Below are 72089 nucleotides of genomic sequence, written 5' to 3'. Positions count from 1 at the left end.
GAATCAATACATAGACTAAATCAGACAGTATATACAATATTTCACATCTATACTCCCCCAAATCTTCATAAAGAGGCAAATAGATTTTCTCAACTCTTCTCTGGACCCAAGCTTAATCATTAAAATTATCCAGTATTTGATTTCATTATATTGTTCTTTCCATTTAAATTATGGTGGTCTAAGTTTTGTTTTCTTGGTTCTACTTACTTTACTATATAATACAATAAGGAGCAACTAAATGGTGCAGTGGGTAGAGCACTGGTCTTGGAACCAGGCAGATTCATCTTCATGAGCTCAAATCTGGTCTCAAATACTTACTTGCTGTATGACCCTAGTCAAGTCATAGAACCCTGTTTGCCTTAATTCCCTCATCTGTAAAACGAGTTGGAGAAGGAAATAACAAGGCACTCCACTATCTTTGCCAAGAAAACCCCAAATGGGGTCACAAAGAGTTGGGCATTACTGAAACAACACAACAACGACAACAAAAATAACACAATAAATGTTTATTAAGTACCTATTATGTAACAGGCATAATGCTAAGTAAGCACTGAGGATATGAATAAGAAAAAGAAAACCTGTCTCTGCCCTCAGCAAGTGTACCATGTAATGGAGGAAGACAACACATGAAAAGAAGTTGAAAGAGGTGAGGCAGAGAGGGACAAGATATGGTAGAATTTAGTCTAAGCAGTCCTGCTGATGAGAAGTGACTCTACATTGGCTCATATAAGTCATATAGGAAGTGTGTGAAATTTAGTGATCTAGGCTGAGCAATCTTCCACGTGGCTGTTAATAGTTTGCAACTCTTCCTTTGTGAATTCTTTGCTCATATCCTCTGACCATTTCATTCATATACAGGAAAGCTTCTGAATTCTGTATAAGTGTCACTTCTCATATTACAGTTACATTTTCTTATGTCTCTGTAGCAGCCATTCTTGAATCGAAGGACATCTATTTGCTTCCAATTCTTTGCTACCATAAAAAGTACTGTTATAAATAATTTGGAATATATTTCAGCTTTGTTGTTCTTTGCATACATATATGTATATATGTATGTGCATATACACATATATATACACACATACATGTATACATATATGTATGTGTATATGCATATATGTTTATGTATTCTATAGTGTTAATTTCTTAAAAGAAAACTACTGATTCAATTCAACAAGTGTTTATAAAGTGCCTACTATATACAGGGCGTCTCAAAAATCTTACTGCATATTTAAGCTTTCATGGTTTAATAAACATTTAGCATTGATGGCTTAAAACTGCACTAAGAGTTTTGGGACATCCTATATAAAACAATATGCTAGGTGCTGCAGCTACAAGGCCAAAAATTTTAAATGGGCCCAGCCTTCTGGGTGCTTACATTTAATGGGAGATGGGGGTAGATACAAAATGTGTATATGAGTGAAGTACAAGGCAATTTGAGGAGGTAGAGTTAGAAAGTGGCAAGCTAAGGGAAACTTCATGGAGAAATTAGCATCTGACTTGAGCCTTGAGGAAAGGGAAGGATTCTGTTTTCATGTTTCCCTCTTACTATCTCTTAATTCAATGTTGAAAAGTTCCTTTTCATTTTTAATTGAATTTCATGTTTTGTATTTGGTATTATTTCTGATTTTTTTTCCCACTTGCCTTCTCCATGAATCTGGTTCCCCTTGTCCTATGAACTCATTTGGGTCCTTAACTTGGGTGGGTCAAAGATCAGCTCTTCCTTAGAAGTCATAACTTCTAATTATTTTAATTATTACATCTACTTCTTTTGTTATTTTTAATTATTTCCCTCAGGATTGAGGAGGCAGCAGAATAGATGAGAAACCATCTCTGCAAATGAGCTGTGCTTTAGGGAATAGCAAGACTTATGATTTATTGAGAACCAGTAAAACTCAAAAGTACTCTTGAATTGAGCAAGCACAGACTTCAGAGCTCAAGGGGAAAAGACTCAAACTTCTAATAACTATGAAGTGAGGAAATAAACACACATCCATGCCTGCCTCTGAAGTTTCACTGATGATGTGTGAATATGATGTCTAAATCTGAAAAGAGAAATCCTTTGAGACTCACTATTTACAATTCCTAATGGGTTATAAATTAAGCTGTTACATTTATTTTATGCTAGTTGCCCCTTGGAGTGATGTTTTCATCATTTGTGAGGTTTACTATTACTGCCTACATTTGAATCACAAAATTGGCACAAAGAAACTATTCAAGGAAAAATCATTTCCCATATTAATGCCCATTTTAAAAGCTACTTTTTCCCCTCTCTCTCACAGAAAAGCAAAAAAAGGCAAAGAGAGAAAGAGAGAGAAAGAGAGAGGGAGGGAGGGAGAGAGAGAGAGAGAGAGAGAGAGAGAGAGAGAGAGAGAGAGAGAGAGAGAGAAAGAGAGAGAGAGGAAAGAGGAGAGAGAGAAAGAGAGAGAAAGAGAGAGAGAGAGAGAAGAGAGAGAGAGAGAGAAAGAGGAGAGAGAGAAGAGAGAGAGAGAGAGAGAGAAAGAGAGAGAAAGAGAGAGAGAGAGAGAGAGAAAGAGAGAGAGAGAGAGAGAGAGAGAGAAAGAGAGAGAGAGAGAAAGAGAGAGAGAGAGAAAGAGAGAGAGAGAGAGAGAAAGAGAGAGAGAGAGAAAGAGAGAGAGAGAGAGAGAGAGAGAGAGAGAGAGAGAGAGAGAGAGAGAAATAAGGTTCTACTTTGCTATAGGCATGTTCTAGGACAGACTCCCCAAGATTTTCCTCCTTTCTTGTTTCTTCACAGCCATCTTCTCAGAAAAGAGCCATCACAGAACTGAAGAAGCCCATGCCACATGTTGATAACTATAGCATCTTGTGAAGTAGAAAGAGTCTTGACCTTGGGGTTAGAAGATTTTGGCTCAAATCCTAGCTCTAACATTTACCAGCAGTGTGACCCTGGGCCTTGACTTCTTGACCTTTTTGAAACTCATTTTTTCCTCTCATTCTTGCACTATCCTGCTCACAGGGTAGATTGTTATGGGGAACACATTTCCAAACTCTAAAGCACTAAGTAAGTGTGAGTCATTATTATGAGTTTTCTATCACTCCCTAAGGAGAGTACAAGGAACAAAACACACACCTAAAGACAACTTCCTCTATACACCCTCAATTTGAAGTAGGAGACGCCTATTATGTGCAGCAACAACATTAGGTCATCTTCATTATTTGTAGCAATGCAGTCTGGGCTTAGTTTGCAAAAGCCAGGGGACATGATCCCTGTCTCTCCAGGGAAAGAAGATGACATAGAAGCATAAGCAGGAAGAAATTAGAATGAAAGAGTGAATGGAAAAGCATTTATTAAAAGTGCTTATTTATTATGTTCTAGAGACTGAGCAAAGTGCTGGAGAAGTGAGACATTCCCTCCCCTTAAGGTGCTCACATTCTAATAAAGACAACATAAACCTGAGAGTAGTAGCCAGGGAATGGCATGTCTGAGGAATTAAAAGAATGGTGAGTTGATCTTACAGAAGTCCACTGACACACCCTTTCCAGGAACAATAGCAGTATGGTAATATTTATTCCATTACTGAGACCAGAGGAAGAGTTGTAAATGGGTGAGGGGTATGAGAGACAGTCACAGAGAGACAGAGACAGAGAGAGACAGAGACAGAGAGAGCAGAGAATAACCTTGATGCAACAGGACAGATAGCAAGATGCCATGGAGTGAATGTCTCTACAGGAAGTGAAGCACGGTCTATTGCTGGCTACCTAGATACAGCAAACTAGTTAACAAAGAGCAAAGGCAAAAGGAAAAATGGAACAAAGACATATTGTGTTGCTGTGACATAGCCTGTAACCTGAAAGACTAGGCACCAGTCAGTCCAAATTCTAGTTCACGATGTCACAGGCAAAGACCATCCTTGACAAGGAGTCTCTGCCTCCCCACTTTCCACTTCACTAAGAAACTGCAACTAAGAATACAGTCCCCAGCTGATTGTCTCAATAGATTATTCCTGTGTTCTCATATTTTATAGAAGAGGAAACTGAGACCAAGAGAAGTTAAGTGCCCAAGGTCATATAGGTAAGCAATCAGCAAAGCAATCATTTGAAACAAAGTACTCTGACCCCAAAATCAGTACACTTTTTGGCTATAAATTTTTCCCAGCTGACTCTGACTCCTTTATGCTTTCATTACCATAGATGCCTCTACTCTTTTTCCCATGATTTATGGAGTCCAAAAACAATGAATTCCCTTGAACAGCATTTCTCAGCCAAACCACTTATAGGCTCATTAAAGCATCGTCAGCATCCCAATCAATATCACGAGGATAGATCTTGAATAGATTGTGGAATCACTGAATTTATGAGTTGAAAGGGATTTTGGAGGCAGTCTTATCTAACCCATAATGAAAGGAGTCCCCATTATAATGTAGTTTATAAGTAGTCATCCAGCCCTGCTTGAAGATTCTAACACCTCTCCATTAGGTGAGTCATCCCTGAGGCATGACTCTGAAGAGCACCAGAAATTACCTCTCTTTCACCCTTCTAAATTTTCTCCCCAGTAATCCTAGAAATTCCGCCATTAAACATATCCCTTTGAGTTCTGTCTTACCCATCCCAGGCACCATCTTTTAAGCTATAAAAATCCTTTGGAGAGATTATATTTTTATCACTGAGTAAAAATACAGGATGAATGGGTTAGAGAAAGAAAATAAAGTGTTTAAAGAAAGAAAATGTAGAAAAGAAGATAGAAATATCCAGAAAAATGCTTACTTTATCATTATTGTCAATTTTCAACAAATACCCAAACTGACCAAATCTTTCAGTCTTGTCTAGTTGTTCCACAGTGATGCAGACCTTGCTGTTGTTTCTTTGAGATAAAAAGTCCATCTAGAATATCTCACTCATATGTCCAAAAGAGATCAGGTGGCTTTTTCTTCAAGGGTTTATTATAAACATTCAGCAAAATAATTTTTATCTGCCAATCTGTAGGAATCTTCCACATACTTCTAATCTTTATTTAACATTTTTGTTAGAGAGATTCAGCTTTGTTTCTGCATCAGACATATCTAAGACATAGTCTTGTGAGGAAAGATAAACCTGTCCCCTAAAACACCACTTTCTGTTACCAAAAAAAATGGTATTTTCAAGTTTTTTTTTCATTGTAATGTTGGATAATCAAATGGGTAAGAAAAGTCAGGAAGAATATGTGTTAGCTAGTAAATCTTTCATGTCATTACTGAGACCCAAACTCAGCTTCAGTATCTATATGGGTAGTATTTCTTTTATCGTTAACATTATTATTAATTGAGGTGTAGCATAATATAGTAAATAGCTACCTGCAGAGCAGGCACATCTCTAGCACTTGCTGATTATGTGATCCTGGGTGAATCACCTAACCTGTGTGTTTCCCAGTCTTTAAAAGCTATACAGAGGAGGTCAAAAGGAATGCAAAATGATCTTCCTAAAGCACAGGTGAAACCATGTCAGCCCTCTACTAAATAAATTCCATTAACTCATCATTACTTTCAGGGTCAAATAGAAAACGCTCTACATCTTACATGCCTCTCCATGTACTCTATAAACCAATTTCATTTGCTCCCTTGCTGGTTTTTGTACAAGACACTCCCTCTCCTGAATCTATGCATTTTGATTCGTTGTCCCCAGGACTTGTAATGTTCTCCCTGGTATCTGCCCCCTAGCATTCCTGGCTTCCTTCAGGGTTCAACTTAAATCTCACCTCTGAGAAACTTTCCCTCAATGCTAGTGCCTTCTTCTTTGTTTATTTCCAATTTATCTTGTATATAGTTTGTTTGCACATAGTCGCTTGTATGATGAATCTACCATTGAACTGTGAGCCCTTTGAAAGCATTGACCCTTTTGGCCTTTCTCCAGCCCTTAGCATAGTGCCTGGCACATAGCAACGCTTGTTGATGACTTGATGAAGATTGAAAAAAAATCACACATAAGAAGTGTTTTTTCATGCCTTTCTCAGCTTTGTGTCTAACATCATGATGAAATTTCACCAACCTGAAGATTTCATGGCATAGAATTTTAATATCACACTAATACCCTTCTCTTTATTTTTTCAAAAGAATATTTTTGTTACAGAATTAGACATCTGACAGATTTATTTATTACTAAATTTCCTTCTGTATATATATGTTAAGCCATGCTTGTATAGAATAGAACAGTTTTTAAAGAAGTATATAATGACTTCCTCCATGTCTTATCCCCCTGGAAGCATGTTTTGTCCATTTGGTTAGCTGAGACTTTCTCTAGACCAGAGGTTCTTAAGATGAGGTTTATGGACCCTCCTTAAGGGATTTATGGACAAATTTCAGGAAGTCTCTGAACTTTAATGGGGAAAAAGTGACAACTTCATTAACCTCCAACTTATATTTAGCATTTCCTTCTATTATGATTGCTTAAAAAGCATTATTCTGAGAAGGGGTCCATAGGATTCACCATGTAAGCAAAGGGATCCATGACAAAGAAAAGTTAAGAACCCAGCTTTAGATAATCAATTCCCTGAACTTAAGATGAATAGTATGTCTCTTGCGGATTGGCCAGTAGCAAAAATTAAAAACTATGAATAAATGAATGAGTGAAAAATGTTTATGAAGCACTTACTAAGTTCCAGCCACTATGCTAAGCAATAGGGATATAAATACAAGCAAGCAAGATAAAGAGAGAAGCAATGACCAGAGGGAAGCTTTTTGGGCAAGGAAGTCACAAAGATGGTGATAAGAGTTATACTGACTGGAAAAATTGACACAAAATTTCAGAAATGGTAGTGTTAATTCAATTACTTTTTTCAGAGCTAGAGTAAAAATTAGGAGGAAGGAGAGTTAGGAAGAGAAGGGTACAAGCATTGTGGCATGGTATAAAGCAGTTATCCATTCAAATCACCATTTTTATATTGTAAAATTGGGGCAACCTTGAATTTATGGTTAGCAAGAAGATCAGAAACTCTGAATTCAAGATAACCATCACCATAACCACATTGCATATTACAAAACGGTGAAAATGCTTTCAGGATTTGAGATCATTATAACTTTTTAAGACAGTGGGCTGCACCATGTGGAAATCATGTCTTTATTTGAAGAGATAAAGCTTGTCTGTCAGAAGACCATGGCATACAGAGGCTGGTGATTAGTGTGGTCATAAATAAAATGTAAGCTCCTCCATGGCAGGGACTATTTACTTTATTTGTTTGTTTGTTTGTTTGTTTGTTTGTTTGTTACTTCTGTATGCCCAGAATTTATCATAGGGCCATGCCTTTAGTAAGTGCTTATTAAATAGTTATAGAATGAAATAAACAGCATAATTCAAGGTGAGATAAGAAAGAGAACTTTTGTGTTTCATCATCTTATATTGGAGACACTTGATAAATTTTACTGAAAGAATAAGTAAACGATTGCCATAAAAAAAAAAAGCAAATTCCCCTCAGGTACTGTATGATACACAAGGATTTTCCCCGTTGCTTCAGAAGGAAAGCCTCTGGAAACAGTGAACTATGACTGGAAATTGGGTAAATAATAGAGGATATATATCATTAACCAGATAGATACTTTTCTTCTTCTTCTTGAATAAAACGACCAAACTATCTTTTGTATTAAGGATCAAAAATTAGCATTTTACAAACGAGCAAGGCAGTACGTTCTGTTTCAAGGAATGTAAGTATGTATGTGTGGACAAATCCTTCTTCTACTGTTATCTCAATATTTATTTTGTTGTGATGAGCTACCCCAAGTTTCCCTGGTTATTTCCAGATTACATCAATATTTCAGATTACCTATATTCTTATAGCCATTGTTAGTGAGATAACTAAAAAATGAGTTTACCATTTTCTCTAAACCATTCTTCCCTGTAGGGTATCGTTGAGAGAACTGCATTCTTGAAGACATAAAACTTGGGCAAAATTATCTGAGGACATATTTCTTTGCTTTTGTTTGCTTGTTTTGTTATCTTCTAGAGAGACGATGAGATGTTGGTCACCCATGAGCTCTGTGTGACAGTCAAGTACAAAGAGAGATTAATGTTTTGTAAATTTGTAGTTAATTGACCTCATTCCATGTGATTCAAACTAAATTATTCTGAAAAGAATCAGAAATATGGCAATGAAACAATGATGAAAAATAGAGGGGGAAATGAGCTAATAAAATCTAGAATACTCAGGGGAATGTCAAGAAGGGGCTTCCTCAGGGTACTGATAAGAGGATAAATGGGAGATAAAAAGGGAACATGGTAAAGCTAAGATATTGGGGGAGTCAACTCCAATAGTATTTTTCTGTGAATGCTGTGACTGATTCTTCATCATCCTGAAGTAACACAGTCCAGGCTTGAAAGCTGTCAGAGGAACCATGATCAAGAAATTGAGAGGCTCCCTTTCTTCTGGCTTTTTTTTTCTCTCTGAATCTTTATCTTCCTGTATCTCTTTCTATATTTTTTTCATTTGTTCCTTGGGTAACATTGACTCTCATTTAGTGATTTTACATAAATCACAGGCAGGATGGCATAATGAATAGAGTGTTGGGGTTATGAGACTCAGAAAATCATTTTACCTCTCTGAGCCTTGGTTTTCTTTATCAATGAAGAGAGAGTGATAGTAACTCCTACTTTTCAGGGTTATTATGAGGATCAAATGAGATAATGAATGTAATTTTGCATGTTTTTTTGTTTTAATTTTCTTATTCATTTTGAACTTAAATACATAAAGACAAAAAATTCCACTTGCACAGCACAGCACAAAAGGAAGATTCACCATAAAACCATGAATTTATATTTCATACTGTTTATTTTTTCTGGAAAAAAAGCCCTATACAATAAGTACTATACATCATTTTCTTTTTTGGTGGGGAGAGTACAAGGCAATTGGGGTTAAGTGACTTACCCAGGGTCACAGAGCTAGCACATATCTGAGTCTGGATTTGAACTCAGGTCCTCCTGACTCCAGGCCCAGCACTCTACCCACTGTGCCACCTAGCTGCCCCAATACATAATTTTCAAAGGTACTCTTCTTTCTATGCTTCCTTCTAAATTTTCTTTTATTCTCCATTGTGAACATTTTATATTTTCCCTCTTTCTGCCCCCACCTTAAAGATGGTTACCATTAGACACAAATATGTGTGCATGTGTGTATATACATATAGTTAATTTGTGTATTTATAATATTGAAAACAATTTGGTCACTCAAAGTTGTTCTTAAAACAATATGGCTATTGCTGTATACAGTGTTCTCTGGTTTCTCCTTATTTGACTCTTCATTATTTTATGCACGTCTATCCATGTTTTTCTAAAATCATCAAACTCATCATTTATTCTAACACAGTAGTATTCCATCACACTCATATACCATAGCTTGTTTGGCCATTCCACAATTGATAGGCATGCCCACAATTTCCAGTTCTTTGCCACCTCAAAGAGAGCTGCTGTAAATATTTTAAAACATATAGGTTCTTCTCCTTTTTCCCTAACTATCTTGGGAAACAGACCTAATACAGGCATTTCTGGGCCAAAGGATATAGGCAGTTTAATAACTCTTTGAGCATAATTCAGGTTAGTCTTCAAAATGGATGGATTAATTCACAGTTCCATCCACAGTGAATTACTGTCATAATTTTTCCACTCCCCTCCAACATTTATATCTTTCCTTTCTATCATTTTAGCCAATCTAATAAGCATAAAATGGTATCTCAAGTTTCATTTATTTTGCAATTCTCTAATCTGTAATGATTTAGAACATATTTTCACATGACTATAAATTGTTTTGATTTCTTCATCAGAAAACTGCCTGTCATATCCTTTGACCATTTATCAACTGCGAAATGACTTGCATTCTTATAGATTTGACAAAGTTTTTAAGTATTTGAGATATGAGACTTTTATCTGAGAAAATGTCTATAAAATTTCTCCCCAATTTTCTGCTTTCCTTCTAATCTTGGATACTTTGGTTTTATTTGTATAAACCTTTTAAATTTAATTTAATTTAAATTATTCATTTTATACCTCACACTGCTCTCTGTGCTTGTTTATTCATAAATTGTTTGGCTATCCATAACTCTGATAAGTAATATGTTCCATGCTCTTCTATTTTTCTTTTGATATATCCTTTTATAGCCAGGTGATATGTACATTTTGACCTTATATTGGTAAATGGTATAAGATATTGGCCTATGCCCAATTTCTGCCAGACTTTCTGGCTTTCCCAACAATTTTTACAAAATAATGAATTCTTATCCCCTAAACTTAAGTCTTTACACTTGTCAAACATAAAGTTACTACAGTGTTGCTGTATATTGTATGTCTTCTCTGCTTCACTTATCTACCTTTCTATTTCTTAGCCAGAACCAGAGTTTTGATAATTACTGCCTTATAACATAATTTAAGATTTGGTACTTCTAAACTGCCTTTCTTTACATTTTTTTCATTCCTGATATTCTTGACCTTTTGTTCTTCCAAATGAATGTTATTATTTTTTTCTAGCTCAATAAAATATTTTTGGTAATTTAATTGGGATGGCATTAAGTAAATAGCTTAATTTAGGTAAAACTATCATTTTTATTACATTGGCCCTGCCGACCCATGAACTATTAATGTTTCTCCCATTACTTAAATCTTATTTTATTTGTATAAAAATGTCTTTTTACAATTTTGTTCATATAGTTCCTGGGTTTGTTTTGGCAAGTTACTTCCAGTTATTTTATACTGTCTATGGTTATTTTAAATGGGGTATCTCTTCCTATCTCTTCTTGCAAGGTTTTGTTAGTGATATTTAGGAATGGTGATGATTTGTGTTGCTTGTTAATATTTTCTCCTTTAACTGGGAGATTTGCAACTTGGCTATGATATTTCTCTAAGTTTTCCTCCTGAGATCTCTTTCAGGTGGTGATCAGTGGGTCTTTTCTATTTCTACTTTGCCCTCTAGTTCTAGAACTTCAGGGCAATTTTCCTTCATAATTTCTTGTAATATTTTATCAACTCTCTTTTTAAACAATATTTTCAGGCACTCCAACAATTCTTATACTATCTGTCCTCAATCTGTGCTCCACATCAGTTGTTTTTCTAATGAACTGTTTAACATTCTCTATTTTTTTCATTCTTTTTATTTTGTTTTGTTAATCTTGGTGTCTAATTATGTCGCTAGTTTCTCCTTGCTTAATTCTAATTTTCAAGGTAGTATTTTCTTAAGTTTTGGGATCTCTTTTTTTTAATTGATTGACTTTTTTTCATAATTTTCTTGGATTGTTCTCATTTTTTACTAATTTTTTTCATGATCTCTCATATTTGGTTTTTGAAGTCATTTTTCAGTTCTTCCAAGAACTCTTTTTGGGCTTTTGTTCATTTGACATTTCTCTTAGAAGTAGGAGTGGCTTTCTTAACTTCACTATCTTCCTCTGAATATGCACCCACATCTTCTCTATACCCATAGTAGCTGTCTATGGTTGGGTTCTCTTACTCATTTTTATTTTATTTTATTTTTTTCAGCACATTATTATTGTAAGGTTCTAGTCCCAAGATATGGGAAATGGTGCCCCAGGCCTCATGTCCTACTTACTGTTATTTTCTGAGCTCTGTCCAGGGACCAAGTTCAGTACTCCTCTCCATCACTAATGCACAGGTAGGGCCTCCAGCTATGCAATCCTGCAGACACTCTTGCTTCCTGTGGTCTCTCCCATGGCTGCAAAATTCAGCTCTCCCCTCTGCTCTGTAATGGAAACCAGGGACTTCAATCTTTCGCAAGTTCCCACAGCCAACAGGGTGCCTTCCCCTCTGCTACTTCACCCGTAGTACATGTGCTTACTCCTCCTCCCCTGCAGCTGTAGCCCAGGACCACATCTGGTCAACACTGCTGGGCCTGGCTTCACAAAAAGTGTAAGGTCCTTTAATGTTCCCTTGCTCAGCAAACCAACCCCATCACTGTCCGTGAAGTGAAAGCTCCTGAGGCTGAGGCTGCTTCCTGACCCAGATATCCCCAGCATTTGTTGTTTGTTGCTTCAATGGAGTCTGTCTGGAGCTATTTGTACCACAATACCACCAAACCTCTGTCCCTGGAAGTCTAGTCTTTCCAGAGGTTCTCTCAAGTTTTCTAAGAAGGACAATTGTTTTACATTGACTTTTATTTATTTCTGTTGCTCTCTGTTCACTTTGAGGTGATGTTCTGTCCTTTTTGGTGGGGAAAATATGAAGAGCCTAGATGTTTCTGACCTACTCCACCATCACCTCAGAATCTTCTCCTGCAGTGTTTCAAAAAACTTAAAATGCTACATAAATGTGAGCTAGCTACTAAGAAGACATTGGGAGATTATGACTTCACTTCAGAGAGCCAAAAACATAAAGACTATATATGATGGGTACTTGAAGTACCTTCTCAAAACCACCTAAATGGGAAATACTTCAATTACCTTTAAACATCAGAGTTTTGATAATGGCAGAGCTAGTATTAGGGATTTCAGGACACTGCCAAAAACAGATAGGAAATATCTGGTTTTCCTCTCTTGGAACATGGTGTTGTCTTTTTATATAAGAAAAAATGCTGTTGAGGCACCTGCCATCAGAAGGACAGCAGCTCTGAATTCTGTTTCTAGCCCTCCATCTGCACTCTTTCACCTGGTCTCCATTATAAAAAAAAGGGTGGAGTTGGGAGATAGTTGATAAGAGAGGTACAATTTGGGTTCCCAGAGCCCTTGTTTTTCTCTTTCCACGACGCTATGTTTTTGAAAAGTAGAATTTCAGTCCTTGACATTACCCCAATAGGCTTTAGTCAGAAGATCTAAATAGCACCAGTGGTTTAATGCAACAATTTAGACGTGGCAGTGTCATGATACTAGTCTACTTCAGTATTCATTTGGAATCTCAGATTTCATGGTCCTGGTGGAAATGGGACACTGAATTAGGAAACAAATGGAACCCTCTGGATTGGTTTATGTCTCCCCCTATGTATATCTCTGTATGGAATGAAATGGTACCCTGAGAAGAACCAAGTACAGATGGAGAATGGTTTTGACCTGTATTTCAGAAGACAGTTACACATCTATTGTGGTGATAGTTTTGCTATAAATAATAAGCATATGCAACAGTATACTATGGGATTACTACTATGTAAAAGGTCAAGCTAGTTTTTCTCAAGTCCCAAGCTGCTCCCTAGAGTAGGTCAGAAAACTCCGGAAGCTACAATAAAGCATCCAGTTCCTTCTGGTTGTTTTTGTCAAACAGCAGTGTCATAAATAATGATAGAGACAGAGAAAGAAGGGTGAAATCAGATTCTTGGGCAGAGGCAGGAGAAAGGTGGAAAAAGGAAAGAGGGTGAAAGGCCAAACCAGTCTACAGATATTCACTGTTTCCTTTACTTTCACAGATGAGAGAAAAATGAGAATCTCAAAGGTCACTAATATCTCTGGGACTGTAAGTGAATTTATCCTCTTGGGTTTCACTTGTCAAAAAGAGACTCAAACCATCCTCCTTATGTTGTTCTCTATCATTTACATCCTTACCATCATGGGGAATACATTCATCATCTGTGCTGTGTGGTCAAGCCAACAGCTCTGTACTCCCATGTACACTCTCTTGGCCAATTTCTCCTTCTTAGAAATCTGCTATGTTAACTCTGATGTGCCCAAAATGTTGGCCAACATGCTTTCTGAAACCAAAACCATCTCTTTTACTGGATGCTTGCTTCAGTTCTATTTCTTTTTCTCAACATGTGCCTCTGAATCCTTGTTTCTTTCTGTTATGGCATTTGATCGGTACCTTGCCATCTGCCAGCCTCTACACTACTCCACCATCATGACCCACAGCCTCTGTATTAACTTGTCATTTTTCTGCTGGGTAGGTGGCTTTCTCTGGTTACTGACCCCTGTGATCCTAATCTCACAGGTACCCTTCTGTGGCCCAAACATCATCGACCACTTTTTGTGTGACCTGGGGCCACTGTTGGCTCTGTCCTGTGCCCCAGTCCCAAGGACTACTTTAGCCTGTGGTACTATCAGCTCTCTCATCATCTTCATCACCTTCCTCTACATACTAGGTTCCTATTCCCATGTCCTCAGAGCTGTACTGCATGTGCCATCAGGCTCTGGAAGAAATAAGGCTTTCTCTACATGTGCTTCCCATTTCACTGTGGTGTCTCTATTCTATGGCTCAGTCATGGTGATGTATGTGAGTCCAGGATCTGGGATCCAGTCTAGAATGCAGAAGTTTGTAACCTTGTTCTATTCCATGGCAACTCCATTCTTCAACCCCCTAATCTACAGCCTCCGGAACAAAGATATGAAGGAAGCTCTAAAGAAACTCTTGGGTGGGTTGTCCCAGATATTCCTTAAAGGACCTAGAAATGAAAATAATTTATTCCACAAGTTTTTTGCAAAACAGAGAATTATGTGACTACTACTAAGAAAATAGAAGATTAACCAGTCCCTGTGAAATAGTAATGGGACTCTACTTAAAAATGAAGTTAAAATCTGAGATGAAAAGTCCTTTTACACAAATATCTATCTATCTATCTATCTATCTATCTATCTATCTATCTATCTATCTATCTATCTATATATGTATGTATGTATGATGTGTCCCCTTTTGCATGGAGATAGAAGTCATCTTTAATGTCAAATGAAAACATATTAGTAAAGCTGCAATGGTTGGCCCATTTGCCAGGCAATTAAGGTTCAGGAAATGGATAAAAAGACCAGGTACAATTCATGATTAGGGCATGGGTTTAAAAAGAAAAATTGTGAGAAGGTAAAGAAAAGAACCAGGGACCACAAAAACCTGACTGTAACTACAAAGGATCTTCCCAACCACTTTTAATAGTGCACCCCCACATATTTTTTTGAAGTTTATGTCATTACTCATTTTATACTATATTCATTTCCAAATATTTTCCTCCTGTTTCCTCTTCCCAGATAGCCTTCAATTGTAACAAATACTTCAAAGTGAAGAAAGAAACTCTTCAGTAAAAGGAATCAACACATAGACCAAATCAGACACTATATATAATATTTCACACCTATCCTATTTCCCCAAATCTTCATAAAGCGAGGAAGGTGGGGGGGGTTTTTTGTGATTTTTAAAAGTTATTTTAAACTTGAATATAAAACAAGGAAAGAAAAAAATGTCATGTATACAACAGAACATAAGAGAAAATTCAGTATAAAACAATAAATTTTCATGTCAAGAAAATCTACATAATAAATACTATACATTATTTTCCAAGCTATCCAGCTTTTCTTTGCTTCCTTGTAGGTTTTCTTTTACTCTCTGCTGTATGCTTTTTACTTCATTTTCCCCCCTCCCAACCCCTACCCTGAAGAAGGCTACAGGGGCAGCTAGGTGGCACAGTGGATACAGCATGGACCCAGAGTCAGGAGGACATGAGTTCAAATCTGGCTTCAGACACTTGACACTTACTAGCTGTGTGACCCTAGGCAAGTCACTCAACACCAGCTCCCTCACAAAAAAATTGAAATGAAGAAGGCTACAATTAAATGCAGATATATATGATATATATATATATATATGCACACACATAGATATCTATAAATACACATATAGACAGATAGATATCTATAAACACATACATATCTATCTATATCTATATATCTATATCTATGCACACATACATATACATACACACACATAAATATATATTAATATAATCACTAATACACATATACATATGACCATGCTGTGCTTATTTCCACTTATCATCTCTTTCTCTAAAGGTGGATAGCATCTTCTTTCATTCCCTCCTTTCCAAGTCTTTCATTGTTTTTCTAAATGAACCAGTTCATCGTTTCCTATACCACCGCAATATTCCAACTCAATCATATCCTATGTGAGATGTTGCCTATGAAAGTTTTTCCCCAAATTTTCTGCATTCCTCCTATTCTTGGCTACATTGATTTTATTTATACAAGAATAGTTTAATTTAAGATAATTAAAATTATCCATTTTACACTTCAATAATTTTTGCTCTCTTACCTTATAATATGATTCAAAGTCTGGTACTGTTGAGTCTGCTTCTTTTACATCTTTTTTTCCTGGTTTGGTTGAAATTCCTGACCTTTTGTTCTTCCAAATGAACTTTGTTATCATTTTTCTAACTCAGTAAGTTAGTATTTTAGTAATTTAATTGGGATGGCATTGAATAAATAGATTGGTTAGGTAAAATTGTCATTTTTTATTATATTGGGTTTACCTACTCATGAACAATAAATATTACTTCAATTATTTAGATTCACTTTTATTTCTTTAAAAAGCATTTTATATGTATGTTCATGTAGTTCTTGTGTCTATTTTGGCAAGTATACTTTTATACTGTCTATTTTAAATGGTCTAAAACAATGTTGAATAATATTACTGACACATACTGACATTTTCCTCTTTTGATTAAATCTATTTTAGCTTTAACTTCATCAGAGATCATGATTACTACTCCAGCTTTTTTTACATGATAAATTGTACTCCTGTGCTTTATTTAATCTTTGTGTGTACCTCTCATTTTTATAGTGCTTCCTGAAAGCTATCTATGTTTTTTTTAATCTGCTATCCATTTCCATTGCGAAATCATATAAGATAAATAGAAGAAAAATTAGGAAAAGAAATGAGAGTAATGCAAGAGAATTACAAAAAAAAAAGACTCAACAATTTGGGAAACTGCTTAAAAAGTAGAATTGGCCAAATGGGAAAGGAGATACAAAAATCCCCTGAGGAAAACAGCTTTTTGAAGAATATAATTGACCAAATGAAAAAGAAAGTACAAAAGCTAGTTGAGAAAAACACCTTCAAAGTTAGAACTGGGCAGGTGGAAGCTAATGACTCTATGAGACATCATGAATCAATCAAGTTCAAAAGATTTTAAAAATGCAAGAAAATGTAAAATACCTCATGGGGAAAACAACTGACCTGGAAAATAGATCCAGGACAGACAATATAAGAATCATTGGACTACCAGAAAGCCATAATCAAAAGGAGTACCTGGACAGCATCTTTCAAGAAATTATCAAGGAAAACTGCCCAGATGTTCTGGAACCAGAGGGCAAAATGGACATTGAAAGAATCCACTGGGCTCAGATTCTTAAAATCTAGCCACTGCTCAGATTCCTTAACGGTCTGGTCAATATGGAGGATATTCTAATAAACCTTGTCTTTGGTTGAAAGAAGGCTTGGGTTGAATTCTTACAAGCAGGACCTGCATCTCTTGCTCTTGATATTTTGGGGTCCCAGCACCTTTAAGCCCCTGAACCTTGAAACTGCCTAATTCCTAGTTCTTCTCCAGCCAAGACTGGAAGGTATGTAAGCCTCCCCCCACTTCTTTCTTGCCCTTCAGTTGGGGTCACTCTCCAAGCACCTAGGAAGGCTTGAAGGTGCTTTTCAGGCAGACAGTTATGAGGCTGTCTTTCACTCAGCCTGATGCTCTCAGGCTCTCAGTCCACTGGTTCAGTTTGAGGCCATGGACCTGGGTACACCTTCCACAGCATAAAGGATAAGGATGGATGCCCTATCTGGATGTGTATGCCCAATTCTGTCCATTCTCTCGGCACTACGGAATTGGAAAAACTATAGGTGCTTTCTGGTTCCCTGAAGCTTACTTACTCCCTTCCCTCTACACCCATGAATCCTCCTTCATGGAGGTTACAGAGAAAAGTTAGGACAGCTAAAAACATCTTAGCATATTCTGGAAGTTTTGTGATCAATCATTAAGGAGTTTTGAAGTACCTCCTTACAACCCTGGTCATTTCCTTCTCCCACTCCCTTCCCTTGAGTCAAGAGGGTATCTGTTAATCCTTCTCATAGAAGAGAATTTCACCCTCCCCCCACCTCTGAATTTGCCTTGTACAGCATGGGCCCTACTGGCAATGGCCTTGGACCCTGGGGCAACCTTTGCCTGGAAGCATCACCCAAGTTCAGCACATCTTGCTCAAGGTGAAGAAGCTAGTTTCCAAACCTTGGTAAGCATGCTCTTTTAAAGTTGTAGTCTTAATTGTTAATGAGAATTTGATTTTCTTGAAGTCACCTGATTGGTAATTGGTTTGTTTCAAATTTCAACTTAGCAAACTTTTTGTATCAGTTATGTCAAGCAACTTTTCATAATTTGGTTAGCGCTAAAATAATTTGGCTATCATTGGTTATTGTTTTAATGTGTAAACTTGCCAAAAAGCTTTTTTGTGTTTTGTCTTGCTAAGAATTTGCAAGTATATAGAAATAATCTCTAATGATTGGCTTTTTATATCAGGACAAATTTAAATTTCCTATGTAAATCCTGGAAAAGTTTTTCCTAAACTGTGATTAGTGAAACTTGCTGTTTGAGGTAAAAGCTTATAGGATTTTATTTTGAGTTGTCTGATGGATCATAATCCATCAATAATCAATAACCTACCATCTGAGAAAAAATGCCACAAACTGCACAGAGAGAATGTGATACTGGTGGAAAGTCAGAATCAGGAAAAGCTGAGAGGACAATTTTAGCCTTAATCTAAGATGGGATCCTCCTAGCTCAGTTTCCCCATTACATTCCTTTGAAAAGGAACTTGGTTATCCCTCAGTCTGGTTATGAGGTGAATTTGATACTGCATGGTTGGAAAACTGAATTATCTGAATCCAAACAGAGCTAAGGATGTTTTATCCTCTCATATCTGGGTCCTGCAGTCTTTTCCATCAGATTTGTGTCTTCCAGACTACAGACCATTCACCTACAGTTGGTCACAAACAGCGGGTACCAGTTAATGTCCCCCCTCATTGTTCCCTGGATGCAGCCTGTGCTCAGTTCCAGTCAACCTCCTCTTTGGGACTCCCTCAAAGCAGGTGCAGCTCTATGACCTTTGCCAGCAGGGAGCAGTTTCAGAAGCCAAGACCTTTACTCCTTACCCCAAAAGAATTTGGGTCCCATTTGTTTGAGGGGAGAATGATAAGGATGAGATCTGGACCCCTAAAAAGGAAAAACCCTGGACTTTCCCACTTGGCCAAATCTCTGATCTCCCCTGAGGCTATAATCTCATCAACTGGCCTTTCATTGTGGTTACACTCCAATTCTGTTACCCTTAACCTAGCCTAACCCTCCATTGTCTTACCTCCCTATGGCCCCAGGCCATTTCCCACCCTTAATCCTAGCTAAACTCCATTCTCCCTTGGCCACATGGTCCAGGTCCCTGGAATTCTATTGCCTCATTGTCCCCACAGACTACTTGGCCACTCCTAGATCTCTCCCACAATCTTTCTGTGTATAAGGTCCATCTTGTCTCCATTAAGGTGCTCAGATTCCTAAAATCTAGACATTGCTCAAATTCCTTAAGAGTCTGGCCAATATAGAGGATGTTCTAATAAACCTTGTCTTTGGTTGAAAGAAAAAAAAATCCACTGATCACCTCAGGAAAGAGATTCCAAGGAACTTTATAACCAAATTTCAAAACTATTAGTTTAAGGCAAAAATACTACAAGTGACCAGAAAGAAACAATTCGAATACTGGGGAGTCACAATCAGGATTACACAGAACTTGGTAACTGCAACATTAAAGGATTGATCAGAGGTCATGGAATATTCTGGAAGGTAAAGGATGTAGGACTACAATCAAGAATGACATAACTGGCAAAATTAAGCATAATACATCAAGGTGGGGGTGGGGGGTAATGATCATTCAACAAAATAGATTGGTTTCAAGCCTTCATAAGGAGAAGACCAGAACTAAACCAAAAATTTGACTTTCAATATCAAGACCGAAGAGAAGCATAAACAGGTTAAAAGAGGGAAAGAACACATAAGAGATTCAATAGAATTAAATTGTTTACATCCCTACACTAGAAGATGATACTTGTAACTCTTAAAAAAATTTATCAGCAACAGTATAGATAGAAGGAATATACAAAGACAGAGGGTATGGGTATAAGGCCAATTTGAGGGAATGACCTAAAAAATTAATTGATGAGAAAAAAGGTCCAATAGGAAGGGAAAGGTAGGATGGGGTAAATTATCTCACATGAAGATGAAGAGGTCTAGAGGTTTTGGCATGCTGGGAACCCCAAGATCGCAACACCAGGCCCATCCTGAAAGAATTCAACTCAAATCTTCTTCCAGCTAAAGGATAGGTTTATTAGTGATAAATCACATGGACCAGGTAATGCCCGTGAGGACAAGCGGGCATGAGAAAGTCTCAGCCTTTTGGGCTTGAGATTCTCCAGCCCCAAATGAGGTCCAGGGTAGATCTTATATACTAAAGTGACTTTGGATGACCAGGGGAGGGTCTGGGGAAAAGGTGTGGGTGAGAATTCTGATTGGAAGGTCTGAGAAATTGAATAGACAATGGGAATAGATAATGAAATCAAAAAGATGGGGCTAGGGCTTTCAGAGGGAGATAAGGGCTGGGGCCTGTAGACAAATGGGAATCAGATTCCCTTTGGTGCAAGGGGCAAAGACCTCTGCTTAAGCCACACCCATCATTCCCCCCTCAAACAAATTGGACCCAAATTCTTTTGGTGAAAGGGGCGAAGGTCTCGGCTTCTCAAACTGCTTCCTGCTGGCAAGGGGCATAGAGCTGTCCCTGCCTCTCTGGGTCCTGTTTGAGGGGTCAAACTTCAAAACCCGGCTGATGCCAAGTTCAGCAGGCTAGAGTCCTCAGGTTAGTATACAGCATGAGCAGTCATCTGGAAGTTGATGGCTCCAACCCTAGAAGAAAGGAATCTGGCAAGAATATTTAGTAAACATGGTCCAAACAAATGCAAGAGAAATATGATCAGTAGTGGAATGAGAATAGGGGCCAGTATAGAAAGAAGCCAGGACTCCCATGAAAAAGATTTTGGAGCACTAAAGTTATTGTGAATTTCTCGCATCCAACTAGCCTTTTCCAAAATATGTTCAGTGCAGAGTTCTATCTGTCCAGAGGTGTTGATGTACATGCAAAAGATATGTTTGCTAAAGCACATAAACCCCCACTGGAGGCCAGCAAGTAGTCTAGGGCTATTCTGTTATCTAAAACTACTTTTGCTAAGGAATCCAGAGATTGCTGGATTTCCAGAAAACCATAAGCTGTCTCATTTGCCAACTGGTGAATAGTCTCTGTAAGGTTAGAGAGAATATGTTCATGTTGTAAGTTATACCAGGACATAAGATAGTCTACTACCTTTTTAAGAGACCAGAGGACATTTCCCCAAAATCCATGTTTTGTCCTTAAGTTAGAGACTGTGGGCTGTTTGGCATTGAAAATGGAGAAGGGGAGTGTTAAAAATCTGAGGGTGCACACCCCAAAGTCTTTGTAGGGTGTCAACCATTGAGTGACCAAGACAGTACTTCTGGGGTCTTGCCATGTGTTGGCATTTAGTTTCACCTTTTCCCCAAAATTCTTGTCACTAGTGGTATCTGCACAGACTTGTAGTGAAGGTCAAAATATTAGCAGAAACTCTAACAAGTCCTCCCTCCACAAGGCTGTTAACTTGTCTAGTGGCCTTGAAGCTTGTCTCCCAAGTATGAGAATATTCCTCTTCAGAGAAGCAAGTTGTTGATACAGAGAGAGTGGCCCATAGAGAAGTATCAAGCATAAATGGAGTGACATAAACTTCTGAGAAAGTCATATTGGGGAGGGGGGCTTTGTGGAAATGAGAGTTGTCGGGTGGGTGTAAGCAGTCTAACTGGTTTCCCAGTTTAACTAGGGAGTTATTTCCCCACTTTTGGAGGCCAAATGTAAATTTAGAGGCTTCCTCAATTGGAATGACTGTAGCCGTCACTGCCAAGAAGCTTGCAGGCCTTCCAATGGCTCCTAAGGACTGAGTTAGGGGTGTGGAGGTCAATTTAGATTTTGAAATCACAAAAGCTTTAGCCTGGTCTGGGCCCCACTCTTGAGGGAGTGAGTCAGGGCCCAGAGGAGCATCATCAGAGGACAAAGAAGCCTACTGGGTGGGGCTAGAAATACAGCAAAGGGAAAATACTTTAGGGTCTCAAAGGTGAACAACACCTGGGGTGGCAAAAGTATCCCAAATTGTCTTCCACACTTCCAGGGGAACATGGGGAGGTCTGGCACAGAGGGAAAAGGGAGAGGGGAAGTTTAACTAAAGAAAATTGGCTCCCCAACTGCGCCATCATGTCCTTTCCCAACAAGGGGGCAAGGCAAGAGGAGAACATAAGAGAGGAGTGTTTAAACAGCAGATTCTCAAATAGGCAGGGGGAGGGGTATGTCTGGAGACATCCCTCAGTTACCCCTTGAATGCCCATGACCGGATGGGTCAAGGACTGAATAGGGCCAGAGTAATTGGTTAAAGCAAAGAACATAGCCATGATAAAGTGGGTAACCTTTACCTTCAGCCTCGATTTCTGCCCAGGGCTTGGCAAGAGAGATGGAGAAAGTGGGAGTGTTGCCCAGACCCAGGCTCCCTTGTCCTCCCCAGTCTTGAGAAGACTGGAGGACAGGGTACTGAGGGGCTGCTCTGCCACTTCTACCTCAGGGACAATCCTTCTTCCAATGTCCTTCCTGGTCACATCTTGGGCAAGGTCTTGGAGGTGTCTATCTTGGGGGTGCCTTGCAGGGACACTCCTTGGACCAGCGACTCTCATGGTGGCATCGAAAGCAGGTTTTCCCACTGCCCAAGTTGCCAGGAAGACCCTTGGGTCTTTTCCTGACCATGGCAGTACCAAGAGTTGAGCATGTTCTTTGTCTCTAGCCCTCTGCCTGCATTCTTTCTCCTCTGCTGAAACTAGGTCTCTGTTGTTAAAGACTCCAAAGGCAATCTCCAATAACTGGCCTGAGGTGTTTGGGGTCCATTGCCAATTTCTGTAATTTTCTCCTAATATCTGGCAGATTGGTTAATAAATACATGCTAAGGATTGCTGCCCTTCTGTAGAGTCAGGATCTAAATTTGTATACTTTTTAATGCTTCTACTAGCCTATCTTGGAAAAGGGCAGGGTTTTCCTTTTCTCCCTGAGTAATTCCTTTAATCTTTTGAAAGTTTATTTGGCTTCAAAAGGCTGTTTTCAGGCCTTCTAACAGGCAAATTATCATATGGTCTCTCTTTCCCCTATCCTCACTCTTCTGATAATCCCATCCTGGATCACTAGCAGTAACAGCAGCTATTCCTGGGGGGTATTTTGTGGGGTCATTGCTAGCAAAATGATCCCCAAAGTTTAGGGCTTGTTCCCAGATTCTCTTTCTCTCCTCAGGGGCACAACAGGTGGAGAAGAGGACATGCAAATCACCCCAAGAAACATCTAATTGTAGGGACACATCTCTGAAGCCCTCAGTAAATTTAGTTGGATCTCCAGAGTATCAACCCAGCCTTTCCTCAATCTGGGTGAAGTCTAAGGTAGAGAATGGAACATGCACCCTAAGTGTCCTGCCAGGTAAATCAGGTGCGTCCCTTAAAGGAAAAAGCCCTAAAGTCCCTGCAGGATCAGGGGCTTCTGGGGGAGGAAGGTAGGAAGTCCCACTTCTCCTGAGTGAGGGACTGGAAAGTGCCGGCTGAACTGGCAAGGCTGAGGAATCCGGCTGGCAAGAGGAAAGATGATGTCAAGGCGACACCCTTGTCTGGAGCCCGAGTAGGGGTCCGGTCAGAAGTAGAGGTCTGGGGAGGAGGCACCGAGTTGAGAACCTTGTCCAGAGCTTGAGCTGGGGTCTCTCTGGAAGTAGAGGCTGGGGCAAGGCCCTTGCTCAAGGCCTGAGTAGAAGCAGCCTCTAGAGCAGGAGCCTGGGGAGGAAATGGAGGGACCAGAGGAGCAGAAGCAGGGATCTGGGGAGAATGAGGAACAGCTGGAGAGGCCAGAGGAGAATGGGGTGGAGATAGGTGCTGGGGAGGTGGTGCCGACAAAGGTTGGGAAGAGGGGGATGCCATAATCCTAGGAGCCATAAGAGGATTGTCCAAAAGGTCCATTTGGTCCCCACTCTCCACTAGTGGGGTGGCTCTAGCTACAAGCATCTTACAATCCTTTCTGAGAATGGGATCTCTAGAAAGCTCAACAAAAACCATTAAGTAAGAAATCTCCACCTATTTTCTTTCTTTGTGACAATATTTTTCTAACTCTGAGAGGGTCTTTAACTGTAATGTCCCAAAAAGGGACCATGTCTCACAATTTTCCAGGTGATACTGAGGCCAAATGATGTTACAAAAATGCACCAGCTTTTCCTTTTTAAGTTCTTTACAGAAGCTAAGATTTTTCCGATTTAGTAAAAGACAGTCCAAAGGTGAATTCTTGGGAATTGAAGAGGATTGACCCATTGTGGGCTTAGGGAAAAGAAAAAAAAAGAAAAAAAATATATCCAACAGTTTCCCAATTCCCTAGCATCAAGGAAACTGAGAAGTTTGAACCTACGCTTCCTGATAGGGAGTCCATCCTCTATGCTAAGGAAGGTATACCCAGGTCCAAGTGCTCAAGCAGAAGCACTGGACCGAGAGCCTGAGAGCATCAGGCGGAGTTCCAGACAGCCTCGTAGCTGTCTGGTCTAGAGGAACCTGAGAGGTCAGGCCCAAAAACACTTCCAAGGCAAGCCTGGCTAGCTGCTTGGAAATCCCCCTCCCAGCCACAAAACAACAGAGGAATTGGGGAGAGAGAGACTTACCACTAGTGGCTGAAGAAGAGTTTGAGATTTGGCAGTTATTTCCCCATCAGGGAACCATATGAAGAGGTCTAGGACTTTGGGGTGCTGCTGGAATCCCAAGACCATGGTACTGGGCCCTGCCTGAAAGAATTCAACTCAAATCTTCTTCCAGCCAGAGGATAAGTTTATTAGTAATAAATTACATACACCAGGTAATGCCCGTGAGGACGAGCGGGCATGAGAAAGTCTCAGCCTTTTGGACATGAGATTCTCAGAGACTGAATGGGGGCCAGGGTAGATTTTATATACTAAAGTGACTTTGGGTGGTCAGAGGAGGGTCTGGGTGAGAATTCCTTTGGATTGTCTAAGAGATTGAATAGACAATGAAGGAACTGAAAGACATCTGAATGAGATTAAAAAGGTGGGGCTAGGGCTTCCAAAGGGAGATAAGGGCTGAGGCCTGTAGACAAATGGCAATCCGATTCCCTTTGGGGCAAGGGGCAAAGACCTTGGCTTGGGCCACACCTCATCATTCCCCCCTCAAACAAAATAGACCCAAATTCTTTTGGTGAAAGGGGCAAAGGTCTCGGCTTCTGAAACTGCTTCCTGTTAGCAAGGTGGTGAGGAAAACCTATTACACTGGAGGAGAAGATAGGTTGTGGGGGGGGCAGCAATGGGTATTTTTTGAACTTTACGCTCATCAGTATTGGCTCAAAGAGTAAATAATATACTCAATCAGTTGAATTTAGAAATCTGTCTTACTCAACGAGGAAGTAGAAGGGCAGGAGATTAAGTAAAGCAGGGTAGAGACTGACAGAATGGAGGATAGATCGGGGAGGTAGTAGAGAAAAACAAAACACTAGTGAGGTGGGAAAGGGTGAAAGGAGAGAGAGGACAAACAGGAGGAAGAATAGGATGGAGGGAAATACACAAGTATTAATCATAACTGTGAATGTGAATGGGATGTACTTTCCCATAAAATGGAAGTGAATAGCAAAGTGAATCAAAAACCAGAATCCTATAGCATGTTGCTTACAAGAAACACAGTTGGAACAGAAAAGTACACAGAGTAAAGGTAAGGGGCTGGAGCAGAATCTATTATGCTTCAGCTGAAGTTAAAAAAAAAAAGCAGGGCTAGCAATCCTGATCTTAGGGAAAGTAAAAGTAAAAATGGATCTTATCAAAAGAGATAAGGGGCAAAAAAGACAGATAAAGAAGGAAGCTACATCTTGCTAAAAGTACCATAGACAATGAAGCAATCAAATTAGAAGAGTTTTGTACACACAAAACCAATGCAAACAAGATTAGAAGGAAAGCAGAAAGCTGGGAAACAATCTTTACAGCAAGAGTCTCTGATAAAGGTTTCATTTCTCAAATATATAGAGAACTGAGTCAAACTTATGGGATTGCAAGCCATTCTCCAATTGATAGATGGTCAAAGGATATGAACAGGCAGTTTTCAGTTGAGAAAATCAAAGCTATCTATAGGCATATGAAGAAGTGCTCTAAATCACTTTGATTAGAGAGATGCAAATTAAAACAACGCTCAAATAACACCTCACTCCCAACAGATTGACTAATATGACCAAACAGGAACATGATAAATGTTGGAAAGATGTGGGAGAATAGGGACACTAATGCACCATTGGTGGAATTGAAAACTGATCCAACTATTCTGAAGAGTAATTTGAAACTATGCCCAATGGGCAACCAAACTGTGTATATCCTTTGAGCCAGTGTTACCACTAATAGGTCTGAATCCCAAAGGTATCATAAAAAAGGGGAAAGGACCTATACATGCAAAAATATTTATAGCAGCCCTATTCATGGTGGCAAACTATTGGAAACTGGGTGGATGCCAATCAATTAGGGAATAGCTGAGCAAGCTGTGGTGTATGAATATAATGGAATGCTATTGTGCAACAAGAAATGAGAACAGGCACATTTCAGAAAAAACTGGAAAGACTTGTACAAACTGATGCAAAGTAAAATGAGCAGAACCAGGAAAACATTACACAATATCAGCAACATCATGTGATGAGCAACTATGAATGACTCAGCTTTTCTCAGAAATACAATGATCCAAGACAAGTACAAAGGACTCATGAAGGAAAATGTTATCCATATCCGGATAAAGAACTGATAGACTCTGAATGCAGGTTGAAGAATACTTTTTTCACTCACTCTATTCTTTCTCATGCTTTTTTTCCTTTTGTTCTATTTCTTCTTCCACAACTGTGATGAATATGAAAATAGGTTTTACATGATAGCATATGTACAAACTATATCAAACTGCATACCTTTTTAGGCACACAGGAAGGGAAGGAGAGAGGGAGAAGAACTTGAAACTCAAAATCTCGTAAAAACGAATGCTAAAAATTTTCTTTATATGCAATTGTGGGGAAAAAACAAAATACTATTTAAAGCCAAAAAAGGGGGAGTTAACCATATGGTATGAGAATACAACATACAAAAAGAAGGTGAAAGAGGGAAGGTAGGGAAAGAAAAGATATGGTAGAGTCCTGCTAGTGGGAAATGACTCTACACTAGTTCATGTAAGTCATACATGAAGCATAGGAAGGTCTGAATTCTTTTTAAGTATTATTTCTCATATCACAATAACATTTTCTTATGTCTCTGTAGTGGCCATTCTTGAATCAATAGACATCTACTTTGTTTCCAGTTCTTTGCTACCATAAAAATGCTGCTGTAAATAATTTGGTGAATGAGACCTATTTTTTGTCTTGTTGTGCTTTGTATATGTATTTAATAGTGAGATCATTGAGTCAAAGGGCATGAAAAAATTTAGTTAATTTTTTTAAAGACATAGTTCTAAGTTTGATTAATTCATAACTCCAAAATTAATGTGCATGTGTGCCTATCTTTCCATGAACCTTCCAACATTGACTGTTTCCATCTTTTTTTTTTGTCTTTGCCAATTTTCTAGGTATGAGGTAAAAAATCAGAGTTATTTTAGTCTGAATTTTTAGTATTAGTGGTCTAGACTGAGCAATCTTCCATGTAGCTATTAATAGTTTGCAACTCTTCCTTTGTGAATTTTTTTGTTCATACCCTCTGACCTCAAATATAATATATATATATATATATACACACACACACACACACACATACACACACACATACACACACATATATACATATACATGTGTGCATATATATACATATATGGATAAGGATGTATCCTGTAATATAAATTTGTTAAAAGTAAATGACAAATTCAATTCAGCAAGTATATATTGAGTGTTCCAAAAATTTTACTGTAGGTTTAAGCCTTAATAACTTAATAAACATTTAGCATGATCTTAAAACTGCACTAAGATTTTTGGGACATCGTGTATAAAATAATGTGCTAGCTGCTGTAGCTATAGGAAGAAAAATTGAAAATGGCCCCAGCCCTCTGGGTGCTTACATTTAATGGGTGGGGGAGGGGGAGATACAAAATGTACAAATGAGTGAAATACAAGGTAATATGAGGAGGTAGAGTTAGAAAGTGGCAAGCTAAGGGAAAACTTCATAGAGGAACTAGCATCTGACTTAGGCCTTAACGAAAGGAAAGGATTCTGTTTTCATGTTTCCCTTTTACTACTTCTCAATTCAATGCTGAAAAATTCTTTTTCCTTTTTAATTGGATTTCATGTTTTGTATCTGGCATTATTTCTGCAGAATATTCTGATTTTTTCCACTTGTCTTCTCCATGAATCAGATTTTCCTTGTCCTATAAACTCATTTGGGTCCTTAACTTGGATGGGTCAAAGATCAGCTCTTCCTTAAAAGCCATAGCTTCTAACTATAATAACGATTGCAAATATTTCTTTTGTTGTTTTTAATTATTTCCCTCAAGATTGAGGAGGTAGCAGAATAGATGAGAAACCATCTCTGCAAATGAGCTATGCTTCAGGGAATAGCAAGACTTAAAATTTCATTGAGAATCAGTAAAACTCAAAAGTACTCCAGTGAATTCAGCAAGCACAGACTTCAGAGCTCAAGGGGGAAAAGACTCAAACTTCAAATAACTATGAAGTGAAGAAATAAACATGTACCCATGCCTACATCTGAGGTTTCATTGCTGATGTGTGAATACAATGTCTAAAAGGAAATATAAATTCCTTTGAGATTCACTTTTTGCAGCTCCTAATGGATTATAAATTAGGCCATTGCATTCTTAGGGAGCTCCTTTCATGCTCATTGCCCTTTGGAGCGATGCTTTCATCATTTGTGAAGTTTGTTATTACTGCCTACGTTTGAATCACAAAACTGGCACAAAGAAACTATCCAAGGTAAAGTCACATTTCCCTTCTTGATGCCCATCTAAAAAGCTCTTTTTCTTACTGTCCTTCATAGAAAAGCCAAAAACAAACAAACAAACAAAACAAACGCAAGAATGAGAAAGAAGGTTCAACTTTGTGATACGCATGTTCTAGGATAGACTCCCCAAGATTTCCCCCAAGATTCTCCTCCCTTCTTTCCTGATCACTTGTTTCTTCACAGCCATCTTCTCCAGGGGAAAAAAAAATCATAAAGCTAAAGAATCCCGTGCCACATTTTGATAACTGTGATATCTTTGGCAGGAGAAAGAGTCTTAACCTTGGAGTTGTAAGATTTTGGCTCAAATCCTGGCTTTAACATTTACTAGCAGTGTGACCCTGGGGAAAACTCTTTACTTCTCTAAAACTTGGTTTTCTCCTCCCATTCCTGCACTATCTTGTTCACAGGGTAGATTGTTTTGGGGAACACATTCCCAAACTCTAAAGTACTTTGTAAGTATGAGTCATTATTATGAGTTTTCTATCACTTCCTAAGGAGAGCACAAGGACCAGAACATTCACAGCCTAGAGACTGATCTCACTTTGGACTAGGAGACTTGTTATGTGCAGCAGCATTATTTGTAGCAATGCAGTCTAGGCTTAGTCTACAGCAGCCAGGGAGAACATGTGACCCCTGTCTCTTCAAGTTAAAGAAAGTAACACAGAAGCACAAACGGGAAGAAATTAGAATGAAGGAGTGGATGGAAAAGCATTTATTAAAAGTGCTTACTATGTGCTAAGAACTTTGCAAAGTGCTGCAGAAGTGAGACATTTCCCTCCCCTTAAAGTGTTTACATTCTAATAAAGACAATATAAACCTGAGAGTAGTAGCCAGGGAATGGAGTGTCTGGGGGATTAAAAGAATGGTGAATTGATCCTATGGAAGTGAACTGATCCTCCCTTACTGGGAACAGTGGCAGTGTGGTAATGTTTATCCCATTACTGAGACCAGAGGAAGACTTGGAAATGGGGGAGGGGGACACCTAGCCATGAGAGAGATAGAGAGATAGAGACAGAGAGACAGAGAGAGACAGAGACAGAGACAAAGAGACAGAGAGAGAGACAGAGAAACAGAAACAGATACAGAAAGAAAAAGAGACAGAGAGAAAGACAGAGAGAGAAAGAGACAACAAGAGAGAGAGAGAGAGAGAGAGAGAGAGAGAGAGAGAGAGAGAGAGAGAGAGAGAGAGAAGGAGGAAGGGAGGGAGGGAGGGAGTAGTGAATAACCCAGAGAGCAGATAACAAGTAGCCAGATGCCCTGGAATGAATGGCTTTATAGGAAGGAAAGCATAGTCTGTTGTGTGGCTAGCTAGATGCAGTAAACTAGTTAAAGGAGAAGAGCAAAGGCAAAAGCAAAAATGGAACAGAGACAGCTTATGTTACTGTGGTATAGTCTCCAACCTGTTATTTACCCTCTGGCTTTCCTAGGCTCCTTTAAGGTTCAACTAAAATATCACCTCTGCAAGAAGCCTTTCCCTCAGTGCTAGTGCCTTCTTTCTTTGATCATTTCCATTTTTTCTTGTATATAGCTTGTTTTGCATGTAGCCATTTGTATGATGTATCCATCATTAAACCATGAGCTCCTTGAAAGCATGACTCTTTTGAACTTTCTTTGCATCCCCAGAACTTAAACCAGTGCCTGGCACACAGCAATGCTTGTTGTTGACTTGATGAAGACTGAGAAAAAAAGAAATATTTTTGCATGCCTTTCCCAGGTTTATGTTTAACCCCATGGTAGAATTTCACTAATCTAGACACTTTATGGCATAGAATTTTAATGTAACACTAATACCTTTCTTTCTCACAATGTTTTTCCAACTTCAATAGAGTTCTTTTGTTATAGAACTAGACTTCTGACAGATTTATTTATTAATAATTTTCCTTCTGTACATACATGTTAAATCATATTTATGAAGAATAGGACAGTTTCTAAAGAGGTATGTAATGGCATCTTCCAGGGTTTATCTCCATTTAAGCTTGTTTTGTCCATTGGGTCAGCTTAGACTTTCTTCAGAGCAGAGATTCTTAAGATGAGGTCCATGGATCTTCTGCAAGGGGTTTCTGAACAGATTTCAATGGGTCTGTGAACTTTAGTGGGAAAAAAATTACCACTTCATTAACCACCAATATAAACTCAGCATTTCATTAAACTGTGAATTTCTCAGAATAATTTTTTTTTAAAAATTCATAGGTTTCACCAGACAAGAAAGGGATCCATGCCAAAAAATAAAATAGTTAAGAATACCAGCCTTAGATGATTAATTCCTTAAAGTTAAGATGAATGGTATGTCTCTTGCTGATTGGTCTGTGGCAAAAGTCAAAAGCAATGAGTGAATGAATAAATGAATGAATGAACAAATGTTTTTATTAAGCACTTGCTAAATTCCAGCAACTTCACTAAGCAATGGAGATACAAGTACAAGCAAACAAGATAACCCCTGATCTCAGGAAGCTTACATTTAATAGAAGACTATATATAGGGAAGCAACAGACAGAGAGTTTTATAACAAGGAAGTCACAAAGATAATGATAACAATTGTACTAATCAGCACAATAGGCACAAAATTTCCAAAAATAATAGTGTTAATTCAATTACTTTTCTCAGAGCTAAAGTTAAAAGGTAGAAAGAGAGTTGGGAAGAAAAGAGTACAAGAATTGAGACATGATATAATGCAGTCATCCATTCTAGTAGCCATTTTTATAAAGCAATGTTGTGGCAACCTTGAATGTGTGGTTAGTAAGGAGATCAGAAACTCTGAATTCAAGATAACCATGCCTATAACCACTGCCTTGGATAACACAAAATGGTAGGAGAGCTTCCAGGATTTGAGATCATTATAACTTTTAAAGACACTGCTTCTGTACCACATGGAAATCATGTCTTTATTTTAAGAGACAACCCATGTCTGCCAGAAGTTCATGATGTAAAGAGGCTGGTGATTACTGTGGTAATAAGTTAAATGTAGTTCTTCTATTGCAGGAATTATTTGTTTTGTTTTAAATAATTTATTATTTACTGCCTTTGTATGCTCAGTATCTAGCATAAGGTTGTGCCTAAGGTAAGTGCTTAATAAATGGTTGGTGACTGAAATAAACAAGGTGAGATAAGAAAAAGAAGAACTTTAGTATTTTATCATCTAATATTGTAGACACAATAAATTTTATTGAAAGAATAAATAAATGATTGCCATTTAAAAAAAAAAGCAAATTCCCCTTAGCCACTGCATGATATACAATGATTTTCCCCGTTGCTTCAGACATAAAGCCTCTGGAGACGATGAGCTATGACTGGAAATTGGATAAATAATTGAGGAGGTATATCATTAACCAGATAGATACTCTTCTTCTTCTTAAGTGAAAAGACCAAATCATCCTTTGAATTAAGGGTCAAAAATTAGCATTTTGCCAAAGGAGTATTTTCAGTTTTGGGGTATGTAAGTATGTATGTATGGACAAAATATTTTTCTACTATTATCTCAACATCTGCTTTGTTATGATGAAGTAGCACAAGTTTTCCTAGTTATTTCCATATTATATCAATATTTCAGATTACATAGATTCTTACAGCCATCATTAGTGAAACTACTAAAAATGAGTTAACTATTTTCTCTACACCATTCTTCTCTATAGGGTAATCTTAAGAGAACTATATCCTTAAAGACATAAAATTTGGCAAAATTATCTGAAGACACATTTCTTTGTTTTGTTTGCTTGTTTTCTTATGTTCTAGAAAGATGATGAGATGCTGGTCATCCATGAACTCTGTGTGACAAGCAGTCAAGCATGAAGAGAGATTAATCTTTTGTAAGTTTATAGGTAATTGTTTTCATTCCATGTGATTCAAATTAAATTGTTCTGAAAAGGATCAGAAATATGGCAATGAAACAGTGATGAAAAATAGAGGGGAAACTGAGCTAATGAAATCTAGAATGCTCAGGGAAAAATCAAGAAGGGGATTCTTCAGAGTATTGACCAGAAGATAAATGTGAGATAAAAACATGAATATTGTAGAGTTAAGATACTGGGGGGAATCAACTCTAGTAGTTCTTTCCTGTGAATGCTGTGACTGATTCTTCAGCATCGAGAAGTGGCACAGTCCAGACTTAACAGCAATCAGAGGAACCATGAACAAGAAATTGAGAGGCTTCCTTTTCTGTTGTTTTTTTTTCTCTGAATCTTCATCTTCCCATATCTCCTTCTATATCTCTTATTCATTTGTTCATTGAGTGGCACTGATGCTCATTTAGTTACTTTGCATAAATTAGAGGAAACATGGCATATAGAGTGTTGGGTTTATGACCCTAAGCAAATCATTTAACCTCTCTGAGCCTGGGTTTTCTTTATCAATAAAATATGAGTATTAGTAACTCTTACTTTTCAGAGTTATTGTGACAATCAAATAAGACAATGTATGTAACATTTTATAAACCTTAAAGTGCTATATAAATATGAGCTGTCAAGACATATACTTAGAAGAACCAGAAAGATAAAAATCAGATATGATGGGCACTTAAAGTACCTTCTCAAAATCTCCTAAATGGGAAATGCTTCCATTATCTTTAAACATCAGAATCTCGATAACGGCAGTACCAGTATTAGAAATCTCAAGACTGCCAAAAATGGACATGAAATGTTGATTTTCCTCTCTTAGGACACTATGTTGTCTTTTTATCCAAAACAAAAAAACTGTTTTGAGGGGGCTGAGCCAAGACGGTGGAGAAAAAGTAGTGACTGTTCTGAGCTCTCCCCAAAACCCCTCTGAGCACTTTTAAATAATGCCATAATACAATTCCTGGAGCTGTAGACCACAAAAGGATGGGGTGAAATAATTTTCCATCCAAAAACAACTTAGAAGTCAGCAGTAAAGGTCTGTCTCAGCTGGGTGAGAGCAAAGCACAGTACAGAACAGACCTTCCCAGCTGGACCTAGTCCAGAAAACTAGAAATAGGCCTTGGGAGCCACTGAATCAGCAGTGGCAGCAGCTGCCTCTGGCATTCTCAGCCTGCTGATGATAAAGGGGTCAAATAACTTGTCAGGAGAAGGTTATAGGGGTCTCTTTGCTAAGCATTGAGGCAGGATTCTGTTGCTTTGCCCATAGGCTGATCAGAGTTGCTGTCCTGGGTGGCAGTCCCAGGGTGAGGAGGAGCACTAACGCACTACAGCTTGTGGCCACAGTGGAATGGGGCACCTTGTAACAGTTCCAGAGCAGAAAATAGTGCTTATGGTCACTCACAGACCATGACACAGGCCAGAAAAGTAACAAATACACCTCTCCTTAGATCATACCACCTGGAAGAACTGAAAACTGACAGGTCCCTAGAAGTATCTCTGAAAACAGCTGCACAAAACTCCTAAAGCTTGGAACAGTGCCCCCTCAACTCTGGAAGCAGAGATCTACTTTAACAGAGTGTTATAAGTCAAGAAATAGGCTGAAAAAATGAGCAAACAACAGGAAAAAAAATTTGACCAGAGAAAGTTACTGTGGTCACAAGGAAGATCAAAACACACTCAAAAGAAGATAGCAAAGTCAGAGCTCCTACATCTAAAGCCTCCAGGAAAAATATGAATTGGTCTCAGACCATGGAAAAGCTCAAAAAGGATTAAGAAAGGTAGAGGAAAAATTGGGAAGAGAAATGAGAGTGATGCAAGAAAATAATGAAAAATGAGCCTACAGCTTGGTAAAGGAGAAATAAAAAACACTGAAGGAAATAACACCTTAAAAAACAAACTAGGTAAAATGGTAAAGGAGGTATAAAAAGCCAATGAGGAGAAGAATTTCTTAAAAAGCAGAATTGACCAAATGGGAAAATAGGCACAAAAATTCATGGGAAAAACATTTCTAAAAATGCAAAAATTGTAGAAGCTACATTAAAGTGTATACTTTCTTCTCGTTATTTTTGTCAAAAAGCACAACTTCAATATCAGGAATAACAGACTACGGACAGAAGGGGGAGAGCAGATTCTAGGGTAGAGGCAGGGGAAAGGTGGAAAAAAGAGAGAGGGTGAAAGGCCAAACCAGTCATCAGATATTTACTGTTTCTTTTGCTTTCACAGATAGAGAGACATGAAGATCTCAAGGGTCACTAATAACTCTGGATCAGTAAGTGAATTTATCCTCTTGGGTTTCACTTGTCAAAAAGAGACTCAAACCATCCTCCTTGTGTTGTTCTCTATCACTTACATCCTTACCATCATGGGGAATACATTTATCATCTGTGCTGTGTGGTCAAGCCAACAGCTCCGTACTCCCATGTACACTCTCTTGGCCAATTTCTCCTTCTTAGAAATCTGCTATGTTAACTCTGATGTGCCCAAAATGTTGGCCAACATGCTTTCTGAAACCAAAACCATCTCTTTTACTGGATGCTTGCTTCAGTTCTATTTCTTTTTCTCAACATGTGCCTCTGAATCCTTGTTTCTTTCTGTTATGGCATTTGATCGTACCTTGCCATCTGCCAGCCTCTACACTACTCCACCATCATGACCCACAGCCTCTGTATTAACTTGTCATTTTTCTGCTGGGTAGGTGGCTTTCTCTGGTTACTGACCCCTGTGATCCTAATCTCACAGGTACCCTTCTGTGGCCCAAACATCATCGACCACTTTTTGTGTGACCTGGGGCCATTGTTGGCTCTATCTTGTGCCCCAGTCCCTAGGATTACTTTAGCCTGTGGTATTATCAGCTCTCTCATCATCTTCATCACCTTCCTCTACATACTAGGTTCCTATTCCCATGTCCTCAGAGCTGTACTGCATGTGCCATCAGGCTCTGGAAGAAATAAGGCTTTCTCTACATGTGCTTCCCATTTCACTGTGGTGTCTCTATTCTACGGCTCAGTCATGGTGATGTATGTGAGCCCAGGATCTGGGAACCAATCTGGAATGCAGAAGTTTGTAACCTTGTTCTATTCCATGGCAACTCCATTCTTCAACCCCCTAATCTACAGCCTCCGGAACAAAGATATGAAGGAAGCTCTAAGGAAACTCTTGGGTGGATTATCCCAGAGATTCCCTTATGGACACAAGAAATGAGAATATTTTATTTTACAAGTTTTTAGCATAAAATGAGTTATGTGACCAAGTAAGAATTTAGAAAATAGCTTCAAACACAGGTTAGCTGAAACGTAGATAATATGGAGAATAAAAAAAGCTTATAGTGCTTTAAAACTTTCAATGGATTGTGAATATATTATCTTATTTGATATTCACAAACAATGCTAATGCAATTAACATGAAATAAATCTAGAAGGGTACACTTGGGATTCAGGCTATGGAGGGCTAAAACAAAAGTTTAAGAAATTTATGTTTTATTCTATAGTCAATAGGGAATCTCTGAAGGTTTTTGAGCAAAGAATATAATTTTAGCAATACTAGGAAGGATGAATGAGAGAGTAGATCTTAAAAATAGGGAGATTGTACTTATAACAGTCCAAATAATAGGTGATGAGGACCTAGATTGGGGTGGTGGCTCTGTCTGGAGAGGAGAGAGATGCAAAGGATATTACTTAGAATGAATCAAAAAGAGACAAGGGTTCCTCACTGTTCTTTCTTTTCTTTTTTAAATGTTATTTAATATTTTATTTTTCCATTGCATTAAAAAATTAACTTTTTTTTTCAAATTTTTGAGTTCTAAACTCCCCCCCCAGCTCCTGCCTTCAATGAGAAGGCAAGCAATTTGACATAGGTTATATATGTATAGTCATACAAAACACATTTCCACGTAAGTCATTTTGTGAATGAAAACACATACAAAGAAAGAAAGAAAGAAAGAAAGAAAGAAAGAAAGAAAGAAAGAAAGAAAGAAAGAAAGAAAGAAAGAAGAAAAAGGAAGAAAGTAAAGAAAAAGCATCTTTGACCTGCATTCAGGCTCCACCAGTTCTTTCTCTGGAGATGGACAGCATCTTTTCATCCTAAGGCCTATAGAACTGTCTTGGATCATTGCATTGCTGAGAATAGTTCAGTTGTTCATAGTAGATCATCATATGATATTGCTGTTACTGTGTATAATGTCCTCCTGGTTCTTCTCATTTCACTTTACATGAGTTCATGTTAGTCTTTCTAAGTTTCTCAGAGAGCATACTGCTTATATTATTTTTTATTTAGTATTTTATTTTTCCCCAGTTACATGTAAAAACAATTTTTAACGTTCATTTTTAAAATTTTGAGTTCCAAATTCTCTCACTTCCTCTCTCCCCATCCCACCTCATTGAGAAGGCAAGCAATTTGATATAGGTTATACATGTGTCAGGCTGTTTCTAAAAGGGAAGAGAGAATCCCATGAGAGAAATGAACCCCTAAAAATAAAGAATACTATGTATCTTAGGTAAGGTCGACTGCGAAAATCAAAGAAAAGTAAGTCAATCAATGAATAAACCAAGATCATAAAAGCATAGATTGAGAACAAGAAAGCCCTTAAAGGACATCGAGTCCAGTCTTCTCATTTTACTGATGAGGAACCAGATGAACAGAGTATTTGAATAAGCAAAGTCTTATAAGCAACAAGTTTTGCTTTGTTTTTCTTTTTAAAAAAAGGCCTACTAATTCTAAATCTAGGGCTGTTTCTGATTTATTACTCTAGTACCCTCAAGATTTTTAAAGTATCTTAATGCAAAAAATGTTAACATAAATAGTTGTGATATAATGCATGGTGTAAGTGCATTTAAAAAGTTACAAAGCAAATGCTATCTGAGAGATAAGTTGAATAACCAGAGATGAGGAAAAGCTTCCTGGAGGAAGTAGTGTTTGAGTTAGGTCTTAAAAAACAGGATGGAATTTGCCATATAAAGAGAGATGGTAAAAGGCTTTCCTACCATGGCGAAAAGTGGGAACAGGGGTATGAATGTAGGGCAACATAGGGCATATTTTACATGTCAAAGAGTGGTGTTTCCTGGCTGGAGAACTAAACGTCTGGACAGGTGTAATACAGAATGCAACAAGAATATCAGTGCCCAAGTACACAAGGCCTTGAATGCCAGATAAAGGAATTTGAATTAGTAGACAATAGAGAGCCAGTGAAGATTTTTGAGCAGAAGTTTTTAAGCTGAGGCCCATGAAATTATGTATGTGTTTTCCTTACAATAATTTTGTAAATGTATTTCAATGTGATTGGTTTTCTCTATAATTTTATATTTTACTTTGTTTAAAAACAGTGTGAGAAGGGCTACACAATTGTGATTTCAGTAAATTTCCAAAGGGTTCCATAATATAAAATAAGTTAAGAGAGCCTGTTCTAAGGAAACTCCTAATGAGCTATCACCAAAATTCTCTAAAGGAACCAACAAATGAGATGATTTTCTCCACAGTGAGATACTTGGGATCGAGACATGTTCCAAAGTGCTTAAGATTGTCATCCACCATAAAACCTCAAGGTGTTGTAAGCCAGAGCCAGGAGCCTGACCTCTCCTCTTCTTACTGACACTGCCTTCCTTGTTAAGCTACAAAGTCCAGGCTCATGCCTCTCTCTTTATTTCTGCTTATGAATGACACTTATGTGAGCAATTCAGGACCTTTCCTAGGTAGCCAAGAGTTGGAGGGCAGCTGAAAAAGAATCTCTTAAAAAATAAAACTCTTCTTCATGACAATATCCTGGATCAGAGTGTGCCAGGTTTTCTGCAATTATGCTATTATCCCAAGAGTTATTGACGCCATACACTCTAAAATGATTGTATCAACAGGATTCAGAGACATAAAATATTGGATCTAGAAAGGACCTTAGCAATTACCAAGTCCAACTTCCCTTATTTTACAAATGTGAAACCTGAGGCTCTGAGGACTACCCAGTTTTACACACAGAAAACTAATAACAACTAGAAGTAGAGCCCAGGTAATATGGCATAGTAGAGAGCTTGCTGGACTTGGAGTCACAAAGACCTGGTTTCAAATCTTGTCACCGAACCTTATCAGTTGTGAGACTCTGATGCAATCACATAACTTCTCTGAACCTCACTCTTTTAATTTGTAAAATGGGTATAAAACTAGCTCCTATCTCACAAGTCTGTTGTGAGTATAAGTTGAGATATTTTATGTAAAATACTTTTGAAATCTTAATGTCAGCTATTATTTCAGTTTTTTTATACATAACACAAATCACAGTTACTGTTATTGTTATGGCTGTTAATCTCCACATGTTCTCCATATTCAGATGGACTGAGGAAACCTGCATTCCTTCCAGCATTTACACTTAGATGCATCATTGTGGGAAAGTCCCCTGCTCTCTCTGAGTCTCAGTTCCTCATCTGTAGAAAGAAGAAAATAATACACACACTTTCAAACGAGTACTGAATATCAGTGTGACATAATGGCTGGAAGGCTGGTCTTGGAGTCAGAAAGACTTAGGTACAAATCCTGCCTCTGACAGATGCTAACTGTAGTATCAGCAAGTTATTTAACACCTCAGTGCCCCCAGGGGAACTCTCTATTATGATTGGTTGCAGATATATAGTGACAGAATGCACTGATGGAGGGGCAGGTAGAGAAAAAAAATAGGTCATTCCCTACATCAGTGAACTCATAAGTGCAAGCAAGCAAGCAAAGCAAGCAAACAAAAACTTATACTACCTATAAAAAGATGTGTTGTTATTGTTATTCCACACTATCTCCTTGAATACATTGTATACATTCTTGCTTCCATATCACTTATTTGGCACATAACTCCATACTACCCGTATATAGTGACATTTGTTGTCTTGTGGATTAATCTCATCATTCTTATCAAAACATACTGGAAATAAAATTGATCTGCCCTGGAGGGCAATCAGTCATTTCTCTTGGTACACCTCTGGTGAAAGTGTCAGGGGAAAATGATCCACTATAAAAAGAAATAGTAGTTCTCAGAAGACTGCTAAATTTTCCTGAGCCCATCTTCCAATAGAGGCATAAATTTGACTGACCCTTCTGATAAGGGCCAGATACTAAAAACAGCTTTAAGGAGCTAGGTCAGAGGGCTCTTGGATAAAATTCTAGAATTGGATTTAGACTCCTTGAGTGAGTGAGGTAGGCCCTTTTTCTCTCTCTTTGAAAACTCCTGATGTTTGTGTGTGCTTGTTTTAAAGCTAGGTGACATTTAAAGGACTAGACCATTTTGACTCTCTCAAATGTTTTCATTGTTGGGTAAATCATATTTCAATTCCATATTGGAGAACTGAGTAGATGGTATGTACTTTTCAAAGTTGACATATTTCCTTGCCCATTACCAAAAGGAAATAAATTTCCTACTTTTGTTTCTACCCAATCAAGAATGACACAAGGCCAGTTGTACCACAAGGAACTATTTCCCATCCAAGTAACACTCTAATTACACTCTGGACTTGGAGATAGGAGCCCTGAAGAACTTGTGAGACATGTGTTTTTACATACATGCACATATATACCATATTACACTGAAAGAACAACAGTTATTCCTCATCTCTAATTATTTACTTGTGAAAACTGAAGGTTGTGGTGGTGATGGGAGCCAATATTCCCTTATATTCAGAAAAATACCATTTATCAAAGAGTCCTCTGAAGTTCCGTCTCCTATTTTCTCCAATTTCCCATCCCAAATTCAATCACATTTTAATGTTGTCTTTATCATCTCCTTTTTTATCTTCTCCTGCCAAATCTATTATTCATATCTTCATCCTCCTCTTATTTCTCAACTAACTCAATGATACCTGCGCACGCACACACACACACACACACACACACACACACACACTTAATCACTTAGGCTCAAATCCATTTGTTAGGCTCTTCCAAAAATAACTTTCTGCCTTAACTAAACTACTTCAAAGCATAGAATGAGAAAACCATCAAATGTCAAAAATAAAAGAACTTTAGAGACTATGGACAAAAAATATCCATATTTTTTTACAAATGAGGATGCCAAGGCAGAATTTGATGTCTCTGCTTTTACTAAGACCTGAGAAGAGAAAGAACACTGGAATCCAAGCCTGAGAACATAGATTCAAATCCAGGATCTGCTATGGGACGTTGGGCAAGTAAATTTATCTCTTTGGTCTTCAGCTGCCTTATGTATAAAAGGAGTGGGCTGCATCTAATGATCTCTAGAGTTCTTTCTACCTCTAAAAACCAGCACTGACGAGATTTAACATGTGGGAACTCTTTTCTTTATTGAGAGAAGCAAAGTGCTGTTGTGTTCAGTGTTGTTATTCAGTCATGTCCAAGTCTTCATGACCGTATTTGGGGTTTTCTTGGCAAAAATACTGGAGTGGTTTGCCATTTCCCTGTCCAGATCATTTTACAGATGAGAAAATTGAGGCAAATAGGATTAAGTGACTTGGCCATGGTCATACAGCTATTAAGTGCCTGAGACCAGATTTGAACTCAAGAAGATGAGTCTTCCTGACTTCAGGTCCAGCACTCTATTCGCTGAACCACATAGCTGCCTATTGTAAAATGCTTCTTTGTTGCAAAATGCTGCAGGTCCCTTCTTATTCCTTGAATTCTGGTTTAGGGCAGGCTGGGCCTGGAAAAGGTTGTATCTCAGTTGAAGGTGCTGTCAAGGATTTAAAACTGGAGTTCAAGTTGTTGTCCCAGATATTTTGACATGTGAAGCGTAAGCGTTGCGCACGTCCAGCTCAGTGGCTGTGAGAGTCTTAAACTCTCTCTCCCCAGGAATGCTAAGGCCAACTTAGTTCCTGATATCCTGAGCCGAGCAGTGAGAGGCAAGGAGACAAGACCGCGAAGCTCCGTTTATTCAAGGCACAGCGCAGGGTTTTACGTCTTTGACTCCTGGGAACATACCCCGATGTAACAGCAGACAAAGCAACAAAGTTTACATATCTTTACTAATAGGCAACATCGAGGATTTTTCTCATGTGAATACCAATCAAAGTATCAACAAGCACATTTCTTCGCAACATCATCCTGGCTGTGTCCTTCTCCCGCGCTGTTCCCGTAAAAACACCATGTACTTCTTGTTCCCAGAATGTCCCAATACTGATACATATTTGTGCTAGCTCTGACTGTGCTTGAGCTGGCAACATTGTTTATGGTTCAGTTTGCCTAGCATCAGAGTTCTGCTGACTGGGAGGTGCAAGGTGTGTGGACGGAGAACTGAGCCAGGATATTCTGCTCATGTACTAACACCCGAGAGGGGCCTCCGCCCATCAGTGAAGTCTCATGAACAGCCTGTGGCCCTCAACATCCTACAGATCCCTAACATGGAAGCACACTCATAAAATTATAGATAGGACTAGAAGGTATCTTAGAGGTAATCTAGTCTAAAACCATTATTTTTTTGTAGATGAGGAAACTGAGGCCCAGAAACATTAAATCCTGTGATCAAGCTCAATTCCTCTGCCTCCAAATCCTATGTTCTTCTCATTGCCCCATACCAAACCAGAGTTAAAAAGGGATCCCAAAAAAATTCCCCCCCACCTGATTTCAAGTGCAGGAAGATGAATATTCAAAGATTTGTTTGTGGGGTGGGAGGAGGTAACAAGCTACTGTCCAGAAATTTAACTACCTCTCAAGTTATTCAGCCTGCTCCCCTTGGTGTGAACTTTAGTAAATAGACCAAAGGCAGAAGGTGCAGAAGGTTAGCCTCTGCTGGAGCTCATTCCTTGATAGATGCCAAATATTGGGCATAATGTTGATCCGTCATGTGTCCCTGATTACATGGATACTTCTTATCACATGGTCATAGAACTGAAGAAAGTCAGAGCTATAATATACCATACAGATCATCTAATCTGCCTTCTGCTTGGTGAGTAAACTGAAACCTAGAAAGGCAAAAATCACCTGTTCCAAGTTACAAAGCCCATATTGACAGAACTATTACCTGAAAGTAATATCATTTCAGCTACACAACTATTCTACTCCCTCCTTTTTTCTTCCTCAAATCTATCTTCCATACCAAAACTTTGTTTTCTGACTATTTGCTCTGTCCCCCTGCCTCTCCCTCTCCTCTCCCCTCTACTCTGTTTTCTTTCTCCTCTCTCCTCTCTCTTCTCTCTTCTCGTCATTATCTTTCTGTCTCTGTCTCTCTCTCTCTCTGTGTCTGTCACTCTGTCTCTATCTATCTATCTATCTATCTATCTGTCTCTCACTGGCTGTGTGACTCTGGGCAAGTCACTTAACTATGTTTGCCTCAGTTTCCTCATCTAGAAAATCAGCTGGAGAAAAAGATGGCAAACCACTCCACTATCTTTGCCAAGAAAACCCCCAATGGGGTCATGGGGAGTTAGACATAATTAAAATGACTGAAAAATGATGAGATCCCTTTCCACCCTGAGATTTTGTTTCTATGACATAATAATATCTATGACCAAACATGACTAAAAAAGATGATTGTCACATCTTCTCATCTTTGCTCCTGCCCTATCACATATCTCCCTACTTGAAATTCCCTTGGGATGTCAAAATTACCAAGTATCTACTATTGTAACCAACATCTTCTTTACACAAAATTTATTCTCTTTTGTATTTCTTCTTTGTCTAGAGAATTCACATTATTCTAACAACCTAGGCTTGAAATACCTGTAATCTTTTATAACATGCTACCTCTCACTTGCCAAATTCAACATGTCAGCCAGTCTTACTGATTCTTACCACTGTGGTGTATGAAATAAGTTCTTTCTTTTCATTCCTTTATCCAGCCTAGGTCAAGCTCATATCTCCTCATGCCATTATTGCAACAGCTTCCCAATTAGCTTCTTTATTCTTAACCACTTTCCTTCTGTACACCTATATTACACCCTCTCGCCAAATGAATTTCTCCAAAATACCGCTTTACTCTATCACAACCTTGATCAAAACCTTTCATTGATTCCCCATTGTTTTCAGGATAAATATATACTTTCTTATAATAGGATAAAGGTCTTCCTTATAATGACCATAATCTATCTTTCTACTACATTAGTATAGGAAAAAAACTCAGGTTTAGAGAGCCCTGGTCCATTTATTCCATTGGCTTTTGGTGTGGTGGTGGCGTTGGTGGTGGTGGTGGTGGTGGTGGTATTCTAGAGATACTCTTCCTGCCTAGAACCTCTACTCTGCACCTTTTTCTGGAACCCTCATCTCCTCCCCATCAAACAGTTCTATTCCTGGAAACAATCAAGCTAAAAACTGCTCACTTCCTCTCTGACTAGCACTCCCCAACCTATGATATTATAGATAGGAAATCAAGAACGTTCGCTTGAATGAGACTCCACTCCTCCCTATAAAGTACTTGGCCCTCTTCCACACTGCTATTCAATCACTTTATATAAGACAAGCATCTCTCAGCAAAGACATGGCGGAGTCACCAAGAATCTGGCATATCCTGGTGCTAAGGTAGTGAAGTGTTTTTCACTTGGATCAACAATTTCCTTGCTCCTCCTGCCTGAGGATTCTTGTACCCACAGCTGAGTCCTTAAGTATTCTCCCCTACTCCCAGCCTCTTAATAATGCCCCCAGGTGTCGCATTCTCCCTTGTGTAAAGTAAAATGTGCCAATAATTTTTAAAAGTCTAATGCTTTTTAGCACTGTTGGTTGGTTTATTTCTTCTGCGGGAATATCTAAATCCTCCAAAAAGGAGCTATAAAGAAATGAAACAGAATTCCCTACTAATCATCTATGCCAGCCATATTAGTTTACTTACTATCGCCTTAATTTGTCAGGCATATTTTGACTATATCCATTGTTTGGAAGCAGAAAGAGCACTGGTCTTAGAGTCAAGAAATGTTAAAGACTCGAATTTCAATCCCAGCTCTGCACTTATTAAATACTTGACCTTGGGCAAGTCATTTCCATTGTCTAGGCCTTCAATAAATAAAATGAGGAAAGTAGAAAAGATGACCTCTCATGTCCTCCTAGCTTTGATGTTATCTGGTCCCCTGTGATTCTATACTGGGAGAGAAGAGGAGGGAAGGAAGGGGTGGTTTCTTGTAATGTTGATTTAAGTTCTATTATTTTCTTTATCACTACTCACTGAAAATAAAATCTACCTACCCAAGAGAGCAATCAATAATTTCTCCTGGTGCTCCTCTGGAGAAGTCCCAAAAGGGTAAAAGCAGGTAGGAATAGGAAAGAACAACCATCATAATACAGCAAGAACTTCCAGAGAACACTGTCTTCTTACGGTAATCAATGGTGCCTCTTCTAATAAAAGTCAGATGCTGGTACTCTTTCAGGTGGCTGGAACATAGGAAGCTGGTGTCTTAATACTGGATATAGATTGCTGGGGTAAGTGGTGATGGGCTCTATATCTCAGTGCTAAATTCTGTAAAATGCAAGGGCCATGAGAAAGGACTACACTACTTCAGGGAGACAGAGTGATGTACTGGGGGAAAGTACATGACTGTACATAGACTCAGAAGACCTGGGTTCAAGACGCAATAATCCTGGCAGTGACCATACCAATCTGGGCCTTGGTAACCATATCTGTAAACTGATGGGAGATGGACTAGATAACTTCCATCTATAGAGATATGGTCCTTATTCTTTTCATATAATTATTTAATCTTATTCATTGGGGAAATTAAATTTTTATTTCATATTGGAGAAAGGAATGGGAAATACCTCTTCAGACTAGAAGGCTAACAAAGATAATATGATCCTTGTCCCCATACAAAAAAAAAAAAAAGAGTACGATTCTTGAACTTTTCAACCCTCTGCTGTACCACTGGGGGCTTTCCAATCCAAATGAAACTGAATTTTACATTGGAATTAATGATGAGTCTTATAAAATGATATCAAAAGGCATATAGGATATACACTTCCTTTTGGGTTGCATATGAATGAAGCAACTTTCTTTGCACTCATAGCAGTCTCACTTGGTGAAGTTATCATGGGAATTGAGATGTCCTCACTCTCATGAATGTTCCATCCAAGCAAGGAAGCTGACCTTTCTCCAGGCACTTATATTTCTCCTAAACTTCAGCTCTCTCATCCCAAGCTCTTCACCCCAGCATCAAACACACACTTTACTTGAATGTCACATTCTTAGTTCTCAGTTCCTGCCGTGGTCAGTTTACCAAACATGAAACTACTTGCCCTCATATGGCCCATTCTCTCTATCAGATTTCAATGTATAAAGCCTACCCTCTCTAATACATTTATTGCATCTACATATGGTCATGCTGAGCAGGGATAATATAGCTTAAGGCATTGGTAAAATCATAAGATTATAACTCTAGGGTACAAGAGACCTCAGGGGTCATTTGGTATAACTTTTTCATCTTATGGATAAGGAAACTGAGGCCCAAAAAGTCCAAAGTCATACATATAATGATGATTGATGAGCAGGAGTTCACATCTGAACTCAGGGATGAAATTATTCATCACGTGTCCTTATTTTTTTCCACATACCAGATTCTGTTGTGCCACACAGTGAGCCAAGTGATTTTAAATACACATCGGAGAAGGGGTAAGACATTCTGTGTGGCTACAGAGAACACACTGATAAAAAATAAAGGAAAGTTATAAAGATGCAGAGTGGAAAGAGAGTTGGCCTTAAGCCAATAAAACCTGAGTTCAAGGGTTGTAGTGAAGGTGCTTACCTTTATTGGTAAAGGGCACAGAAATGGAAAACTGTTTCTGGGAACTCTTTATGACAATGAAATTGAAAGTTAATCACTATTCTTTTTTCTCATTCAAACTTTCATGTGAATTAGATGGCTTAACACCTTGATGAAATCGGTTACTCCAAGAGAAAGAAAACTTTATTTGGGAAATGGAATAATTTTGCGTGAAGAAAGCAGGTAAGAAAGTAAAAAGAGGTCAGGCTCTAGAAGCAGAGGAATGGGTTCAAATTTGCTTCTGACTTTTTCACATTTGTGTAATTTTGGACAAATCACAACTTTCCTGGGCTTCACTTTTCTCATCTATAAAATGAAAGGGTGGGGGACCTCTGAGGTCTTTTCTAGCTCTTGATCTATGGTTATCAGTTTTTCTACTTTAACCTAAAACCTGAGTCTTATTATTAATAATGCTACAGAAATAGATCTCTATTTGTCTGATGATTGGAATGAGTGACTCAAGTGCCCTCAATATTCCCTTTACTCCTAAAACACAGTTGCTAACTTTCTCTAACATGTTAGCTATTCAAGAGAATGAGTTCTTTCACTTCAAAATAAGTAGATTCTCATTCAATCATTTACCATGTGCTCCTATGAAAGATAGAGCATTTGGAGTAACAGAATTAGAGAACTCCAGTGAAGCCCTTCCTCTGGGATGTGTTGTGGTATGGAAATGATCCTGAATTCTAAAAGATAAGGGCAGTAGAGCAAAAGCACTAATCATTCCCACCAATCTGAAATATTCTTTTTCTATATAGATACATGTATACTTACTGCATACTACATGTATATATATATACATATGTATATACATATACATATGTATATACATACATATTTGCATTGTATATATATGTATGCATGCATGGAGCTCCTAAAACACACAGCATGTAGCTCATCTGAGAACCCATTTCCTGAAATATAATAATATTTGCTCCACAAAACTCTGGGGACACAGAGACAGGGAGAGAAAAAGACAGAGAGACAGGGACAGAGACAGAGAGAGGTTAAGATGACAGAGAAGGTAGATAGATAGATAGATAGATAGATAGATAGATAGATAGATAGATAGATAGATGCATATATGTATGAATACTAAAGATAATCAAATCTATTTTATGTCCATTTCAAAGGTAATGAAGAAATGACCACCTTAGGCATTCATAACACCTCTTGGACTGTAAGCGAGTTCATCCTCCTGGGCTTTTCGTGCAGCCATGAAATAGAAATCCTTCTGTTTGTGTTGTTCTTCTTTACATATGTACTGACTGTGCTGGGGAATGGGACAATTGCCTGTGCTGTGTGGTGGGACCAGCAGCTCCACACTCCCATGTACATCTTACTAGCCAACTTTTCCTTTCTTGAGATCTGCTACATCAATTCCAGTGTGCCCAACATGCTAGCCAACCTGCTCTCCAAGGCCAAGACCATCTCCTACAACGGCTGCATTCTCCAATTCTACATCTTTTCTTCTCTATGTGCAACAGAACTCTTCTTTCTGGCCCTCATGGCATTTGATAGGCATGTCGCTATCTGCTACCCACTCCACTATCCCACCATTATGACTGGGAAGCTCTGTGCCACCCTGGTGTCTGCCTGCTGGGTGGGTGGCTTCCTTTGGTTACTGACCCCTGTCACCCTCCTCTCCCAGGTGCCCTTCTGTGGTCCAAACATCATTGACCACTATTTATGTGATCTAGGGGCAATGCTGGCCTTATCATGTACACCTGTCCCCAAAACTACTCTAACCTGTGGTGCTGTCAGTACCCTTATTACCTTTATCACCTTAATGTACATCCTTGGCTCCTACACCCAGGTGCTAAGAGCTGTGCTCCGAGTGCCAAAGGGCTCAGGAAGGCAGAAAGCCTTCTCTACATGTGCTTCCCATCTAGCTGTGGTCTCACTATTCTATGGCTCCATCATGATGATGTACGTGAGCCCAGGCTCAGCCAGCCAACCTGAGATGCAGAAATACATCACCTTGTTCTACTCAGTTGCCACTCCACTCTTCAATCCCATCATCTACAGCTTCCGCAATAAGGAAATTAAGGCTGCTTTGAGAAAAGTCCTGGGGAGAATTTGAATATCACTGACAAAGGAGGGATCCTTAGATCTTCACTCCTCAATCTCTATTTACAGGGTATGTTATAATGGGGATTGCTTTTGTATCTGGGTATAATTGGATGGCCACGAATTTCTTGCCATTACCAGCATTCTGTGATTTATGTGAAAGTGGTAAAGGGGGTGGGGGGAAGGAAAGAATAAGCATTTAAGTGTCTATTATGTGTCAGGCAGTGCACTAATTTAGCTTTATAATTATTATCACATTTGATCCTTGAAACAGGCCTGGGACATAGATGGTATTATTGCCCCTGTTTTACAGTTGAGGAAACTAAGACAGACATAAGTTAAGTGACTTGCCCAAGGTGTACACAGCTAGTAATCATCAGCAGCTGGGTTTAAACTCAGGTCTTCATGACTACAGATCCAGAGCTCTATCTTCTGTACCCCCTAGCTCCCTCTGCTTCTTATGAGAAGAGTTCAGTTTATAGCTCATATAGCCAGTGAAACACAAACCTCATGATTAGGTTTGAAGAAAGATTTACCTGCCCTAGAGTAAGGAATCAAGTACAGAGAGGTCCCCTGCAAAATGAGACTCTTACCAGGTATGGACATTATTGCTGTTATCTCTACTATGCTTAGCTTTTCCCAAGGTAAGTGTGTTGTTCAGTCCCTCCCATCTCTGAACTCAGCTGAAACATTTTGCTCCCCTTCACCATGTAAATGGACATTAGTGCTTATAGTTGATTTCAATTTAGCACACGCAAAGATAAAGATATATAGGTGTATACATACATACATACATATGTACACACACACACACACACACACACACACACACACACATATGTATACACACCCTCCACTACTGACTGGACCTTTGTTAGGGAGACATGGATGTCTTTGTCCCTCTTCCCACGTATGTTCTTTTTACAATGGAGAGGAGGATGTTGACATTTAAGGCTATGGGGAAGTGAGCAGAAAGAGTGGTATGCATCTCTTCTGTGAATATACCCACACTGTCATAAAGCTTGAAACCTCAATAAGGAAAGATGAAGCCCACAGTGACTCAATCTTCCTGGCTTTCTATTTTAAAATTTCCTTTCCTGGGTTGCTTTCTCTGCTTCTTCACTTTTCACTCTCCACTTTGGATTTTCTTGAATTTAATTATTTAGAAATTTATGCGCTATCTCTTTGTCTTCAGTTCTATATTTTCCCATTGAGAGTTTGGGGGCATATTAATTGATTGATGGAGTAATGGAGTCCGATGCTGGCTGTGCTTGTCCTTTCAAGTTATCCCACAAAGTACACATATCAAGGATCGCTTATATAAGCCTTGAAGCTGGCATCATCTTATACAGGGCTTCTTAAACGTTTTCCACTCAGGATCCATGTTCACATTTCAGTAATGTTTGATAGCTTTGTGTGGCCTGAGGGTATGCACAGTGCAAAGTGTGCAGGCTTTATGTTCAGAAGCAAGGCTGCAGTGAAGTTGTGGGATTCAACACAGGCAAGGGCTGCCAGAAACACCTGGAATTCATTATGCATTTGATTTTTAATGAATTTTTGTCATTGTGCATTCAGAAATCTTTTACTGTTGCCAAGCTTTTCATAATCCCATGTAGGGTCACAACCCACATTTTAAGAAGTATTAATCTGATATAGGTGTCCTTAAACTTGGGTTCAAGAACCCCCAAAAGATAGATAGATAGATTGCAGGTTGTATAGGAAAAAATTACATGTTTATTTTCACTGAACTTTTAATTGAAATTTAGCATTTCCCTCAATTATCTAAAAACATTTCCCTGAGAAAAGGTCTCTAGGCACCAGACTGCCAATGGGGTCTATGACGCCAAAAAAAGATTAAAAGTCTTGGTCTAACACATGTACATTATTCTATGTGGTGGGGACCTTGTAGAAATTATGAAATTCGCAAGTACAGCAAGGAAACAAAAGTGTCATGAGATGTATATTTCTCTCTGTGTGTATGTATTTAATTTCAACATTTCATATTCACTTGAAATCTCATTTTAAGAAGCATAGTCTTTCAGTTATATCACACGCATATTATCAAAACTCACAAATAATAGTCTCTTATTTGAGCTCCTCCAAGATGATTCCTCAGTGGAGCTCTTCCTGCAGAATAGACATTGTTGGAAACAAAAGGAAACACTATATAAAAGAGCTTTGATTTGTTTGTTTTCCCCCCAAAAAAAATTTATGAGCCTTGGATCTGGACTCAATTCTATGCTACGCCAAAGTATTGAGTCAAAAAGGGGATTTTGTAAGAAAGCTATCCTAGTTAAATAATTTCAGACATACACTATAACAGGGGCAACTGTCACTCAATTAACTCCAGTGCTTAATTGTCTCATCTTAATGTTGACATTGCACCAGAATTTCCTACTCTAGTACTTTCTTCTGTGTGTGGTTTAAGTCTGGGTTCATATCCCTTAAGTGTTGGTATTATGAGTGTCCATTGATAATAAAATATAAATTTCTTGATGTGCATTGTCTTTCTTTAAGCTATCAGCCTCTTTCAGATCAAAATTATGTTGTCTTTTTCCTTTTATACTTCTTTTGAGCACAATAATGTTCTACATACCATAATATATCTTACATCTTTGATGATTTGAATGAATGAGTAAAAATACTTACTATGTGCAAAGCACTATGCTAAGAACTAGAAATACAAATAGAAGAGTAGAAAAATAGTAAAAGTCTAGTTCTCAAGAAGCTCACATTCTAATGCGGGAGACAACACATATGTAAGTTTGCAACTACAAGTCACATGGTCCTTAGGGTTTAATGGTCCTTAGGGTACAGCAGCAAAGTAAATGGTAATGCCTCTTCTTTAATATCATTTCCAGGATTAAATCATATCAGTTTCTAATGCTGAAATACATAAATAATGAAACATTCCCATAATGCTTCATTAGTAGCACATCTAAAGTATTACCTAATTCAAATATGATAACTTATCTATAGATCTCTCCTCACTTGTGGTCCCACGTTAATGTTAGCCCAAGTTTAAAGCACATTTTGTACGTGGCTTCTGCATCCATTCAATTCCTTTGTTCATTAGCCCCAACTGATGTATTTCTTTTACCAGCCAACCAGAGAATACATTACTTGAAAGCAAAATACATCTAATTAACTAACAAGATAAGTGTTCAGAAAGCTACAAGGGTACATTCTGCCATATTCTCACACCTCCAGAGGGGGTGACAGGGCAATGGCAAGAATACACATGGCTAGAGAACATGGCCAGTGAGAACATGTGTGGAGACCACTTGTGGTAAAGTGGTAATGTCACCAACTGAGTTGCATTCTCTACTGAGGTTCTTTGATATACAGTTCTCTATACTATACAGCTTGCTGCTGACTACCTCCACTGACAAACACTACTCTTGCATATGTCCTGAGAGCTGTATAGATGTGCCATCAGGGTCTAGAAGAAATAAGGCTTTCTCAACATGTGCTTCCATTTTCACTGCAGTGTTTCTATTCTATGGCTATTCTATGGCTAATCTAATAATATTCTATTCTATACATGGTGATGTATGTGAGCCCAGGATCTGGGAACCAGTCTGGAATGCAGAAGTTTGTAACCTTGCTCTAATCCATTCTTCAACCCCCTAATCTACAGACTTCATAACAAAGATATGAAGAAAGCTCTAAAGAAACTTTTGTGTGGGTTGTCCCAGAGATTCCCTAAAGAATACAAGAAATGAGGAAGTTTTATTCCACAAGTTTTTAGCATAACAGATAATTGCGTGAGAAAGTAGGAATTAGGAAAATAGTTTCAAATACAAGTTACTGAAATGTAGATAACACGAAGAGTAAAAAACTTATATAGCTTTAAGACTTTCAATAAACTTTACATATATTATCTTATTTGATACAAACAATGCTAATGTGATTAACATAAAATAAACCTAGAAGGGTACACTTAGGATTCAGGCTATGGAGGGCTGAAACAAAAATTTAAGAAATTTGTGTTTTATTCTAGAGTCAATAGGAAATCACTGAAGGTTTTGAGCAAAGAATATTATTTTAGCAATAGTGGGAAGGATGGATAAAAGAATAGACCTTAAAAATAGGGACACTAAAGGGGCAGTTAGGTGGCGCACTGGATAGAGCACTGACCCTGGAGTCAGGAGGACCTGAGTTTAAATCTGGCCTCAGAGACGTAACTCACTAGCTGTGTGACTCTGGGGAAGTCACTTAACCCCAATTGCCTAATCAAAAAAAAAAAAATAGGAACACTGGGCTTATAAGAGTCCAGCTGATAGGTGATGAGTACCTGAATCAGGTAATGGTTCTGCCTGGAGAGGAGAGAGATGAAAGGGATATTAAATGAATCAGTAGGTCACAAAAACCTCTGCCAAATAAATACAGAAGTAAAGCAACGATGCCTATTCTCACTACTATTATTTAATGAAATTCTCTATTTGATTAAAAACTGCTGGGAAAAATTAAAAATACTTTGGTAGACACTTGCCTTGGACTAACACCTTACTTCATCTTCCCTAACACATTCCAAATGATTCCATGACCATAATAGTAAAGATCATACTTTTAAAAATTAGAAGAAAAGCAAATCATATACCTCTTAAAACTATTGATAGGAGATATATTCTTCACCAAACATAAGACAGAGGCAATTACAAAAGATGAAATAGATAACTTTATATGAAATTGAAAAGCTTCTGCAAAGATGAAATTAATGTACCTAGAATAAGAAGGAAAGTAGATGAGGAAACGAGGAATGAGGAAAAGTCTTTGTATCAGTTTTTTTCTGATAAGCATTTAGTATCTGAGATACATCAACTATATCTATATGTATGTATGTATGTATGTATGTGTGGGCACAGATAATGGATGAGATTGCCAAGACAATGATGACAGAACCTAAGACAGAACCTTGAGAAACACCCAAAAGTAGCCGCTGGGAGGAAGATAAAGGACCAGCAAAGGAATCCAAGAAAGACAGGTAGGAGGAAGGCCAGAAAAATGTAATCTCAAAACCCAAAAAGACAGTATCCAGGAAGATAGGTAGGATCAACAATATCAAATATTGCAGAGATGCCAAAGAAGCTATACCGTAGACTGAAAAAGACTATCAGCTTTATTAATTAAGGAGTCGTTGGCGACCTTGAAGAAAACAGCTTCATTACTATGATTGGATCAGAGGCCCAACTACAAGGGTCTGAGGAGTGAATGAATACTTGGGATATCCTAGCAATGAATATTTATTCTAAGAAGTAAATGACTTCTCCCTTTACTATAGTTGGCCCAATGGATCAATTAATAAATATGATCTCACTGATCTCACCATAGAGTCTTCTTCTACCTACACAGTTGTAAAGAGAAGTGTTCTTGACTATGTGTTTCTGAAGGGGAAGAATGAATCCCACGAGAGAACTGAACCCCTAAAAATAAAGAATACTACATATCTTAGGCGAAGTCGACTAGGAAAATCAAAGAAAAGTAGGTTAATCAATGAATTAGCCAAGATCATAAGAGCATAGGTTGCAAACTACAAGGCCCTTAGAGGACACTCTCATTTAACTGATGAGGAACTAGACGAATAGAGTATTTGAATAAACAAACTCTAACAAGCAAAAAGTTTTTTAAAAATGGCCCACTAATTCTAAATCCAGGGCTCTTTCTGCCTTATTACTCTAGTACCCTCAAGATTTTTAAAGTATCTTAATGCAAAAAGATACTAAAAGAGATATTTGTAATACAACATACTAAATAAGTGCATTTAAAAAGTTACAAAGCAAATTGCTATCTGAGAGATAAGTTGAAAAACCAGAGATGATGAAAAGCTTCCTGGAGGAAGTAGTGTTTGAGTTAGGTCTTAAAAAACAGGTTGGAATTTGCCATATAAAGAGAAGGGGAAAGAAAGCTTTCCTAGCATAGGGAAAAGTGGGGACAGAAGTATGAATGTGGGGCAACACAGGCATGTTTTACATGTCAAAGAGTAGTGTTTCTTGGCTATAAAATTAAATGTCTGGATAGGTGTAATATGGAATGCAGCTGGAAGATCAGTGCCCAAATATACAAGGCCTTGAATGCCAGATGCCTTTTTTTTTTAGGCAGTTGGGGTTAAGTGACTTGCCCAGGGTCACACAGCTAGTAAGTGTCAAGTGTTTGGTCTGAGGCCAGATTTGAACTCAGATCCTCCTGACTTCAGGGCCAGTACTATCCACTGTGCCACCTAGCTGCTCCCTCTTGAATGCCAGATAAAGGAATCTAAATTGATAGCCAATAGAGAGCCACTGAAGATTTTTGAGCAGAAGTTTTTAAGCTGAGACCCATTAAATTATATGTGTGTTTTTCTTACAATTTTTTTCGTAAATATATTTCAATGTAATTGGTTTTCTTTATAATTTTGTGTTTTATTTTATGTGTTTATGAACATTATTCTGAGAAGGGCTACACAATTTTGGTTTCACTAAGCTTCCACTTGGTTTCATGATATAAAATAGGTTAAGAGACCATGTCAAGAAATGAGATGGATTTTATCCACAGTGAGATATTGTGGTTCAAGACATATTCCAAACTACTTAAGATTGTCATCCATCATAAAAGGTCGTGGAAGGGGCATAGCCAAGATGGCAGAATAAAAGCAGTGGCTTGCTGGAGCTCTCCTCCAAACCCCTGCAAATACCTGTAAAAAAATGACTCTAAACAAATTCTAGAGCAGCAGAACCCACAAAAAGACAGAGTGAAACAAATTTCCAGCCCAAGACAAGCTGGATGGTTGATGGGAAAGTTCTGTTGTGCTGGGCTGGAAGAAGAATGCAGGTTAGCATGGGTGGTGCAGGCAAAGACTGGACCTCAGTGAACCTGGAGCAGGCCTCAGGGGATTGAATCACTAGCAGTTGTAGTGGTTTCCAGACTTCTGAACCCACAAACACCAAAGACAACTTAGAAGGTCAGTAGGAAAGGTGTGTCATATCATGAAAGAAGAGAGAGGACCTTGGTCCAGCCCCAGTCCTAGCACAGCCCCAGGGCAGTGGCTGCTTCCAGAGCTCTCAGCCCACAAACAGAGGAGGAGTTGAGTGGCTGATTCGAGGGGGATTGTAGGGATCTCTCTGCTGGCCCTGAGGCAGGGTTCTCTTGCTTTGCCCGTGGTTGGATCTGGGTCACAGTCCTGGGTGACAGTCCTGGGGTGAGGAGGAGTGCTGGCATGGTGGAGCTTGTAGTGGTTTGCAGATAAAATCCTTCTCACATTTCCAAGGCAGAAAAGAGTGCTTGTGGTCACTCATAGACCAGAGCAAAGGTCAGGAAAGGAGTAAACACCTCAGCTTTGATCATACCACCTTGGAAGAACTGAAAATTTCCAAGTCCCTAGAAGTATCTCTGAAAATAGCTGCACAAAAGTCCTGAAGCTTAGGGCAGTACATCCTCCACACTAGGAGTAGACCCCTACCTTAACAAAGAGTTTATAACTCAAGTAATTATCTGGGAACATGAGCAAACAGCACACACACACACACACACAAAACTCAGACCATAGAATCTTACTTTGGTGACAAAAAAGATTAAAACATACAATCAGAAGAAGACAACAAAGTCAAAGCTCCTACATCCAAAGCCCCCAAGAGAAATAGGAATTGATCTCAGGCCATGGAAGAGCTAAAAAAGGATTTTGAGAAGCAAGTAAGAGAAGTAGAGGGAAAACTGGGAAGACAAATGAGAATGATGCAAGAAAATCAGGAAAAACAAGTCAACAGCTTGCTAAGTGAGACCCAACAAAATACTGAAGAAAATAATACCTTAAAAAAAATAGACTAACACAAATGGCAAAAGAGATCCAAAAAGCCAATGAGGAGAAAAATGCCTTAAACAGCAGAATTGGCCAAATGGAAAAGAAGTCCAAAAGCTCACTGAAGAAAATAATTCCTTAAAAATTAGAATGGAGCAAATGGAAGCTAATGACTTCATGAGAAATGAAGAAATTATAAAAGCTCATGGAGTAGTAAGCCAGAACAAGGAGTCTGACCTCTCTCTTCTTACTGACATTGCCTTCCTTGTTAAGTTCCAAAGTCCAGACCCATACCTTTATTTCTGCTTTATGAATGCCACTCATGTGGGCAACTCAGGATTTTTCTGAGGCACCTCTGAGTTGGAGGGCAGCTTAGAGGAGTTTGGAGAAGCAGATGGGTTGGATGTTCCATAGAGCAGGATTTAACTGGTTTCCCCCCCCAACTTCTCTTTCTAATATGCTAAGTAACCACAAAATATCAGCTATGCTGTTGTTGGAATTTTGAGGTTTATTTGACTGATAGGATAAGTTAATGTGCAGGGTAGAGGTTAAACCATAGATTTAAACAATTTTTAAAAAATATGCATTTGAAGACATAGTCAGAACATGGCCTCAATGAATGGGAGTGGGTGGGGGGAGAGAAGGAAAGCTACAATTAAGCGGCAGGAAGAGTATTCTGAATTTATGTATGGTGATCTCCCTCTGGTGGCCATTGGGAATGATGAATTGTTGGTGGAGTTGTGAACTGATCCAACCATTCTGGAGAACAATTTGGAACTATGCCCAAAGAGCTATAAAACCCTTTGATCCAGCAATACCACTACTAGCTCTGTATTCCCAAGAGATCATCAAAACGCAAAAAGGATTCATACGTAACAAAGTACTTATAGCAGCTCTTTTTGTAGTGGCAAAGAATAGGAAATTGGGGGGATGTCAATCAATTGGGAAATGGCTAAACAAGTTGTAGTATATTAATGTAATGGAATACTATTGTTCCATAAGAAATAGTGAGCAGACAGACTATAGAAAAACCTGTAAAGACTTGCATGAACTGATGCTAAGTGAAGTGAACAGAAGCAGAAGGACACAGTACATAGTAACAGCAACATTGCGCAATGACCAACTTTGTTAGACTTAGCTCTTCTGAGCAATGCAATGATCTAAGATAATTCCAGAAGACTCATGATGGGAAATGCTCTCCACATCCAGAGAAACAACTATCAATTCTGAATGCAGATTGAAACATACTATTTTCTTTTTTTTCTGTTTTATGGTTTTTCCCCTTTGTTCTGATACTTTCTTTCACAACCAGACTAATGAAGAAATAAAAAAAATTATCAAGCCCAAATTTCCTTATTTTACAGATGTGAAAACTGAGGCCCTGAGAGCTACGTAGTATGACACACAGAGAGCTAATAGAAGAGCTAGAACTAGAGCCAAGGTAATGTGGCATAGTAGAGAGCTTGCTGGACTTGGAGTCACAAAGACCTGGTTTCAAATCTTGTTACCAACCTTTATCAATTGTGAGACTCTGATGCAGTCACATAACTTCTCTGAACCTCACTCTTTTAATTTGTAAAATGGGTATGAGACTAATTTCTACATCACAAGTCTGTTGTGAGTGTAAGTTGAGATATTTTATGCAAAATACTTTTCAAATCTTAATGTTGGCTATTACTTCAGTTTGTTTTTTTATATAACACAAATCACTGTTACTGCTATTGTTATTAATTAATTTCAACCTGTTGTCCATGTTCATATGGAAAAAGGAAACCTGCACATTCCTTCCAGAATTTATACTTTATAGATGCATCACTGTGGGAAAGTCTCCTGCTCTCTCTGAGTCTCAGTTTCCTCATCTGTAAAAAGAGGAAAATAATACATACACTTTCAAACTAGTACTGAATATCAATGTGACATTATGGCTGGAAGACTGGACTTAGAGTCAGAAAGACATAGGTATAAATCCTGCCTGTGACACATACTAAATGTAATATCAGCAAATTATTTAACACCTCAGTGCCCCCAGGGGAACTCTCTATGATGATTGGTTGCAGATATACAACTAAGTGACAGAATGCGGTGATGGAGGAGCAGGTAGAGAAAAAAAATAGGTCATTCCCTACATCAGTGAACTCATAAGTGCAAGCAAAGAAACAAAAACTTACACTACCTATAAAAAGATGTCTCGTTATTGTTATTCTACACTATCTCCTTGAATACATTGTATGCATTCTTGCTTCCATATCACTTATTTGGCACATAACTCCATACTACCCGTATATAGTGACATTTGTTGTCTTGTGGATTAATCTCATCATTCTTATCAAAACATACTGGAAATAAAATTGATCTGCCCTGGAGGGCAATCAGTCATTTCTCTTGGTACACCTCTGGTGAAAGTGTCAGGGGAAAATGATCCACTATAAAAAGAAATAGTAGTTCTCAGAAGACTGCTAAATTTTCCTGAGCCCATCTTCCAACAGAGGCATAAATTTGACTGACCCTTCTGATAAGGGCCAGATACTAAAAACAGCTTTAAGGAGCTAGGTCAGAGGGCTCTTGGATAAAATTCTAGAATTGGATTTAGACTCCTTGAGTGAGTGAGTGAGGTAGGCCCTTTTTCTCTCTCTTTGAAAACTCCTGATGTTTGTGTGTGCTTGTTTTAAAGCTAGGTGACATTTAAAGGACTAGACCATTTTGACTCTCTCAAATGTTTTCATTGTTGGGTAAATCATATTTCAATTCCATATTGGAGAACTGAGTAGATGGTATGTACTTTTCAAAGTTGACATATCTCCTTGCACATTACCAAAAAGAAATAAATTTTCTACTTTCATTTCTAGCCAGTCAAGAAAGATACAAGGCCTTTTGTACACAAGGAACTATTTCCCATCCAATTAACACTCTAATTACACTCTGGACTTGGAGATGGGAGCTCTGGAAAACTTGTGAAATGTGTTTTTACATACATACACACACATACCATATTATACTAAAGTCCCTTGAACAACAGTTATTCTTCATCTCTAATTATTTACTTGTGAAGATTGTTGGCTGTGGTGGTGATGGGAGCCAATATTCCCTTACATTCAGAAAAATCCCAGCTATCAAAGAGTCCTCAGAAATTCCATTTCTTATTTTTTCAAATTTCCCATCCCAAATTCAATCACATTTTAATGACTTCTTTATCGTCTCCTTTTTTATCTTCTGCCAAACCTATCATTCATATCCTCATCCTCCTCTTATTTCTCAACTAACTCAATGATACCTGCATACACACACACACACATACACATACTTAACCACTTAGACTCAAACCCATTTATTAGCCTCTTCCAAAAAGTAACTTTCTGCCTTAACTCAACTACTTCAAAGCATAAAATGTTAGAACCATCAAATGTCAAAAATAAAAGGACTTTAGAGACCTTGTGGACAAAAAATAGTCACGTTTTACAAATGAGGATGCCAAGGCAGAATTTGCTGTCTCTGCTCTTACTGAGACCTGAGAAGAGAAAGAACACTGGAATCCAAGTCTGAGAACATAGGTTCAAATCCAGAATCTACTATGTATTGCTAATGGGACATTGGGCAAGTAAATTTACCTCTTTGATCTTCAGTTGCCTTATGTATAAAAGAAGTGGGCTGAATCAAATGGTCTCCAAAGTTCCTTCCACCTCTAAAAATCTGTGATCTAATGATCTGTAAATACCTTAGTGAAGGCACTGACAAGAATTAATACATAGGAACTCCCTTCTTTATTAAGGGCAAAATGCTATTGTTAAATGACGTCTGAGTCTTCATAAGCGTATTTGGGGTTTTCTTAGCAAAGATACTGGAGTGGCTTGCCATTTCCTTCTCCAGCTCATTTTCCAGATGAGGAAACTTAAGCAAATAGGGTTAAGTGACTTGCCCAAGGTCACATAACTATTAGGTGTCTGAGACCGGATTAGAACTCAGGATTACTCTTCCTAACTTCAGGCCCAGCACCCTATCCACTGAGCCACCTAGCTGCCTATTGCAAAATACCTCTTTGTCTGTAACAAAATACTGTGGGTCCCTTCTTATTCCTTGAATTCTGGTTTAGTGCTTGCTGGGTATTGAAAAGGTTCTATCTCAGATGAAGTTGCTGTTAAGGATTTACAATTGGATTTCAAGTTGTTGTCCAAGATATTCTGATATGTGAAGGGGAGATGGGGGCAGTGGGGCAGCGCACTTAATAGGACTGGAAGGTATCTTAGAGGCAATCTAGACTAAACTTTTTTTCTTGTAGATGAAGAAACTGAGGCCCAGAAATATTAAATGGCTCGATCAAATCCAATTCCTCTGCCTCCAAATTCTGTGTTCTTCCCATTGCCCCATACTGAACCAGAGTTAAAAAGGAATCCTAGAAAAATCTCCCACCTCATTTCAAGTGCAGGAAGATGAATATTCAAAGGTTTGTTTGTAAGGAGGGGGGGGTAACAAGCTACTGTCCAAAAATTTGACTACCTCTCAGGTTATTCAGCCTGTTCTCATTAGTGTGAACTTCAGGGAGTAGGCCAAAGGTAGAAGGTGCAGAAAGAATTTGTTTTCACTCGGTTAGCCTTTGCTGGAGCTCATTCCTTGATAGTTGCCCAACATTCTTGATCCATAATGTGTCCCTGCCTACGTAGATACTTCTTCTCACACAGTCATAGAACTGAAGAAAGTCATAGCTGTTACATACCATAAAGATTATCTAATCCAACTTCCACAAATTGAGTAAACTGAAATCTAGAAAGGCTAAAACTACCTATTCCAAGCCGCAAAGCCCAATACTGACAGAACTGTTACTTGAAACCAATATTGTTTCAACTACAAAACTATTCTACTTCTCCTTTTTTCTTCCTCAAACCCACCATTTTCCCTACGAAAACTCTTTTCTTACTGTTTTCTCTGTCCTTTGTCTCTCTCTCCCCTTTCCCCTATTCTCTGTATTCTCTCCACTCTCCCCTCTCTTCTCTCTCTGTCTCCCTGCCTGTGTGTGTCTCTATCTCTATCTCTCTATCTGTGTTTCTGTGTCTCCCTGTGTGTGTGTGTGTGTGTGTGTGTGTGTGTGTGTGTGCAGCTGTGTGATCCTGTGCAAGTCATAACCCTGTTTGTCACAGTTTCCTCATCTGGAAAAGGAGCTCCAGAAGGAAATGGCAAATGACTCTAGAATCTTTCCTTAGAAATCCCCAATGGGGTCATGAAGAGTTAGACACGATTGAAATGGCTGAAAAATAACAAGATCCCTTCCCAATCTGAGATTTTGTTTCTATGATATAATACTTTCTATGACCAAATGTGACAAAAAAGATGATTGTCACATCTTTTCATTTATGGTCCTGTGCTATCACACATCTCTCCCTGCTTGAAATTCCTTTGGAATGTCAAAATTAGCATGTATCTAATATTGTAACCAACATCTTCTTTATATAAAACTTGTTCATTTTTTTATTTCTTCTCTTTGTCTAGAGAATTCACGTTATTCTAACAAGCTAGACTTGAAATACCTGTCATCTTTTATAACATGTTATCCCTCACTTGCCAAATTCAACATGTCAACCACTCTTATTGCTTCTAACCACTTATGTGCTATCAACTAAGTTCTTCCTTTTCATTCCTTCATCAAACCTACATCAAGCTCATATCACTTCATGCCATTATTGCAACAGCATCCCAACTGGCCTTAATGTTCTTAATGACACCCCTTCTGTACCATCTATATATTAAACCCTCCTGACAAATGAATTTCTCTAAAATACCACTTTAATCTATCATAACCTTGATTGAAATCCTTCATTGATTCCAATTTTTTTTCATGGTAAATACATATACTTTCTTAAAATGGCATAAATGTCTTCCTCAAAATACCTTTAATCTATCTTTCTACCTATGTTGGTATAGGAAAAAAATTCAGGTTTAGGGGCCCTGCCCATTTATTCCACTGGCTTTGGTTGTTGTTGTTGTTGTTCTAGAGATACTCCTCCTGTCTAGAATGTCTACTCTGCCCCTTTTTCAGGAACCTTCATCTCCTCCCTATTCAACACTTTCTGTGCTTGGAAATAACCAAACTAAAAACTGCACACTTCCTGTCTGATTAGTATTTCCCAACCTATGATACATATATAGGAAATCAAGAAGGTTCACTTGAATGAGACTCCACTCCTCCCTATGAAGTACTTGGCCCTCTTCCACATTGCTATTTAATGACATTATATAAGACAAGCATCTCTCAGCAAAAACATGGCAGAGTCACCAAGAATCTGGCATATCTTGGTACTAAGGTAGTGGAGTGTTTTTCACCTGGATCACCAATTTCCTTCCTCCTCATGTCTGAGGATTGTTGTACCCAAGGGTGAGTCCCTAAGTATCCTCCCCCACCTCCCACCCAGCCTCCTAATAATGCCCCCAGGTGTTGCACCTTCCCTTGTGTAAAGTAAAATGTGCCAGTAATTTTCAAAAGTCTAATGCTTTTTTAGTACTATCAGTTGTTGTTTTTTTCTTCTGCAGGGATATCTAAATCCTTCAAAAAAGGGGCTGCAAAGAATTGAAACAGGATTCCCTATTACTCATCTAGGCCAGCCATATTAGTTAACTTACTATCCCCTCAACTTGTCAGTTGCATTTTGACTCCCTATCACTTGTTTGGAAGCAGAAAGAGCACTGGTCTTAGAGTCAAGAAACAAGAGTCTCACATTTCAATCTCAGCTCTGCCACTTACTAGTAAGTGGGCAAGACATTTCCATTTTCTGGGCCTTAATTTTGTCATCTATAAATAAAATCAGGAAATTAGATGAGATGACCTCTCATGAATCTCCTAACTTTGATATTCTATGGTCTCCTGTGATTCTATGCTGGAAGGATCAGGATGGAGAGAAGAGGAGGGAATGGGGGTGGGGAGAAGGTGGTTTCTTGTAATGCTGATTTAAGTTCTATTATTTTCTTTATCACTACTCACTGAAAATAAGACCCACCTACCCAAGAGAGCAATCAGAAATTTCTCCTGGTGTTTCTCTGGAGAAATCCCAAAAGGGTAAAAGCAAGTAGAATAGGAAAGAATAACCATCATAAGAAAGCAAGACTTCCAGAGAACACAGTCTTCTTACAGTAATCAGTGGTGTCCCTTCTAATAAAAGTCAGATGCTGGTACTCTTTTAGGTTGCTGGAACATAGGAAGCCGGTGTCTAAAACTGGATATAGATTGCTGGGGTAAGTGGTGATGGACTTTATGTCTCAATTCCAAATTCTGTAAAATGCAAGGGCCATGGGAAAGGACTACACTACTTCAGGGAAACAGGGTGATGTAGTAGGGGAAAAATACTTCACTCTACATAGACTCAGAAGACCTGGGTTCAAGTCTCTGGTCTGCCACTTAGTACCTGTGTGACCCTGGCTGTGATCTTACCACTCTGGGCTATGGTTACCACATCTGTAAACTAATGGTAATTTGGATAGCTTCTATCTATAGACATATAGTCCTTACTCTCTTCATATAACTATTTAATTTTACCCATTTGGGATTTTAAATTTTTTTCTTAGAGATAGGAATGGGAAATATCTCTTCAGACTAGAAGGCTAACAAATATGATTCCTGTCTCTCCCCCTCCCCCAAAAAAAGAAAAGAACATGATTCCTGAAATTTTCAACTCTCCTGCTATAACACTGGGGGCTTTCCAATCCAAATGAAACTGAATTTTACATTGGAATTAATGATGAGTCTTATAAAATGATATCAAAAAGCATATAGAACATATGCTTCCTTTCAGGTTGCATATTTGCCCTCATAGTAGTCTCACTTGGTGAAGTTATCATGGGAATTGAGATTTCCTCATTCTCATGAATGTTCCAACCAAGCAAGAAAGCTGACCTTTCTCCAGGCATTTATATATCTCCTAAACTTCAGCTCTCTCATCCCAAGCTCTTCACTCTAGTATCAAATACACACTTTATTTGGATGTCACATTCTTAGTTCTCAGTTCCTGCCATGGTCAGTTTACCAAACATGAAACTACTTGCCCTCGTATGGCCCATTCTCTCTATCCAATTTCAATGTATAAAGTCTACCCTCTCTAATACTTTTGTTGCCTCTGCTTATGGTCATGCTGATCAGGGACAATATGGCTTAAGGCATTGGTAAATCCATAAGATCATAACTGTAGGGCTATAAGAGACCTCAAACGTGATTTAGTATAACTTTTTCATCTTACAGATAAGGAAACTGAGGCCCAAAGAGGTTAAATCAATTGCCCAAAGTCATACATATAGTAATAATTAATGAGCAGGAGTTCTCATCTTAACTCAGAGATGAAATTATTGATTACCTCTCCTTATTGTTTGCACATACCAGATTCTGTTATGCCAGATACTGAGCCAATTGATTTCAAGTACACAAACGACTACCATACGGAAGAGTATTAAGACATTCTCTCTGTGGCTACAGAGAACACTGTTAAAAATAAATAAATAAATAAAAAGGAAAGTTATAAAGAGGCAGAGTGGAAAGAGAGTTAGTTGGCCTCAAGCCAATAAAACCTGAGTTCAAGCCTTGTAGTGAAGGTGCTTGTCTGTATTGGTAAAAGGAATGGAAATGGAAAACTGCCTCTGGGAATTCCTTATGCCAATGAAATTGAAAATCAATCACTATTCTCTATTCTCATTCACACTTTCATGTGAATTAGATAGCTTAACACCTCCATGAAATGGGTTACTCCAAGAGAAAGACAACTTTGTTTGGGAAATGGGATAGTTTTGCATGAAGAAAGCAAGTAAGAAAGTAGAAAGAGGTCAGCCTCTAGCAGCAATGGAATGGGTTCAAATTTGCTTTTGACATTTTCATATCTGTGTAATTTGGGGCAAATCACAACTTTCCTAGGCTTCACTTTTCTCATCTATAAAATGAAAGTGTGGGGGACCTCTGAGGTCTTTTCTAGATCTTGATCTATGATCTAGATCTTAATCTAAGTTTTTCTACTTTAACCTGAAACCTGAGTCTTATCATTAACAATGCTACAGAAATGGATATCTACTTGTCTGATGATTAGAATGAGTCACTCAAGTGACCTCAAAATTCCCTTTCCTCCTAAACCACTGTTGTTGATTTTCTCTAACATGTTAGCTATTCAAGAGAATGAACTCTTTCATTTCAAAATAAGTATATTCTCATTCAATCATTTATCATGTGCTCCTTTGAAGGATGGAGCATTTGAAGTAACAGAATTAAAGAACTCCAGTGAAGCCCTTCCTCTGGGATGCGTTGTGGCTTAGAGGCAATCCTGAATTCTGACAGCAGAGCAAAAGCACTGCTTATTCCCACCTGCCTGGAAGTGCTCTTTCTCTATACACACACACACACACACACACACACACACACACATACACACACACACATTTACTTATAAACATATATATTTACATACACATACATATATACACATTAATTTGTGTGTATGTGTGGTGTATATACGTATACACAAGAACACATAACATTGCTCATCTGAGGACTCGTTTCCTGACATATAAAAAATAGTTGTTCCACAAAACTTTGTGGACAGAGAAAGAGTTTGAGGTGATAAATACATAGATAGATAGATAGACTGACACATACATGTATGAATACTAAAGATCATCAAATCTGTCCTATGTCCATTTCAAAGGTGATGAAGAAATGACCACCTTAGGCATTCATAACACCTCTTGGATTGTAAGCGAGTTCATCCTCCTGGGCTTTTCGTGCAGCCATGAAATAGAAATCCTTCTGTTTGTGTTGTTCTTCTTTACATATGTACTGACTCTGCTGGGGAATGGGACAATTGCCTGTGCTGTGTGGTGGGACCAGCAGCTCCACACTCCCATGTACATCTTACTAGCCAACTTTTCCTTCCTTGAGATCTGCTACATCAACTCCAGTGTGCCCAACATGCTAGCCAACCTGCTCTCCAAGGCCAAGACCGTCTCCTACAACGGCTGCATTCTCCAATTCTACATTTTTTTTTCTCTGTGTGCAACAGAACTCTTCTTTCTGGCCCTCATGGCATTTGATAGGCATGTCGCTATCTGCCACCCACTCCACTATCCCACCATTATGACTGGGAAGCTCTGTGCCACCCTGGTGTCTGCCTGCTGGGTGGGTGGCTTCCTTTGGTTACTGACCCCTGTCACCCTCCTCTCCCAGGTGCCCTTCTGTGGTCCAAACATCATTGACCACTATTTATGTGATCTAGGGGCAATGCTGGCCTTATCATGTACACCTGTCCCCAAAACTACTCTAACCTGTGGTGCTGTCAGTACCCTTATTACCTTTATCACCTTAATGTACATCCTTGGCTCCTACACCCAGGTGCTAAGAGCTGTGCTCCGAGTGCCAAAGGGCTCAGGAAGGCAGAAGGCCTTCTCTACATGTGCTTCCCATCTAGCTGTGGTCTCACTATTCTATGGCTCCATCATGATGATGTACGTGAGCCCAGGCTCAGCCAGCCAACCTGAGATGCAGAAATACATCACCTTGTTCTACTCAGTTGCCACTCCACTCTTCAATCCCATCATCTACAGCTTCCGCAATAAGGAAATTAAGGCTGCTTTGAGAAAAGTCCTGGGGAGAATTTGAATATCACTGACAAAGGAGGGATCCTTAAATTTTCACTCCTCAATCTCTATTTACAGGGTATGTTATAATGGGGATTGCTTTTGTATCTGGGTATAATTAGATGGCCACTGAATTTCTTGCCATTACCAGCATTCTGTGATTTATGTGAAAGTGGGTAAAGGGGGTGGGAGGAGGGAAGGAATAAGCATTTAAGTGTTTATTATGTGTCAGGCAGTGTGCTAATTTAGCTTTATAATTATTATCACATTTGATCCTTGAAACAGGCCTGGGACATAGATGGTATTATTGCCCTTGTTTTACAGTTGAGAAAACTAAAATAGACATAAGTAAAGTGACTTGCCCAAAGTGTATACAGCTAGCAATCGTCAGAGGCTGGGTTTAAACTCAGGTCTTCATGACTACAGATCCAGAGCTCTATCCTCTGTACCCCCTAGCTCCCTCTGCTTCTTATGAGAAGAGTTCAGTTTATAACTCATATAGCCAGTGAAACACAAACCTCATGATTAGGTCTGAGGAAAGAACTACCTGCCCTAGAGTAAGGAATCAAGTACAGAGAGGTCCCCTGCAAAATGAGACTCTAACCAGTTATGGGCATTATTGCTGTTATCTCTACTCTGCTTAGCTTTTTCCAAGGTAAGTGTGTTGTTCAGTCCCTCCCATCTCCGAACTCAGCTAAAATGTTTTGCTCCCCTTCACCATGTAAATGGACATTAGTGCCTATAGTTGATTTCAATTTAGCAACACATCAAGGATATATATATGCCCCACTACTGACTGGACCTTTATTAGAGGGAGACGTGGCTGTCTTTGTCCCTCTTCCCACATACATCATTTTTACAGTGGAAAGGGGAATGTTATACTTTAGGGCTTGGGGAACAGGGCGGAAAGAATAGCATATACCTCTTCTGTGAGTATTTATTCCCACACTGGCACAAAACATGAAATATCTGTAAGGAAAGATGAAGCCTACAGTGACTCAATCTTCCTACCTTAGTATTTTAAAATCTGCTTTCTTGTGTTACTTTTTCTGCTTCCTTACTTTTCAGTCTCCACTTTGGATTTTCTTGAATCTTAATTATTTAGAAGTTGAGGTGCTATCTCTTTGTCTTCAGTTCTATATCTTCACATTGAGAGTTCAGGGGAATGTTAATTTTTTGAAAGAGTTGTGGAGTCTGACTCTGTGCCTATTCTTGCAAGTTATCCCACAAAGTTCACCTATCAAAGATCGCTTCTACAAACCTTGAGCTGGCTTTATCTAATATAGGCATCCTTAAACTTGGGTTCGAGAACCTCCAAGGGATAGATGGATGGCTTTCAGGTTATATGGAAAATAAATTACATATATATTTTAACTTAACTTCTAATTGAAATTTAGCATTTCCATCAATTATTTTAAAAGAGTTCCCTGAGAAAGAGTACCTAGGCAACAGATTGCCAGTGGGGTCCATGACACTAAAAAAAGGTTAAGAGCCCTGGTCTAATACATGTACATTATTCTATGTAGTGGGGACCTTGTAGAAATTATAAAATTCACAAGTACAGCAAGGAAACAAAAGTGTCATTATATATGTTTGTCTCTCTGCATATGTGTGTACTCTTTAATTTCAACAAATCTCCTTTTAAGGCTTATGAGCCTTGCAGTTACATTACATGTGTATTGTTAAAACTCATGATTAACAATCACTTATTTGAGCTCCTCCAAGATGATTCTTCAGTGGAGTTCTTGCAGAATGCACATTGTTGGAAATAAATGGAAACACTGTATAAAAGAGTTTTAATTTGTTAGACTGGTTTTTCCTCCCAAAAAAAATCTATAAGCCTTGGATCTGGACTCAACTCTATGCCAAGCCAAGGTACTTGGGTGAAAAAATGGATTTTATAAGAAAGATAAGGGAAGCTAGGTGGCACAGTGGATAGAGAACCAGCCCTGGATTCAGGAGACCTGAGTTCACATCTGGCCTCAGACACATAATACTTATTAGCTGTGTGACCCTGGGCAAGTTGCTTAACTCCATTGCCTAGCCAAAAATAAAATAAAATAAAAAATAAGAAAGCTATCCTAGTTAAGTAATTTCAAACACCCACTATGACAGGGTAACTGTCACTCAATTAACTCCAGTGCTTAATTGTCTCATCTTAATGTTTACATTCCACAAGGATTTCCTACTCTAGTACTACCTTCTGTGTGTGGTTTAAGTCTGGGCTCATGTCTCTTAACTGCTAGTGTTATGAGTGTTCATTGATAATAAAATATAACTCTCTTCATCTGCATTGTGTCTTTCTTTAAGCTATCAGCCCCTTTCAGATCAAAACTATGTTGTCTTTTTCTTTTATGCCTCTTTGGAATGTAATAATTTTATACATGCCATAGTGTATCTCATATCTTTGATTATTTTAATATTGAATGAATGAGTGAGTGAAAATGCTTACTATTTGCAAGGCACTATGCTAAGAGCTAGGATACAAATAGAAAAGTAGAAAAGTTTAGTAGTAGAAAAGTAGAAAAATAGAAAAGTCTAGGTCTCAAGAAGCTCACATTCTGATGGTGGAGACAACATATATTTAAGGTTGCAACTATAAGTCACATGAAAAGGATTAATGATCCCTAAGGTACAGCAGCAAAGTAAATGGCAATGCCTCTTCTTTAATGTCATTTCCAGGGATAAAATTATATCAGTTTATGATGTTGAAATGCATAAATAATGAAACATTCCTATAATATTCCATTAGTAGCACGTCCAAAACATTACCTAATTCAAATATAAAATATGTCTATATACCCCTTCTTACTTGTGGGTCCCCTTTAATGTTAGCCCAAGTTTAAAGCACTTTTTGCACATGGCTTCAGCATCTGATCAATTCCTTTGCTCACAAGCCCCCACTGATGTGCTCCAACCAACCAGAGAACACATTACTTAAAAGCAAAAGACATCTAATTAACTAATGAGATAAGTGTTCAGAAAAGTTTCCCCTATGCACACAAGGGTATATTATGCCACAAGTACTCACACCCCAAGAAAGGTGACAGGACACATGCCAAGAATATACATGACTAGAGAATGTGCCAAGTGAGCACACATGTTGGGACCACTTGTGGTTAGGGCATATTTTCTTTGATAATTCAAACGTCTAACCCTGCAAAGATGTTAAAGTTCTCCAGTAATGTCACCAACTGAGTTGTTTTCTCTCCTGAGATTCTTTCCTCTACAGTTCTCTGTACTACACAGCTTGCTGCTGACTACCTTCACTGACAGACATCACTACTCTTGGATATGTCTGCATTTGGATGGATCTGTTGTCATAAATCCCACTGGATTATTCTCCAGTACCCCACTGGTCTTCTCTATGCAGTTTCTTCATTTCCTCTGCTCTGTCTGCAGCCATCTTCTAAAGCTGTACAGCTACTAGGCAGTGTCGTCTCACAGTAGGACAGAGCTCTTTTAGTCATAATCCCAGGTTATGACACAATCTGATACTTTCAATCTATGTCACAGTTCCCTTTAGTCTGTGTTCTTTCAAAACATCCCAGGAATATCATTAGAAAAATTATAATCAAGCTATGTTAGGTGGGGAAAACAGAACTCTTTTTTTATCTGTTTCTTATGAAAATCAACTATGAAAAGCAGAATCTAATGCTCAAATAGAGCCATTAGAACTGAACCTCTTCTCTGGTTCCTTCGGATTATTCCACATTCAAGCCCTTGTTAAACCTACTGTACTGCTCTGTATATGACCTGTACTGCCTACACTTCTACAATAAGATGATTTGCCTATCAGAAACTTCTTAGAAGTTAAAGTAATATTAAAAATACATATGCATTGCACAAAGTACATTTTCTCCTTTTCGTGACTCAGGAAGATCCTTCTTCTTCTTTTCTGGAACAGGCAGTAATGCCTTGGCCATATCATTTTTCAGAGAATACGTTCTCATGTCTATAGAGATTGTTCCCTAATTGGTAACATGGATAAAACACATACCAAGCATGCGCAGTATGTGCCAAGCTCCTGAGGTGTGGGGACTCCTAGAAGTGTTGCACTCTCACCTGAAGGCTCTAAGCTCTGCTTTGTTCATGAGAGCTCATCCCTCAGCCAGTGCCATCACTACCACAGAGCCAGCTCTGAACAGATGGGAATTTCTAGCTTCATTAAGATCTTTGTTCCCAGCTGATGTGGTAATCAAGGTACTACTAGATACTGACATACTCTAGAAGTTCTCTTTGTCCCAATCAATCGTTAAGCATTTATTAGATCCCAACCCGTACACTAAGTGCTGAGAATACAAAGTAAAAAATAGTTCTTTCCTTGAAAGTGTTCACATTCGAGTGAAGTAAGCAACATGCACATAAATAGCTGTATGCAGGATGCATACAGAGGAGATGGAAGGTAATCTGAGGGTGCAAGGCTTTAACTGTTGGGAGGTGGCAGGGGGACACATGGGAAAGGCCTCCTGCTAAGGGGAGTGTTCAAGCTAAGTAACGAAGAAAACCAAGTACTTCAAGAGGGGGAGGTGAGGAAAGAGAACACTTCAATCATGAGGGATTGTCAGAGGAAAAGCACAGAGACTGGCTGTGGACCATTGTGTAGGAACAGTAAGTAAGCCAGTATAGCTGGAATAGAAAGTACATGAATGAGAGTAATATGTGAGAAGGCTAGAAAGATAGGAAGAGGTTGGGTTGTGGGGAGCTTTAAAAGCCAAAAAGAGGTGATTATGTTTGAATTTATATTATATTTAGGTTTGACAGGTAGGTGATGCAGTAGAGAATCTTGCCTCAAGCAGGAAGATCTGAGTTCAAATCCAGCCTCAATGCTATCTGAATGGCCCTAGGCAAGTCTCTTTGCCTCTGTTACCTCAAATGTAAAATAGGGCTAATATAGCACCTCCCATGGTTGTCCTGAGGATCAAATTAGATAGTGCTTATCACAGTGCTTGATAACATAATAGACACTTACTAAGTCCTTGTTCCTTTCCCCTCCTCTTTCCTTGTCTTTGGTTCCAGAGATAATAATGAGCTACGAGTTTATTGATGTGACATAGTGCTACCTTGCTTTACAAAAACTACTTCAATAGCACTGGAAAGAATAGATTGGAGTGGGGAGAAAAGAGGTAGGGAGGCTAGGAGGTTGTCTAGTTGAGCGGTGATAAAGTAGGCTTGAACTAGGGTCATGTGTTAGTGAGTGGAGAGAAGGTAACTGAGAAATGTTAAAGTAGAGATGATAAGATTTAACAACAGTTTGTATATGTAGAGTGAGTGAGAGTAAAGCATCAAGGCTGCCACTAAAACTGTAAACCTGGGTGACTGAAAGGATGGGAGTGCCTCTAAATGTTAGAGAAGTCTGGAAGAAGT

The 72089-nt window shown here is 38.6% G+C and overlaps 4 protein-coding genes across 4 annotated transcripts; all 4 read left to right on the top strand.

Annotated features, from left to right (window-relative positions):
* Positions 1-13323: 13323 nt before the first annotated feature.
* LOC110223292 (olfactory receptor 11H6-like) lies at positions 13324-14337 on the top strand. The gene has a single exon (XM_021008728.1). The coding sequence runs from the start codon at positions 13324-13326 to the stop codon at positions 14335-14337; it is 1014 nt and encodes a 337-aa protein (XP_020864387.1).
* A 20517-nt stretch (positions 14338-34854) lies between these two features.
* On the top strand, positions 34855-35822 carry LOC110199781 (olfactory receptor 11G2-like). Its single transcript, XM_020974762.2, is given in 2 exon segments — positions 34855-35227; positions 35230-35822. Coding segments are annotated over 2 exon segments (966 nt in total).
* Positions 35823-47435: 11613 nt separating this feature from the next.
* Positions 47436-48374, top strand: LOC110204880 (olfactory receptor 11G2-like). The gene has a single exon (XM_020981100.2). It carries the CDS (start codon positions 47436-47438, stop codon positions 48372-48374), a length of 939 nt encoding a protein of 312 aa, XP_020836759.1.
* A 17431-nt stretch (positions 48375-65805) lies between these two features.
* LOC110202491 (olfactory receptor 11H6-like) lies at positions 65806-66744 on the top strand. Its single transcript, XM_020978715.1, has one exon. It carries the CDS (start codon positions 65806-65808, stop codon positions 66742-66744), a length of 939 nt encoding a protein of 312 aa, XP_020834374.1.
* The last annotated feature ends 5345 nt before the right edge of the window (positions 66745-72089 follow it).

Source organism: Phascolarctos cinereus, unplaced genomic scaffold, assembly GCF_003287225.1.
Source record: "Phascolarctos cinereus isolate Bilbo 61053 unplaced genomic scaffold, phaCin_HiC Scaffold_3;HRSCAF=262, whole genome shotgun sequence".
Lineage (NCBI taxonomy): Eukaryota > Metazoa > Chordata > Mammalia > Diprotodontia > Phascolarctidae > Phascolarctos > Phascolarctos cinereus.
This window is presented reverse-complemented; position numbering and strand designations above follow the sequence as displayed.

What these genes read in the sequence shown, in the direction of transcription:
- LOC110223292 (XM_021008728.1), top strand. Translation starts at nt 13,324, where the DNA reads ATGAGAATCTCAAAGGTCACTAATATCTCTGGGACTGTAAGTGAATTT.
- LOC110204880 (XM_020981100.2), top strand. Translation starts at nt 47,436, where the DNA reads ATGACCACCTTAGGCATTCATAACACCTCTTGGACTGTAAGCGAGTTC.
- LOC110202491 (XM_020978715.1), top strand. Translation starts at nt 65,806, where the DNA reads ATGACCACCTTAGGCATTCATAACACCTCTTGGATTGTAAGCGAGTTC.